This window comes from Calidris pugnax, unplaced genomic scaffold, assembly GCF_001431845.1.
Source record: "Calidris pugnax isolate Ruff unplaced genomic scaffold, ASM143184v1 scaffold44, whole genome shotgun sequence".
Lineage (NCBI taxonomy): Eukaryota > Metazoa > Chordata > Aves > Charadriiformes > Scolopacidae > Calidris > Calidris pugnax.
The window spans coordinates 10,953,829-11,025,917 of record NW_015094506.1 but is presented as its reverse complement, the minus strand read 5'-3'; the positions used below and the strand labels follow the sequence as shown (position 1 = coordinate 11,025,917).

Sequence of the window (72,089 nt, the reverse complement as noted above, 5' to 3'; positions counted from 1 at the left end):
AATAATTACACAGCAACCATGCAAAAGTTGTTGGTGTTTGGCTCGACACTAGTCCAATCATATAATTTTATTCTATTTCCCTGTAACCAAGATGCCTTAAAAGTAATAGATAAGTGAAACATGAATACCGTCTTTCATTATTCCATTACTCCCTGGACTCACTTTTTTTTCTTTTTAAATTATCTACTATCTAGTTTGTAGTTGTTTTGGAGCTCACGGAGCTTGGCTTATACTATGCAAGCACAGATTACGTCTTTCAAAATAGCTACTTTTTTTTCTAGTGACATGCTTTTCCAAATGCTTATATTTTAATCAATTAAAACCTGCTTTTCTTTGCAAAAATTCAGTGCATTGCAGTCCAGGGAGGGATATTTCTGAATCGGTTCCAGTATTTAACTTTTAGGTTTTGTTATGCTTAAAAATAAAGTACCTTTCCATTGTAAATATGCGTGGGTTTTTTACTCCATCCAGTATCACTAGCTGAACTAATGTTTCTAAAATCTTTCAGAGGCAATTGTCTTTTCATAGAAAACTCCAGGGATGGAGTTAGACAGTAAAATGGTTGTCTCTATCCTGGGATCCCAAAAAGCAAGGAGCAATAGGGGTCTTGATTTAAAAAAAAAAAATAACAGAGGCCTATAAATGTATAACTCTTGTGCTGGTTTGTGTTACTTCTTCTATTACTGCCTGCCAGATTAATACTGGGTTTTATCTTGCACGTACCTAAATGCCTCAGGTATAAATTCACCAGCGATTCAAGGTCAAAGCACGGCACTGGCTTTCTTTACATGTGGGTGATTTATAACATATTGAATGTTACTTCTGCTACGATCCCAGAATTTAAGGCTCAAGGCAAACAGCCCTCCTTTTCCTATGTGTCAGTTTCCCACTCTGTAAACTGTGCAATAAGTATGGTAGTCAGACAAATGGGACTTGGAAACCTCTCCCACAAGCATGGTGATGCAGAAAAAAAGACTGATTTCACTATCCCAAGAAGAGCAGTCACATTGTACATTCATTCAGGCACTGGAACATTTTATCCAAAGTCTGTGCAGTCTACATCTTTGGAGGGTTCACAACCCAAAAGGATGAAGCCTTGAGCTACCTGGTTTCATCTCAGAGCCAACCTTGCTTTGAGCAGAGTTCTGATGGAGACCTCCTGAGGTCACCTGCAGCCTAAATTAATCTCTGACTCTATAAATCCCCTCATCCTTAAAGCCACAATGACATTTCTAAAGCAAAACCCTATTTCAAAGATTGCTGGATTGGAACATCTTCAGAAACTGATAGGGCGATTACTTCTACCCAGTTTCTGGTGCTGAATTATGGCAGAGGTGTAACTTCTGTATGACAGGTATGAGACGCTGGGACTACTGCAAGAAGCAATGCCTGGCATTAGGGATAGTTGAGTAGTGAGTGATGAGGGATCTCACAAGGCTGAGGCTTCAGTAGTGTGCTGCAATGTATCTACTGACAGTGCTTGACAGAAAAATGAAATGAACAACAGGCACTAAACCAAAGGACCAGATATTTCAAGTGAACCCATTTCACACCTGACCAAGTTAATCAGTGAGAACCACAGTGTCTGAATGGGGTGTTTTATGAAATTAATTAAAACCAGAACATTTTGAGAAGTTGAGAGAACAGCCGGTAAGAAATGGAAGATACACATCAAATAAACAGTAGCCTGGAAAATCTTCCTATGAAAGTGCCTGACCACTAGGCTATTTACTATGTTGAAGATTAATCTCTGACTCTATAAATCCCCTCATCCTTAAAGCCACAATGACATTTCTAAAGCAAAACCCTATTTCAAAGATTGCTGGATTGGAACATCTTCAGAAACTGATAGGGCGATTACTTCTACCCAGTTTCTGGTGCTGAATTATGGCAGAGGTGTAACTTCTGTATGACAGGTATGAGACGCTGGGACTACTGCAAGAAGCAATGCCTGGCATTAGGGATAGTTGAGTAGTGAGTGATGAGGGATCTCACAAGGCTGAGGCTTCAGTAGTGTGCTGCAATGTATCTACTGACAGTGCTTGACAGAAAAATGAAATGAACAACAGGCACTAAACCAAAGGACCAGATATTTCAAGTGAACCCATTTCACACCTGACCAAGTTAATCAGTGAGAACCACAGTGTCTGAATGGGGTGTTTTATGAAATTAATTAAAACCAGAACATTTTGAGAAGTTGAGAGAACAGCCGGTAAGAAATGGAAGATACACATCAAATAAACAGTAGCCTGGAAAATCTTCCTATGAAAGTGCCTGACCACTAGGCTATTTGCTATGTTGAAGATTGGGTTCTGGAGTGATTTTTTTTTTTTTTAAAATATTTTTTACAATGATGATAGTTTGGGGGCTAAAGAAACTCTGGCCTCCTTCCCAGCCAGTGAATGATCTTGCCTAAGAAAACTGATGGCTAGAGTTCATGTCCCTCTCCATTCAGGCTAGGAACAAAGACCCTAAAATTCACTGTGATCATCATAAGAAGCCTCACTTTAAGCCAAGACATGACAACTTTCTGTTTCCTGGCAACAAAAACTGAGTTAGTTGGTGACCAACTAGAGAGGTTAACTCAAAGCACGGTATTATTTCATTAGGAGAAATGCATCAAATAGAAAAGATATTACAAACCAGTAAACTCTGTACGAATGCCAAGTTAACAAAACAAAAGTATTGTCCACAATCTGAACAGCTACATGACTCTGAAAAATCTTTTTATTGTGGGACAGGTTTTTAGGGATGATCCCCCAAACAAACTTTAATCTCTCTATAAGCACCGCAGAAAGAAGCATCTCCAAGGCATGTTGCTATGGCATAAAGACTAAGTTTGTGCAACGGACTAGGGGAAAAAACCCTACATTACTTTAAATAAGAACTTCAACTCTTCTTTGACTATGGAGCTAAAATCAGCTCCTTCATTGATTATATTCCATAATACTCAGTTTTATAAGACATTGTTGCTGAATCTTAACCATAAAGTCATTTGAAGTTATGACCCATAACTTGGAAAGGATACCCAGTGACAGAACTAATTAGGATCACTGAAGACAGTTTGATTACTGAAAATTACTCTCTTATTATAATGATAACAACATATTTCTGGCCATAAAATGTCCCTAGTCTTTACAGTACATATCCGTAGATACGCATAAATACACACACAGAGAAAACTGTTGATGTGCACATGGATGTTGCTAACCTGGGTTTTGCCTCCAGAGCACTCACAAAATTTCTACTGCTGTGCGTACATGAAATAGGTGCATTCTGCAAACTGGAACCTCTTCTGACAATTTGGCTTTTGGGTCAATACACCCGCATTTTTTATAAGCCCACAGCTAAAACTGTAGCCAAGTCCTATGTAGCCAAGTCATAGGAAATGGAGAAAAGGCTTGAGGCCAACAAATGCAAAAGAATAAAAGGGAACAAGGATTTTAACTAAAAATGTAAAATTCTCATCCACTGTATTCAAAGCCACCAGTTTCAATAGACTGGATTTCACTATACATTTTTTTAAAAAGAAAGTTTCAAATAGCATGTCAGCATGTTACTCCATAACTTCTTTTATTTTAAAGTGCAGTTATTGTGATTGCATGCTTTAGCCATTCCTTTATTGCAGAGGAGTTGTCTACAGACAGAGCACAAAAGAGAGGATTGATGTCTGTTTTATAGAGATGTACAGATCACAGTGTCTCATCCAGACCACAAAGAAAGATCAGCACAGACTCAAACTCTGACCAAGCAAGTTCCAATCCAAACCACTGAATACACCACATCTTGCAAGTCTTACTGCTGCTCTGAGAAATGCCCTGAGCCAGAAGACAGAACTGACTTGTCAGAGGTTTCGGTGCTGTTTCCACATACATTCTATGTCCCACAACAGCCACAACCTAAAAATCCCTGCGTGGGTGCAAGCAACCCAGTAAAAGCATGTGAGGCTGACATCAACAACTCATCCTGAGACCTGGCTATACTTCAGGTACCACCATGGGGAGCCCTGGAAGTGTGATGTTTTCTGCCATTTGTGAGCTACTTTCATATGTGATCTTTGCTGAATATGAGCCTCTCTTTGCTCTTTGTGGTATGAGATATATGTCTTCTGGCTGGGTTCAGAAGGCTGCTTGTGCTCCTCTGGATTTAAAGTTAAATAAATGGAACTTAATATTATGCCCCTGATCACGTTAAAAGCAGTTTTTCCTTTAATTCAGTGCATTCCAAGGATTCCATCCAACTTTCAAGCACAATGCCATTTCACCAGTTTTAAATAAATGCAATGGTTTCAATGCAGCAGATTGTCTGAAGAGGATAGCGTAATATGTATGTACACTAGCAGACAGGCATTTTAATATTATGGCATATTATTTATTATCCCTCCCATTATGAGATTAACTGATTATTTTGGCAGTTTTGTTTCTCTTTTACAGGGATGAAAGTGGTGCTGGCATGCTGCAGATGGCATCATCTGCCGACTGGAAAATTTATTCATGAGATGAGCTAGAAATGAACAGTGTTTCAAACAACTTTCAGACACTGTTAGATAATTACTGAGTCTATTTTATGGAGATAATTTCAAGTACCATTTAGGCAATATTTAAAGAAAGCAAAAAGGCAACTTCAAAGAATTTATCTATTAAAGAAAGAAATACAACATGGATTAAATTACTAAAGACTGTTGTGTTGACACCTTCTTTAACGTCTTAGTTTCTGCAGAGGAAAGGTTTTTCTTTGGAAGGAAAATTGCACAAAAATTTAATTGCTTTTCATAACTTTTTAGAGATTAATTTCTTCAGAAATGACCCACTTATGAGATTTCCATGGGTTTTCCATATTAAAAGATTCCTCATAATACAGAAATAAAATGTATATAGAAAGAACTGCTTAACAAGATATATTGTTAAGAAATGCAGAAATATTGTGTGAATATAATACTCATATAGTCCATGATTTTTTAATAACTGAAAATTTTAGCCACTTAAAGACATTTATCAGAATTCCAACCTTCTAAATATTTTCCTAAATATGAAAAATCTTTTCCTTCAGCCAAAATTTTTATTGGTTCATATCATGTGTTAAAAGTTAACATACTGAAAGAGCGAAGTATGAAATGAATGTGATGTAACTGAAAGCTAAATTATGAAATTATCTGCAGACACTGCCACAAGAAATTCTAGTGACTGATACATTAACAATAGGCCTGGCTAGGCAGCCCTGAGGAGCCAGGATCATTCTCCAATAGAAATGAAGCAAAGGTCTGGACTCCTTCGGACCCTACAAACCAAGTCAATGTGCAGTGCTACATCTCAGGAAAAGCAGAAAAATCCCAGAAATGAGCAGTCAATCTCTCATTAGACCCAAATTCAGTATTCCAGCCTTGGCACAAAGCAAGGTGCCTTTTGGAGGCAATGACTGACAGGTTCCCAAAAGAGGTCTTATTTAGCAGATGGTGGGAGTGAATACCATCTGGAATATATAGAAGTTATGTTACACTGACAAGGCCTTAATGTGAGCCCAAAATCTCAAAGCTCGCTGATTTTAATAACAGAACCACTGCCACTATCACCAAAACAAGGATTTCAGCCCTTTTGCATAGCAGAAATCAATCAATCAGTTTTGTCATACAGGGGATGTGAAAATAGCCCATGAGACAAATTGTGGCTAATCAATATAAAAAAGGGAGAACTCAGTAACTATCAGAATAATTTATCAGAATATTTCAAATTTAAAAACAAATGGAAAAGTCTGATCCTTTTTTTAACAAAGATCTACATACAGCAGCTTGCCACTTTTCACTTGATTCTGAGTTCTGTTTTTTCTCTGAGCAGATATACAAAACTTCAACTGGAAATAAACATAGCATTTCTTTCTTAGTATCACAACTGTTCTCTTGAGATATTATCTTTTTGAAAAATAATAATTAAATCCTAAAGATAAACACTTTGTAAGTAAGGATATCTTATCAACTGAGTTCTATTTGCCATTTTGATAATTGATTGTAAACTTGCTTAATGGAAGTATTATTTTTCACACAAGCTGGTTTTTTTCAGTACTGCCCGATATAGTAAGTGAAGACACCCGTCTGTATCTGTATTGGTTTTCTGCTGATCTTTTTGGACATTTTCACCAAGTAGTTTTTTCTCAGCATGAGACCAGCTGGAAAACTCCAACCATCACTAGATGGTTGTAGAATACTTTTTTTAACTGCCAAAACTTTTGAAGAAAAAAAAAAAATCCAGAATAAAAGCAAATCCACTTGATGCACTTTCACTGTTCTTCTCCCATTTAGGATATTGCATTGAGCTCCGAATAATTTCATTCTTTCTCCAAGTGAAGAGAATAGAGTCACTACACTAATCTTTGGATTGGGAGTCTATTAAGCCTTCTTTTAGATTAGCATGTGTTTGCAGGGGTGAGTGCAATTCTAAAAAGCTAAAACTCCAAGTCTTATTGCTAAGAGGGATGTATAAATCACTTAGATGTGTTGATTACCAAAACAGTTGACACCAAGTCCATGGAGCCTGCTATTCATAGTAGTTTCTAGCTACATATAGTTGTACGTTAGCATAGCGTGCTATCAAAGGATATAAAATACAGACATGTATGAGTATCTTGTTGAGATGATGAATCTGTGGATTTTCCCAGTGTAGGGGACAATCATTAACTATTTATTAAATATCAAAGGTACAGCACTGAAGAACAACAAGAAAGCTGCTTCCAGCCCTAAGGAAATGGCTGCCTGTTTTTGTGATGCTCATAGCTAGAGAGCAGCACCTCCGGATTTGCTCTCCAGGACACATGAATGCAGAGCAGAGATTTTTTAAGAGGTGTTCACACATGGTTCACATTGTAAATGAAGCAGCTCTTTTCATGACTTAGTCAAAGGGTGCTCTGCTTTATGTTGAGGATGAATGCAATAAAGAAGCTCCCTTCTTTTGCTTGCCTTTGTATTATGTTGCAGTCACTAGGGAACTAATGGTCAAATCACTGCCTACTGACTGTCAACACCAAAACAACTTCTGAAGTCAGTTGTATCCTAATAATTTCCCAGGTATTTTCAAATAGCTACAAAGAGGATGGTAAGAAAATTACCATGTGGTAGAAAGACAAGCTAGCACAATTATTTTATGTCTACGTCTATTTTCATTATAAAAAATACCATTTCCATTTTCCTCCATTATCTTTTCTCCTTAAGCTAATGCTAATAGAAAGAGACCCTAAGAGTAGGTGTAGTCATGGTAATTCATAGTAGATGACTTCTCTCATCAGTTCATAGTAGACATAAATTTCCTCTCATCCCCACGAACATCCTTAAGAAAAATTGATCTATGTTTCCTCCATTGAAAAAATTTTGTCAATAAAAATTTAAATGAATTTAAAAACCAAAGCAATGTTTCCAAGTTTGGGCAATGGTCAATCATGCCATACTTACATGGCCCTATCTATGGTCGAGTTAAATAAACAGGACAAGTTCTCAGCCAGAATAACTCAGGGTAATTTTGCTGAGCTGAACCAACTACTTCACTTGAACATCCAGTCTCAGAGGGGTACAAGAAGCAGCACTAGCTTTATGGTGAGCTTCATACCTTTCATTTCCATCATAAGATAGCATTTCACATGCATTTTTTTGCTAACATCCAAACACTATCTCTTAGGGCTTCAAATGTCATTATTAAGAAAGAATGATCCACTGTCTGCATATCCAAACAGTGAACTGATATGTGTTACCAAAATCAAATAGATCTTTGCCCAGCTAATATTAACAGCAACATCTGCAACCAGGTAAGCAAGCACAGCAAAAGTTCCCTTGAACTTGCTTTTCTATTGTCCTGATACATTCTTCAGTTGGAAAGTAAGTGTCATTTATTGAAATTAGATAATAAATTTGAATGAACTTGATGATACTAGATATGAGTTTATAACTTTCCAAAATATTGGGGGTTTTTGTTCTAAAGTAATCTTCTCTCACAGCACATTAGGTCCTAAAAAGCATACGCAGAATGGAAAAATGTTTATAGATATTTGATGAGAATCCTGTCATTTTCTTTACTGTGATGATCATGTGGGAGCCCACCGATGAGCAAACAGGAACAGATGCCATTCTTTACAACATGTCTTGTCTTGGCAGGACTACTGCATCCACTAAATCTAGCTGTCTGGATAAACTAATGCCAATGTATAACAGTATTGGGGGGGGATTCAAAACTTTTTGTTCCCAACGTTACATGTTTCCTGGTGGTATGCCATACAGAGCTGGCCAGGAAAAAAATAAACATCTTTAAGGCTAGAATACAGCCTAGTTAGTAGAAAGTTAATGTAAAGCTATGATTTTTCACCTACAAATTTATCATGTGATTTATCCCATAGCTGGCCAATCGATATCTGTCAGTATAACAGCCTTACATAGCGCTCATGGTGATGAGGATGCTGGGTTCTTCTGATTCAGTGTTACTCTTCTGCCTACAGCTTTTACATTGAGCTGTGAAAAAGGTGGTTATGAAGGTTAATGGGAGAAAACCTCTGCAGCTTTCAATTTAACGACAGCTGTCCTGGGAACCACATTAAAGTAAAAGAATCAGTCTCATTTATCAACACTCAAGTGCACAGATTTCAGCTCTGTATTCCTGACTGATGATTTGCCAGCTTTCTGATTCCTTTCTCCATTTCAAAGTCACTTTGCTTTCAGCTGGAAAACTAGAGTTCTTTCCTTCATTACACCTCTATCCCTGCAATAATTAACATCCAGAGAGGAGAATATCACTGTCTGAAATGAAGGCAGCAAAGTTTGGAGGTCTGAACCCTGGTTCAAGACCCGGGGTTGAAAGCATCTGACAAAGTCTCACTGAAATGTTGCTGGTTTATTTATTTTATTTTTCTCCTAGTTTGTCACATGTGAAGTGAGGTATAATATTTTGCAGGACCCTTAAAATGCTCTGAGAAACAAAGGATGTTTGCACATCACCCAGATTATCTCAGGACTTCTAAATGCATCAACACGCTCTGTAACCTCTTGCCCCCTCCTTGGGCACATTACTGGTTGTGTGTACCATGTTACAGCTGACCTATGTAGTACAACATATCCTTCTCCTAGCTGGTGCCACTTTCAGCCAGGGCAAGTTCTTGTAGGTCTTCTCCTCGCTGACAAGGAGAAGCTCATCTACTGCAGAGTTTTCTGCCAGAGGCACAGCAGTAGAGGGATCCGGCTCCATCAGTCATGCCCATTTATCAGAACATAAAATCAAGGCACAAGTTTATCACTCCTTGCTGAATGGACAAGGTCAGGCAACCTCCAAGCAAACTTCATGCATCTGACAGCATCATGCTTAACACTTAGGCCAGTAAACATGATCATTAGCAGCTGGGGGCCAGAAAGCTGGAAGTCCAAGGGAAGGATTCATGTAAGATGGAGAGATAAATCCAGAATAGTAACACTTGAAGCCACTAAGGAGAAACAGTAACCTCTACTGGTGATTCTAAAATGGGTGCCTGATACAGGTCAGATGAATTATGCCCTGAGGCGCACTGCGTGCATAATAGGCTTTATCACGGACTACAGAGGGACTTGGAGAATGGTTGCTTTAGATGTGTACCTGTCTAAACATGGATGAGACGAATCCCTCTCCCAAATAACTTGTAAGTGAAATTGGAGAAAGCAGGCCAGCAGCTCTCTGATCTGCCAGGTGAGATTCAGACCTAATCCCTTGGCTGCTGTCTCCTAACTCTGCTTCAGCATTCTGCTTTGCATGACAACACGTGTTTTTAGATTAGGTGCTGAGAGATGAAAACCAGGCACAGCATCTGACAGGAAAGGCAATCACCTGGATCACTAAGAGCTATCAATGTTGTGACTGAGACACTAAAGTTCAAACTGACACCCAAGGAATTGGTAAAGAAACTCTCAGAAGAGAAGAGGAACCATGAAAGGGAGTATAAATACAGCTGAACAAAGTCTTCTTAAACAGATCAAACTTCTTGAATTATGTAGTTTGGAAGTAACTCACATCATGTGTGATAATACTCAAAAACCACTTTCTTCTAAATATATTTTTGAAAGAAATTCTTCAAATGGAAGGGTTCAACTCTTGAAGTTATTAATGTTAAAAGCATTACCTCCCCAAAACAATGCTTCACCAGACCCAGAGCAAAGTTAGATGGAAGGAAGTTTTGCCAGGACAGTCAAGTCATTTCTGTCTTACTTCAGCCCAAAACAAAGCTGCTCCTTCATTATATTTTACGTATCATTACCTTAATACAAATACCTACAGATTATTGCAAACCAAATAGAAAGTTTAATACAAAAACTGATAAATGCTTGAGAAATAACAACTCTGTTCCTTCTCTACCTTTTATCCCTTTTGACTATTAGTTATATTGTGGATGTCACTGATTTCCAAATGGAAAGAGGCTTTTCTCCATAGAGTTTGGGATATACAGAAAAATTACCATTGAAGTTCCATAGAAGTTGGTTCTGAAGAACAGAAAAGGCCTCTGCTTTTAATAGCATTTTAGAAAGTTTTTCTATTGACAGGGGGTTTTTTTAATTATTTTTTAATTTGTTTTGGTTTTCTTCTGTAAACCATATTATAATTTGCTCCAGGGGAAGTTCAAAAATAAATACCTTAAAAATCATTGTGTAAAAGTGGGAACTCACACGGTGCCACTTGATAACTTCTGTAGCAAAAGTAAGTAAAAGTATTACTGTAAAAGTAAATAATGTAAAAGTATTACTATCTACGTAGACTTTTTTAAAAAATCCACTCTTTTTATTAAGGCAGAACTGGCTGTGCATGTTAAAATCATCCAATACTTGCTCATATTATTATTAAATTCCTATTTGCTTTGCCAGATTTTAAATATTTGGCAGAGATTCCATACAATTGGTGTCTGCCATTAACTGACGGTTTTGAAACTTTTCAGGCAAAATGTTCTGTATTTTTGAGGGCAAATCTGGAGGATAAAAATGTACCATTTGTGCCATAATAACAAAATGGGAATTTCTTCTTTTATAAGTCTAGTTTTGGATTAGTCACTTGAAATTTTGTTGGCAAATAAAAAATGGGTTTTGTGTAATTTATGACGGTCCCATGAAGTCTGCCAAAATTTGTTTAAGGTAAAGCCTTGGAAAAATTGCTAACAGCTTTTTCCTGACCAAATTTCAAAAGGTTTCTGTCCACACTTACTGAAAGGATAAGCTGAACTTGCATGCTCTGTGGCTGCAGCTCTGGGACAAGCCAAGACTTTCCTCTCTAACTGAAAACAGGAAGCTTCCTTTCTTTTTTCTTTAATTAGGGATGGTAGGAGGCTGTAGGCTTTTAGAAGACCAATGTTTTGGTTGCAAAGCTACGTACCCAGAAATGACAAAATACCAGGGCGTAAATCCCCTTTCATACCTTCATACCTTTTTTGGTCTCTTTGGGGAAGATTCAGATGATGGAGCAATGGTTGCACAACCTGCACAGTCCCCTTCCCCATTTCATCCAGTTCTGGCATTATGATGGGTCTTAATCACACATTCACACTGTGTGTTGAATGAGACCCTTCCTCAGGGTACAGGATGTCCTAGCTCTGGGAATGAATCAGCACTAAGGAATGTAGGAGACTGCTGTCTTTGGACCACCACTCCTCAATTGTTCAAAAACTGAGAAGCATGAGGTGACTGAGGCTGGCATTCATAGAGAAAGAAACGAGAGTGAACATTTCCCCAGAAAAAACACATTTTCTCTCTTCATCTACCACACAGTTTCTTTGTGGTGCTGCCCAAGTCATTTAAACTGAACTTTTCGCAGGGGTCACTAAGTGCATGCTCTTTATTCTCTGGGTACTTGACTTGAGACCTGAGGTCTGATTACCAAGGGAGCTGAACACTTACAGCTGCAGCTGATATCAATAGCATCTGTGCTCTGAGCCTGTTAAGAGTTGTTCAGTGCCAAGTATATGGAAAGCAGGATCTCAGATGTTTTGATTTGAACAGCAGGGAGAAGTTCTTTTTGCCAAGTTACTTTTAATCAGTGTGGCTACCTCTACGCTCTCTTGTGAAAGCATCCATGCCAAGATCACATCTGCCAACTCTCACCACAGAACTACTCCTAGAGGAATCTCACTGATAGGCCAAGAGACAAGTCTCCAAACATGTCCTGAAGTTTTAAGCCCTCATTAGGATGCCCGCACATACACACAGTGTAGACTATCTCACCTTAGGATCAACTCTTACCTGGTTTGCCCTGCAGCTCTTGGCACTGACTTGCATTCTAGCTGTAAGCACATAACCTCTTTGTTCCTACGGGAGTACAGCAGATGATACAGTGGGATATGTAGCCTGATTTTTAAGGCCAGGTCCTACTGCAAACCTGCCACAGACCCCACAGGGCTACTATCAGGACTGCAAAGATACACCATTTGCTTCTCTTGTTTTGAAAGGGCTGTCAAGTAGCCATAAACATGTCATATGAACTCAACCAAAGGACTAACCTGGAAGTGGTGCTCAGAAAGCATAATTGCTAGATGAGTACGTTCAGGATGCACCAAATTCTGGAGGTTATTTGAAATGGGACATAGTAAAGCCCATTTCCAAACAGTTCCATCAATGGAGGATTGGAGGAAGAAGAGTGAAGCAGAGAGCGCTTTTTACCTTGATGTAGAGAGCATGCAAGGTTTTGAGGACAAGCAGCCAAAAGGTTGGGAGCATTGTAATAGAATGCCCCTTTGGCTGATGCAAAAGACCTTTCAAGAGGTAACAGATAACCATCAACCTGACATTTTCTGGTATGTGGAAAATACAGCACAGATCTGTCTATGAGCCTATCCTATGATCTGGATGCAATCCAGGCCCCCAGCCAGCCAGGTGTAATTGAGATGTTGTTTGTCCTTGCCACTATGTGAGAGACCTTCTACACTTGTCAGCAGCAAGAGACAAGTTAGCTCTGACACATGACCAAATCCAAAACAAGAGAGAGACCTCAGGGAAATACAAGAAAGAACAAATGCAACAAATGATGCTTGAAAACACAGGAAGAAAGTTGAGGACTTTTCCAGCCAGCTCTGATAACCTATATGTCTCTGAACGGACATTGGCAGAAGTACATAATCCTGGACCACATTATTTTATTTCTGGACCTGCCACCCTAAAGAGATTGTCAGTAGCCAAAAGATGGGCTAGGTGTGTGACAACTAGAGGGAGGTCCATGACAGAGCTGTGAGGCATTTCTAGACAATGCTGCACTCACTTATTTCTCTGCACTGAGACGAAGCTTCACTTGTGCTCTAGAGACCTATTTAGAAACAGGAGGCTGAAGGCTACAGCTCGGCCTGAGTTTTGGCTTAGATAAAGTAGAAAACTACAAGCTACATAAATTGCTTAGCTCTTAAGAGGCAAGGCAGCAAAGCTGAGAGCGGGTTTGGTCCACTTGGCTATAGTTAGTCCTCTGGCAATCAAATGAGTCTACCCTAATGCTAAGGCTAAACCAAATGAGAAGATAAGGAGCTACACAGACAGAATCTGGGGATCTCCTACATTAAGAAATTACTTGCTGGGTGAAAAAGGGAGAGGGCTGGCTGGAACAGCCACTGGTCTACATTGCTGAGGTAACATGAAGCATAAGGTTTCAGCATATGGAGGTTTAGTAGCATGATTAATATGCAAGTTCAGAAGGTGACTGCAGAGGCTGTAGAGAACATCTGGCTGTGTGTATTTCTGGATCAACCAGGGAAGTAGAGCTGGAGAAAACACTTAGGATAGACATGGTTATGTTCAAAGTTAGCTGAGATCGTTGACCTGAAGTATCATCTTGATCCATAAGGGGGCAGAGGTCTCCCTTGGAGACTAACCCTGGGAGGAGTCACCTGGCAAAACCTGCAGCTCTTTAAAGGACCATGGCTAAGGCTGCTGGCAGCTTTACAGTCCAGGTCAGCAAAGGTCAGTGAGCTGAGGCACTGGCTGTGCTTACAGAAGACTAACAGGAAAAGATGCCCATAAGACAATTGATTAACAACAGCTTCAGATCAGAGATGTATTTTAAGAGTAAAGTTAGTTGGCAGAAAGCTGAGATTGGAGCACAAATGTTAGGATTTAGACCAGAAGAGGCCATTCATCTAAGTATTAATTTTAGAAAGTACATGCGGGGTAACTGGAGCTTAGTCAGTTTAAATGAATTGGCTACATTTGCTTCTGAAGACGAAAATTACAGTTCACAGAATTAATGCTTGGCAAAGGTTTGCCCAGGACCAAGTTTATAGCTGGAGCTAGGATGATACTTGTTTGGAAAGGTAGTAGCTTACGTAGCTTGAGAACATATGGTGATAGGACCCAGTTAAGTACACATACATAGTCCCAGCTGAGAGGGGTACTTGCTTTATTACAATTACGAGTAAAATTAGGCAGTGCAAGTAAATTCTGGGCAAAATGAAGGCAATTACTATTTCACCCACATCCAAAAATAGCCCCCCCAAGTTAAGCCAGAGAAACACTTAAATCTTTAAGAATAATTTTAATTCTGGGCAAAGGAAGTTAGAGATAGTTTTCAATTTATAGCACCAGCAGATGGGAAGGAAATAAAATGACTTATATTTATGTAATTGCTACTAAATTAACATAAGTATACCAATCACATTAAGTCTCAGCTAGAATTAAAAACAACAAAAAAAGAAAAACCAAACAAACCAAGCAAGAAAACCTGCAAGTCTCAGTCTGAACTAATTGATCAAAAATGGCCTTAAAACAAAGTTTCTACCTAGTTATGCCCAAGTCCACTTAACCAGTCTCAGTACTACATATCAGAAAACAGCTCTCAGCAGCCCCAATTTCAGGTTAGCACTCTAACTTCTTTCTTTTACTAATATTTACCTAACTCTCTCTTCCAAAAATGATCCGACATGGCAGCTACCAAGGCCCAAGTATGGGTATTGGTATCTGAGAAATGTACAACGGCCTTATTTCTAGCACAGCTGTCTCTGTCATCCTCTGAATAGCACATAGACAAACAGAATAACAGTATTTGAATGTTTAGACATTCAGAAGTTGGCAAGTCTGGTCTGGTAGACCCTGTACTAATGTGAGGACTGGTGCTTGATACTTTCATACAAGAAGTTGTGGAGGTAAAATTGTAGTAGCAGCTTTAAAGCACATTCGCATCCAAGGCTACGGAAAATCAAAGGCACTGATACCAGTTTTGGGTTATCATATTTTGAGTTGTGGATGAGTTTGAAAAAAAAAAAAAAAAACCAACCAAAACTTACAAAAAATGGAAATGTCTTAGTGCAATGTCTGCATAAAATGTTCACTCAGCCCGCTGAAAACCTGTGTTAATTATGCAATAGATCTGAACATTTGTGGAGGTTAGTGCTTCCTCACAAGTTATCTACCAAATAAACCATCTTTTCCTGAGTTTTACTTCCTATTTACCTACCCAAAGAATGCCTAAACCAATTCTGATGGTTTCCAATCAGTTCTGCAACACAAGAAATCAGTGCATTATCTATGTTTGGATGAATTCTCAAATATTCTGATAACAAAATTTATGTCAGATAGTTAGCACACTTGTTAAAATTAAAATCTAGTTGTAAGTAATGTAACCAAGGGATATTTCACTATTATTCTTCCATGAAGGATGAACAATGCATAGTTAGATCCAGCCAAATGAATCAAGAAAAAAAAAAAAAAAAAAAAGGATTGTTGGAGGGGTGAAGGCATTTCATCTGCTCTTGCAACTTGTTACATACTTGACAGATCACTCTTGCCAAACTTTATCAATGTGAAAAGTACACAAAAAAAAAAAAATTATAAAAGGAATGAAGTGTAATAAAACGTATGGGTCGTGTTACCTTTTGTAAACGGGCACTGAATCTGAAGCCACTTCCGTCTGACCTGATAAACAAATCCCCTAGAAACAAATCTACCAGAAGAAACACTAGTTCCCTATACCAGCATTCAGCAAGGAGGCTTCAAAAGAGAAAACGCTCCTGCTAAGCCTAATACCAGTTAATCAAGGACTTATTGAAAATTTGATTTAACCGCATATGAAAAGGATGTGACATACTGGAAGTTGATAAACCTTCATCTGGCTACCTTGGTAAGTTTAATCATACACACTGATTTTTCTGAATGTGTGTGGCATATTTCTGTACTTTTTTTAACAATGTATTTCCTTTACAAATATTTTGTTGCTGGCAGATTCTACTCATAAAAGTAACTCATAAAGAAACTATTAAGTTTTGACTTATTTTAAAAAAAAAGCTTAGTAATCTGAAAAGAAAAAAATAATCATATTTTTAATATAAGATTGCCTTGAAAAAAAGTCTTTAAATTTTTCTACTTCTGCAACAGAACATTAGTCACATGAATATCTGGAAACTTCATGCCGAGCTGCAAAATTCTGCATGGAGGAGGAGGTGATTATTACAAAAAAAAATTAAAATATAAAAAAGCAAAGAGAATGCCTGGCCAAACAATGACCAGTTAGATGTGATTGAACTTCACAAAAATAAAAGTATTGAAAGATTAAAAAGCAATAACAGCAAATCTCAGACCAATGGTATGCAATCATATCTTTGCTCTGAAGTGTAAATAGTAATAATTTGTCATTATTGTAATTCATTATATATCTTGAATCTGATTTTTAGTGCTTGTCCATTTTAATAAGCATATGCATTAATTAGCCCTTATCTATTAAGGAGGAATGAATAGATCCTAACATATTTGTGGCTATTCACTACATTTGTGAAAGAAGCCATTTCCATCATAAAGATATGCTTTTTCTTCCTGCAAGCATCTGAATGATTGTCCTAATGGTGAAGAGTTTATAAAAAGCAATTCTTTGAACTAGAAGAGTTGATGAAATAATTTGTTTCTAATCACTTCATGAATCAATCTGATGCAACTACATAGACAAAAATCATATTCAGTGTGTAATATTAAATAGCTCAAGAAAAAAGTCAACATACGTTCAAATAAACTCATTCTAATAAATAAAAGTGTCCAAAAGAAGCCAGCAATCATGAGCAGATTCAAGATTCCTCTTAGCAAACAAAGAACCTGAATTAAAGAAGAGGTTGAAGAGATTGAATTAGTAATCTTCAGTTATAACTTGAAATGTCAGTCCAGTTTTAGAGAGACTAGCCATCAAAATACCTTAAAACAGAGCTTCATTAATCACAGAGCATAAGATCTTTTACTGATCAATCAACAGATAAGTTACTTTGGTAAGTTGTGGTCTTCATTATTTGATTACAATGCATGCATAATGGTTACTACAAAATAATTTTCCTGCTGAAAAGAAAAGCAAGAGTGATTCAAGAGGTGATCGTCCCCCTGTACTCGGCACTGGTGAGGCCCCACCTCGAGTACTGTGTCCAATTTTGGGCCCCCTACCACAAGAGGGACATTGAGGTGCTGGAGCGGGTCCAGAGAAGGGCAACGAAGCTGGTGAGGGGTCTGGAGCACAAGTCTTACGAGGAGAGGCTGAGGGAACTGGGGTTGTTCAGTCTGGGGAAGAGGAGACTGAGGGGAGACCTTATCGCTCTGTACAAGTACCTGAAAGGAGGCTGTAGAGAGACGGGGGTCAGTCTCTTCTCCCAAGTTACAGATGATAGGACAAGGGGTAACGGCTTCAAGTTGCGCCAGGGGAAGTTCAGGTTGGATATTAGGAAACATTTCTTTACTGAAAGGGTTATCCAGCATTGGAATGGGCTGCCCAGGGAGGTGGTGGAGTCACCATCCCTGGAGGTATTTAAGAAACGTGTAGACATGGTTCTTCAGGGCATGCTCTAGTGCCCAAGATTACTGGTTTGTGGTGGGGTGCTGTGTGGGTGGGTGATGGTTTTTTGGTTGGAGGTTGTTGTGTGTTTAGGTGGTGGGAGCTGGTGTTGTTTGTTTGGTGTGTGGGTTTTTTTTGTTTTTTTGTTGTTTTTTTTTGTGTTTGGACTCGATGATCTCTGAGGTCCCTTCCAACCACTACAATTCTGTGATTCTGTGATTCTGTGACTCACCTTAAATAAATGTTAAATTGTATTTGCTTAAGCATTCAGCAAGTAATTAGTATTTGTACATAAACAATTTTGCAACAAGGAGCCCTGAGAGTTAGTGACTTCATTTTTATCCCATCTACAGCAGTGTCACAATGGCACTTATTGATGGGGGAGTGGCAATAAGAAATTAGGCGGCTGCAGTACCAGATGAGCAGAGCTCCTTTACCATCTAATTAGTTCTACCAACTGATGCTGACACTGCTTCCACACTCAAGATTAGCAGCTGTTTAAACAGCATGTTGAAATTGGGTCCTGAAACTATTGAAACCTGCTTTTAAGCAGGATTCAAAGCGCAGGCAATTGTTTCCATGCTAGTGCACACATCTACATTATTTTGTTTAGATTTTTTTTCTATTTGCATATTTTCCCATATAAAAATTCATATGGCAATTTTTAAAGAATGTTTTCTGATCGTGTTTCCTTGGTACACAGACCTATAAATCTTCATGCTGCAAATAAAGAATGCAACAACCAAGCTCTAACTGTTCTCCAGACCTAGTCAGAGAAATCTGCATCAGTGTGGAACTTCAAAATAGGGAAGCTGATCTTCATAAAGAAAATGTTGTTTTGTCTGGAAGCAGCAGTCCAAGAGATGCTTTCAGTTCCTTTGAAGAGCAGGCAGTATCAGTTTGTACGGACAACACCATGCCTCCAGGTGATTACATGAGAAGACGAGGTTATACTGAGTCTTCTCTTCTGAAGCTTCCCACAGAGGAGTGCATTGAGAGCCACCATGCACCTTTCCAGTTTGACCGGCATGCTCTGGCCAGAATTTCCACTTCTCCAACTTTAAGGCGTCTAAGGATGGCCTCCGCCTCACAAGCCCTGTCATTTCAGGACTGCTCTGACACAGCTCAGCTGGGAAATCAAAAGGAATACACTGGCTCTCTTCACCACATTTGTAAGAGTCCACCTCGGTGCACTACAGCTTCCTCATTGTCATTGCCTTCTTGTGTCCATGCAAAATTACTGTCTTCCAAAGCCAAGTCTGAGACAACTACAGTAGATCTGGAGTCTGCTAGCCCCGGATCAAAGCTGCCAAGCCAAAAAGATCCTCTCCGCAATGGCAGTCCCAATGAGACATGCCAAAACTCTTGGAGAGCCAGCTCTGCTACACTGCCTAGGAGACTCCCCCGCCCCAGTCCTACACCCCAAGACGGTGTCCAGGTAAGAGGAATCGAATGATGCAACCTCATTTTCAGTCTTGCATATTCAGTGTTGATCCATCATGGCCCAGTGCATAAACAAAACCTCAGTTCTTAACCTGAACTGCAGCCTGGCCCATGTTCTTTTGATACAACAGACCAACTTCTATGCTCATCAGGAAGGGTGACTTTTCCTTCCAAATCAGTGAGAGGCAACATTTTCAGCCTTGTCTCCCCGTGACCAGATTGGCCTAGTCGACTCCTGTACACGGCCACTCTTTCCCACCTCTGTCCATTCACCCTGGGGGACTAGTATAACTGCTTGTGAGGCTATGAAAGAACAAAACTTAGTATTGTATCCAGCTCTGGTTTGGGTTTTGGAAGATTATTTTCTTTCCAGGGTCCTTTAGCAGGGTTCTTTCTAAGCTGGGGCAGTTCTCTATTCTTATGTTGCCAAATAGCATTACTAACCCCAACAAAACCAAGACTGAAGTCATTCAAGATGGTTGAGCCAAATGGGAGATTTGCTGCTACCAAAGGAAGAGGTCCCATTCCCTTTATTTCCATTTACCTCGCTCTGCCACTCACTGCCCCCCTCCGTAAATGAGCAGGTAGTTGTGCAATCTTTTCTGAAAAAAAACAGAAGCTCCAGTCCAGTGAGTGCCAGCTTCAGTAAAGAGATATAAGGAAGGGAGGAGCTAGCCCTCTGTTTTTCCCTGGAAGCAAACTGCTGTTCAGCTGTACCCCATAACTTTACCCCAAGGAAGTTGTGCACTGCACAAGCCAGGTTTGCTACTAGATCTGCTCTCATAGACCTTGCGTTACCTGCACAAGCAGTTAATTTTGGACACATGCTTGATGGTCCTTATGCAAAGCACCTACCCTGTCACTGAATGTGGATGGTGTAAAATAGGCGTATAACTCTTTACTAAGCAGTTAGTTTTGTGCCACAGATCAAAAGCTATTCCCTCCTCCCCCCTTTTCAAATATAGAAAACATTCTGGATATCAAATGAGTTCTCCTCCTTTCTCCACAACAGTGAAAATAATCAGCTAATGCCAGTCTATGCAGTACTTTTTTTGTTAACAAATGAGTACTTTTTTTTTATGAAATCAGATTGCTTGCTTGCTTTCTGACCAAGTAACAAGAATATCTCACTTTCTTTCAGAAAAGTGGATTGCCTATACAGAGGTATGAATATATTTGTTTTATCTTACTCTAAGCTTCAATTCTCTACATTTTTAATGAACCCACTTCATTCTAAGACAAAACTGAATGGTAAGGCAAGCATGTGTAACTCGCCTTTAATTTGTAGGTTTGCTTTATGAAATGCCTGTCACCAGCTTGTTAACCTAAATGTTTTTAATGAGATTTTCTTTCAAAGGTGGCCCTCTCCCCAACACGTTTTAGCTATATTTCACACAATATTTCAGCTGGACCATAGGAGAGCTCTGCACTAGGAACCAACTGCCAGAAGGTCTGGCTGCTTGGATTAGCAGTGTCAAATTTCAGCCTGAAGAATGTGAAACATCTCATAATCTTGAGCGACATTCTTCAAAACTTTGTGGGAGGGAAAGGAAGCAAAGAAGCTAGCAGAACAGCTCAATATTGTTCTCCTACACGAGCAAAGCAGATCTAGGACTACTACTAGATGAGGGGATTGTTAATCCTAAAACTGAGATGAATACTTGAATTTTGTAAATTAGTGCAGGCAAGATAAGGTGTTGCACATCATAGACCTGGGTTGGGCAATGAATTGCATCAAACTCTTACACGCAATTATCAGAAAGTAAAAGCTTGATTAGAAATTAGTTTTATTCGGCCATGTTTGTTTCTTCAAGATGTTTAAATGTTTACAGAAGGGAAACAAACTTTATTTTCTCCCCAGACAACAAGGAAGCGGGAGCTAGTACCACCCTTAATAACCATACCTCTCTCACCAGTGGGATGGGGCAATGCTCGCTTTACTGCATAATACCCTTAAAGATTTCAGGTGAGTGAGGTATATAAAAAGCACCAGCACTAGTGAGCAAGTCTCAGTGAAGACAGAAGTAGCCTCACAACAGCTTCCATGCTTCTACAGTCGCTGCTTCTGTGACTCTACATAACACGTTTCACTTATTTAGGCAGTAGACATCATTACTTGAGCTGTATCTTCTCTTCTTCCTGGTATTTTCTCATTTTTCAGGTAAAAGCTCTGTTATAAGCTGCAGCTTACAAACAGGTCTGTGTTTCAAGCACGTTTATGTTTGGGACTGGGTGGGTTGGAACCACACGTTCATTGTAGAAGAGGCTTCTTAGATTTTCTGAATTGTTGCAATTTCCAACCTACTCTTTAGCATTTTGAATTTACAATGGAGATAGAGAGAGCAGGAGAGGGAGAGATCTCTGCATCTCAGTGCGAAAACAGGTGATCTGTACCTATTATGGGAAAAATCTGTTCACCTAACTCAAATCTGTAATAGATAAGCATATCTCACTGACAGGGTGAAGATTTGTGTGATCCGTAGCAAACTTTGGGGGAGAATTTGAAGAATACTGAATGGAAATGGCTAAACAGAAGAACACTGAACATTTAACATACGCACCTTCTCTTGGCACTACTTGCCTGGCAGCTTCAGAGGAAAGCCACTATACGCCAGCTACGACATTGGCTCTGAACTTCTGTCCAGACACATTTTAAAAATCAAGAAATCACACAAGGAACAATGCAAGCTTTGTTTCATAGCTGCCAGCAGGAAAGATTGACAAAAGGAGGTTTGGATGATGTATTATGATTTCTATTTTTGTCTTGACCAATATTAGTATGTGCAGAAATCTAAAACAAAAATTACCAGTTTCTGCTTTAAACTTTTTTTTGTCAAGTTGAATTTGGTCCAAGGTCCAGGCAAGGGCTGTATTCAGCTCCTCCTTTATCCAAATCATTAGTCTAACCCCTTAACAGCTAATCCCTTCTTATCACAGCCAGTGAAAACTGTTGAAATGTCAGATTATTCTCTCCATCTAGAAGCACATTGGGACAGCTGGCAACTCTCCTCCAAGAGTGACATATATTGTCCAGGGTAAAAACATACCTCCATTCTTCAGTTTTAATGAATATCTCTTCTCCCCACTCCCAGGCTGTACTTTCATAAGTGCTTTCTCAAAGCAGTAATACTCATTTTGAACAGCCTTCCCACACACAGCCCTCAGTCAGGAATGCCAGTACATCTCCGTCGGCATGGCAACATGCTGAACTGATGCTGCTTAAAAATAATCAGCCAAAATAAACAAACAAAAAGGATAAGAGGGGCAACACAGAGATAAGTGTGTGTGGTGGAGACAAAGTGAGATGCTAAAGACAACACTGAAGTGGAAGGAAACGCTGATAAAACAAAATCTTTAGTTTACTCCGAGTTCATTTTCTCCTTGCACCATTCAGCATATCGGAGATTTGGTGAAAAACTGGATTTCACTATTTTATAAAGACAACCAGCTAACGAAGAGTCTTCTCAGTAACTGCCAGGGCAGCTCATTTTCAGTGAATTGAGGGAGCTGGCCTCATCTATCTTGAAGTGCTCATCTTCCTCTTTTAATGTCTCATATGCCCATAAAGCGTCATGCTAACTCTTTGAATCAGGGAGTACAAATATCCTCCCTGAGCGGCCTGGGTGACAGTGTCATCACCTGGCAGCTACCTCCATACTGTGACCACCCTGTAATATTGGCCTTTGTAACCTCTTCAGTTGCTTTTATTCTCATCTAGTGAGTATTCCTTTACATAACATATCTGGTATTTAAGTAAGGTGATTTATTTAGATGGATGTTCCCTGGGACAGCTAGTTAGGCTAACAGTATGGACATATAAAGATACAGACCTCCAAAAAGCAATCAGCTGAAACTCTCCATGCCCTATAAACAACTATATACAAGGATATTTATTTTTCCAGACCATCACCTGCTTCAGTGTCTTTAATAATTTTCCATAACTTTGTAATGCAAATATATGACATTATCCTGTTTCACAAAGCAAGAAGATTTAAAGGAGGAATTATTGCAGGCAATATCTCCTCAGGTGCTTGAGTTCATTCCTAAAGTACAAGCATTTCTTTCACTCAAACACATCAGTCCTCTGCCCCTAGTAAGAAAAGCAAACAAAAACTGGGAAAAAAGGTAAAGCCACAGGGTCTGCAGGTATGAAAAGATAATAAAATATTGCATACAGACTCCAAAACTGGTAAATTGCATTACACAGTACTTTAGTTTAATTTCTCCAGTAAAACCAACAAAAGCATCTAATGTATCTAATACATCAGGTCAGGTGATCACAGATACCTGTACCTTCATCTGTGAAGAATGAGTACATAATTTAGGCATGCAAGCCATTAATCAGCCCAGGCATGTCACATTGTGAAGGTATATTGTAGATACACCTCCAAGTGACCGTGGTATGCTCCACATATCACAGGCTTGCAGACCTATGTGAAGAGCTTGTTTAGACACGTGTGTGTCTGAAGTTCAAGGCCTTTTTGATCTAGGGAAATAGCACCATTTAACTCCATTACAATGAAACTACGCTTCGCATTACTAATCTTCGTAAGCCCCTAGCCTCCCACTTCATAATATATTCTAAAATTGCAGTAGGCTAGATACTTTAAAAATCAATAATACATTGGCAAAATTTTACTGTGAATCCAACCTGAAATAAATCTCCTAGATTTCCTAGTACAGGAGTGACAACTTTAAGAATGATCCTTGTATTATATTGCAGCATCTGGCTTGTATAATAACCCACCTGCCCAAGACATTGCATCGTGGATTCACTAGAGGTTTCAGAAGCATCTGATACAATTGTTACCAGCACTGAAAATTTGCACTGATTGGCACCCAGCACACCTCAACAGCACTTGGCACTAGTATGGGCTTGCAGACAAACCAAGAAACAGACCCCATCCATAAAAGCTCTCAAATCATGTGTTAGGTTCAATTTCATGAGAAACCTCAGAGTTTCATTGTAAATCCCTAAAGTTAAATAAACAGATCCTATGTTCCCTGTTCAGTAGGGCTATCAGAAAAGGAAAATCTTGTAGAGAATTCATATGTTCCACATTGTAAACCCCTCAGCATGTGTTTTTCAAGCCCTAATATGGTCATGTTTCAAGTGTTAAAAGTCCCAGACCTGGCCCTCCTGCTAGCCTGCAGCCCACTCTGTTGTTAGGAACAGTCTTTCCTTTTATCTCTACAATTCAGTCGGTTTAGCTAAGGCAATTGTAAAAAATGTCACTGTCAGATCACAACAAAAAGCATAAACTCCGTGTCCTGCTACACACATCCAATCCCAGTTCTCTACCACAGAGCTCATCTGCCAGTTGATAAGTTGTCAAGTTCATGCACTTACAGGGAAAAATATACCTGCTGGATGTTCGTAAATATCTAGATACACACAGTAAGATATCTCCTTAGGCAAAAAAAACAAACAAACCAAACAGTAAGAACTATACGCAACTGACCAAAAATACCATACATAATAAATACTGACCAAAAAAGAGAATTTTTATCTATGTATACGCACTTCAAGCCTCCTCCCTCGGCTACTTAAATACTGACCCTTTGAACTTTAATGCAGTCTTCATGCTTAGTCAGTTGAAGGTAGCACAACAGCAGCTGTAGACATCAGTCACTTTGCAGCAGTACACTAACACAATTAATTGGTATTGGTGTGATTTATTAGCAAAATCCAAAAAGGTTTTTGATGTGCACCAATAGTTTCTGTATTTGAATGCAAGCAGTCTCTGGCACAAACATGCTGTTGGATACAGAATGCCTGTGTCACTTCACTTGACGGATCTACATCCTGGACAATGCCCTCTGTCAGTAACAACAATAGCTGGAAAGAGCCACTGGTTTTCAACCAGCAGGGCCACTAAGTTATATTATATTCAAAATACAAAATATTTGAATTAGCAGAAACGCCACCAAGGACATTTAGAAAGAAAATAACACTAACTAGCCAAAAAGTTAAATATTAAAAAAAAACAAACCAGAACATTTTAAGAGTTTCACTAGCATGCTGCTTTTTCTTGAAATAACCTGAGTTATATGAAGATTGAAAGTACAGGATCACAGAATCGTTATGGTTGGAAGAGACCTTTAAGGTCATCAAGTCCAATCATTAATCTAGCGCTGCCAAGTTACTACAAAGTAGTAACAGAGTAATGACAACCCATGGATCAGCTTGGGACATGGTACTTAACTGTTCCTTTGAACTCCAGTGACAAAACATAGATTCTGAAATCTCCACTTTATGCCTAATCTCAGAGGAACCCAGGAATTTCTAACATTTAAATTATCTAAGCACCTCTTATCTGAAGCAAGCCACAGCCACGATCTCAGCAGCAATGTGGAGTTGGAAAGGTAATTAGATATTTACTGTCAATCGCTGAAATTTTCTACTCATTGTACCTTTACCACATTATGTCACAGTCGCTGTGATTTGGTTTTTTAGCTCATTTCCTCCTGTATCTGCAAGGAGCACTTCAGAAGTTTCCTCTGCAGCCACAAGAGGAGAGAGATGACGTGTGTTGTTATTGCATCTCACAGATCAGCCGAGCGCAGGCGTAGCTCCGTGGTAGTGAGTCTGCCAGGACTCGAGGTGTTCCCTGGAGACCTCCTGGTCTCAGACGGTGCCATGGACTACCTGTCTCACGCAGCCCTCCTGCTAAGCACAGGTCAGATACAGGGTTGGATTACGGTGCCATGGACTACCTGTCTCACGCAGCCCTCCTGCTAAGCACAGGTCAGATACTGTGGTTGGCTCAGCCCAGCAAAAGCCACAATGAAAACATACGTGTGGGATGGGGAGGGAGGATGGGTGAAACAATGACATGTAAGACAGCACAGCATCCTTGGGGGATCCTGTTACCCCACACCAAAGTGACTGCATTGCTGATTTTAAAATTCCCTTCTTTTATTGTTTTTTTTGTTGGTGGTGGGTTGTTGGGGTTTTTTTTGGTTGGTTGGTTTTGTCTGCATTTTATTGTTAAATGCAAAATATAAGAGGTAGATGAGGGGGGCCAGATATGGATCACCTCGCTCCTACACGGGCTAGAAGCAACCAGAACCCAGGCCCCCAGGCCAGGACCTCCATCTGCAAGCAGTTGAGTTGCAACTTCCTACCCGCACAGCTTCAAGCAGAGGGTAGAAAGTGGCCCATGCCACCCTTTCCAGTAGTGCTCTAATCACAAGGGTGGCAGGCCCAATTCATTGCTAGAGGTTGCTCACAAGACCTTCCATCACTGAAATGTAGAACTGCAAGTAATTTCCACAAGTAGCTATTGTGGAATATAGTATAGTGTGATTGACAGAGACCAGAAGATGCTGGTGACCAGAGATGAAAATTTTCTCAAAAAATAAGTATGTCAAGGTCACAACCAGCAGTTTCATGAAAACAAACAAGCCAGCCATCCCCAGAAAGAATGACCAAGCCTTTCAAAATCCAAGAGGAGAAAGCTTCAGCTGTGATTCCCAGCCACACGCAGGTGCCACATGTAGAAAAGTCTTTCAAATTTCTTGCTGCACAAACACAGGCATTCCTTACCTCTCACCAGTGCATTCCTACATCTGGATTCCCAGCTCTCCTGGTGCCTCACTAAGGACTATGAGTTACAACCTGCACACTGTGCCAGGCCCATGACAGATCTGAGACTTAGGATTTATAGGACTGTTTACTCACAAGAGTTTTAAATACCTGCATAGCTCCAAGATATTACTAATGAGCAGACATACCCCAGTTCTTGCCTCAAAACAATGAATATCTTCAAGAATTGGCTTGAGGCATAATGTGTTTTCCCATGTAAAGTATTGGCAATCAGACATTGATCATCTGCAGCAAGTGGGAGTGTTTAGCATCATCCAAGATCCCATCACGGATAGATGTAATTCTTGCTGGGAGGAACCCAACAGGCTTAATGGATTTTAAGTCTGGTGCACAAACTGCCTTAACACAAGTATTAAATCTGAGCCAAGTATAGTATATCAGGCTTCATGTAAAAAAAAAAAAAAAAAAAAAAAGGCATATAAATAACAGTTTTATTTTTGGCTATTTGTTTCTTTACTGATAACACATTTGTTTTACCCATTAGAGTCCAAAAAGCCACGGTGGCCATTTGCCAAAAGAGGAGTTGTGAGTATTTCACCATGGTTTTTTTCCTTGCACTGACCTTGCCTTCTCCCACAACTAACCTGTTTAAAGACAGTTTCTTTACTGCCCTTGGAGCAAGGCAGCCAGCAGGTGAGCTGACCTCAGAGGCCTCAGCCCACCCTGGGATTGCTTGGACATTAACCTGTAACAAAGGTAGTGCCGCTGCAGGTGATGCACGTCCCCATAGGTGGTGGGAGGAGTGGGCAAAGCAGGAGCCCCCCTTCAAGGTGCTCAGTGCTGGCAGCAGGAGCAGTGCAGGTCCCCAGGCTAAGAGAGCCCAAGGTGGGTAAATCAGTCACATCATTAATTTGACCACAGTGTATCTCATATATTCTGCAAGCCAGCCTACACCTCAGTGCCTTAGGGCTCTGGAGTATCTGCCTAACTCCCACCCACATGGAAAGGATCTAGGCTTTACCTATCAAAGTAGCTTTTTAGATGCTTTCTTAGGCTTTTCCTGTCCTCGTGGGTACCCTCATACTTGCCAGTAAAAGCATACACACCAACACACTTCAGTTAATTTCCTCATCTAACATATTTCCTTGTCTTCTCTAGTTACGAAAATTTTCACTTACTATGTTATCAAAATTTCCTTTCTGAGCATTGTTCATCATTCAAAAAAATCATTTACAAGTGTCTTGATAACTTTGCACCCCTAAACATGTAATTGTGAACAGTCCCTTCCTAATATTTTTTGCATTTTATCTTCTAAATCTTAGTTATCAGTTTGTGCAAATGAAACCAATGCAATTACTCAGATTAGGCCATACAAGAGTTCCCACTTCATTTGAAAGCATTTCTATAGCATTTGAAGGAGCATTGCCTAAAACTGAGAATTCTTAAATTCAGAAAAATATTTAAAATTTGCAAAAAAAATGTATTTGATATCTTGCCAAAAGCGGTTTCTGAGACTATTAAATGCCATAAAATGTAACTTATGAAGATTCATTTGCCGGTGCATTGGTTAAGTGTGGGTGTATATGTAATTGCATTATTGTTTCTGCTCCATTTCAAGCTACATTTCAAAATTAAGAGTTGAGCTTGAACTCTGAATTTCTGATCTTATAATCAAACACATATTTCAAAATTGGCTTGAGATCAGTGCCTAAAGTTCAGACAATAGAAATCCATGAAGTATGAGCATACTGTTCCAGAGAGCGGATAAAACTTAGGCAAACACCCTATAAGTCTATGATCACAGCACTAAATTAGAGTTCATAAATATTGATTAAATTTTTTACATGGCACTGTCGGCCTGAAAAACAAAGCCTAACCAAAAGCATTATTTCATGATCCCTCACAAAGACAAACTCCTCCCGCTCTTTAAGCTTTCTAAAAGCTTGTTTTATAGATGCTATTCAGTGGCTGACCAAAGGAGTTTTTTTAATACATAGCTCAACTAAAAAAATTTAAACAATAAATAAATAAGCAAACGCTCAAGCTTTGTATACCTATACCAGGAGGATGATTTCAACCATGAGTTTTTGGTGCCCTACTTTTGACAGTGCTGAAGGAAGCAAAATATTTTATTTGTTCTGTCTTTTGAGGACAACCCATTGTCTGTTGCCATACCAATGATTTGCCCTGCCAAAGAATTCTGCGTTACATAAATAAGATTTTACACATCCACACCTAAGTCACCTACACACCTCACCCATAGCCACAAATAAACCTGCCATCACTGCCTCATCTCTGTGTCAGAGAGCCTGGAAATACAAAGAAATCACTCAGTTAAGGGCAAGCTCCTTACAGATCAGAGCAAGGTTACTGAGCTGGGTAAACTTCTTAATGGTCTTTAGAACACTGTATGAATCACAAGTGCTTTTTTGTCATTCAATAGGGCAAAGACAAACAGAAGCAAGCATCTGATCTGGAAAACTGTCTTTCAACCATTAAGATGATAGACTGCAGCACATATGAATTTTTCTGCTTTAAGGTAACAAAATACTTAGTATACTGTAACAAGGATAACTTAAAGATTAAGAGTAACCTAAAGATGGGGATAAAAGTTTTGTGTTCTTTTCAAATTACCATTTTTCACTACATTAATCTGGATATGAGACCTTTCTACAAAATTAATGTATAAAGCATAAGGTATATTTTTGTTGTTTGAAGTGGAGGAGTGAGGGGGAAATTGTATGTAGATCAAGGAGGTACCACCTTCAAAAAAGGCATCAAGACAACCCTCTCAGCCGTGCCTGCAGATCTGGGGAAAGAAACTGCAACATCACAGAGATGCCAAATGGGGCAGGGTCACCCCTACTGCTGCCTGAGGGGTGCGTTTAGAGGCAGCCATGGAGTGGTCAGTGCCAGCAACAGGGCTCAGCTGAAGAAATCCCACTAAAGACTGTCTGCTAGATAAACAAGGCTCCTGGCCTCCAGGGCCCCCTAGCCATAGAAATACCAAGATCGGGCTACTAGGGTGATATTCAGATAACCCACGTCTAAAACCATCACCCCTCCAAAGCAGACCTTTTGTTTCTCCCAGCAGGCCGTTATACGCAGCTCCCCATAGACTTGGTTGTTGAGGACTCCTATGAATGCCTAATTTACATGTGAATGTCTCATTTTGGAGCAAGTCAGTAATGTGGTAGTGTCCACCTTAGGACTAAACAAAACAATATCTGAGTACCTATGAAGACCTAGTGCCTTGGTACCTTGATTTTACCATCTGGAAAAGAGGAAGTTATCATCTATCCCTGCTTTCCAGCAGCAGCACGACAGATTAAATTCCTTAGCATTTGCAAGCAGCCCGGTATTTTTTGATACAGCATCCTATGAATAGACTATCACACTGTGATACTTTCAAATTGAGTGTGTTCGTATTATAAATATTTTGGAGGAAACTGACAGGTTTTTTTAATCTTTTTAAAGGAATCTTTAAGCTTTCAGAAGAATGGCTAATACTGGCAGTCAGGCTCTTTACATGGGCAAACATCATAGATTCTTTTCATAAGGTCTAAAGCAGTTGATGCAACAGTCAGTGGTTTTCTTTCTTCTTCAATCAATAGAGTAAATCCTGGCATGAATTTATAAAGACACAACAGACTGAGCAGAAAGATGTCGACAGCCGGTTAGAAGTGAAAAAAGAAGCAGCAGTGTGGGAACTTTTCACAAGTGAATGCACTTACTTTCTGGATCATTTGCTGGTTCTCAAGACGGTAACTTCAGATTTTAATCCTCAAAAATAATGAAACATTATTTTCCCTGCTGTCAGCACTGCAGACATAAAGCCACCTGTAACAGCACACTGGGTGTCTATGCGGGAATGACATAAGCTCTTGGTTTTTCTCTCATCTTGTCAGCTCATCCTGTTTTCACAGTTCCCTCTGTGTTTTATCCTCTTGATTGCATTTCCTCTTCTGGGAACCACTTTATAGTGCTTTGCAAACATTACCTGATTGTAGATCCTTCCAGTAGTTTCTAACACTGAACTGAAGCCACTCTCCAATTGACTACACTGGATATTTCTCTACTGCTAGTCTATAACATTATACTCTTCTTTTAATTTCATATAGAGCTGTGGTTAGATTATCCTGACTAGAGCATGAAAACCTCAGAATTCACCAGACTCATAGTTCTAATATTACCAGAAATCAAGCAAACTAAAAAAAAAAAAAGTACTGCCCCCAAATTGCCTCCATCATGGTGAATTTTAAGAATTTTGAAATATGGACCAGAATACTGCACACTGTTAGAAGAATAGATACACCATTTGCATTTGTCACAGATCAAAAGTTAACGTACCCCTTTAAAACAATGGATCTTCCCTATATATATTCCTATTATTTTTCTCTTATTCTGCACAGACAATTTCTGTTTTCTTATTAGTCAAAAGAAAAAGATTAGTGAAACATTTTCCATGTTGCAGAAACGTTAGCCCAGGCAGTACAAGAAATACTGCAACAAAAAGGGAACAAATAGAGGAGTGGGCTGAACTCCTTGGTGGGGCAGAGCAAGGAGAGAGAGGGAAGTGGATGACAGGACCTTTGGTCCAAGCCAAGATGGAAGTGTCTTTCCTTCTATACACTTTGTCTAGAGATCTGAGAAGATTAAAAACAGGTGAATGCTGGGACAGGTGAGGATAACAGAAGACATGCAGGCCCCCTGCTGACTCTGCTCTAGGAACCCACAGACAAGCCTTAGCCAGCCCTGCGTGACCTGTGAATGATAAACCATTCAGTCCGTGCCAGCTTCCCAAACTCTCCTGCCAAAGAAAGAACCCATTGAATTTGGACAGCCAGCTTTACCAATACCTGCTACACTAAGTGCTTCCAGGTATTGAAATATTCCAGTGATTTTAATGAATCCCCACAGGGAGCTTTAAGACCACCATAAATCCCCTTTAAGCTCCCAGGTTAACTGTTCATGGCAACTAAAGAATTACACAAAGCTAAGCAAGCACTCTCACTAGCTCTTCAGTCTTGGCACCTAGGTGATAGGTTTTTTCATTAATGCTTTTCACACATACACAAAAAATTCTACTTGGTAATCTACATTTTTTTTAAGCTTTTGTCAGATTTAGGTCAGATTCAGCACAGCTCAAGATCACCATCAGAGCTTAAATAATATAAAAACTTAAACAGCCAATAAATACACAAAGTTTTCACTCAATACAGGTTAATAAAACAATCCAAAGAGATTAAAAACCTTCATAAGCGCTCTACTTACGCTATTGCAACTTTTTTTTTCCCCCATAGGAACTCTAAACAACTTATATAGCAGCAGATGCACGCGGTAAGAAGGAAAGCATTTATAAAGGTCATAGAAAGTTATAACCACGACTCTGGTGTTATTATTAATTCCTTCACATGGGTCTGCATGGGGCTCAGTTGCCCCTACTCAACCAGAGAGCACAGCAGGGACACAGCTGCCTCTGTGGCAGCCGCAGAGCCAGCACTCATACCCTCCTCCTCACACAAAGCCCAGTATTTAGCCTTCAGGCAAGTCAGGAAAAGTTTCTCTTCTACCCTCCCCAAATCAAATGATTGTTTCAAGAGAATTGCAGTGCAAACATGTTCTTTTTGAGGGGAAAAAAAAAAAAAGATTGATTTGGCAAAAATAGTAAATAACGTGGATTTGTTTTGTTTTTAAAGATATTTATGAACACTCTAAAATGCCTCCAGAGTAATGGATTTCTCTTGGATGTGGATTTGTGGAGACTTTTTGCAAACTTAGAGGAGTTAAACAAGGTGAGTAAAATAAAAACAAAAGTCTTACTGAGATCTGAAATTAACCAGCACAAAAAAAGGAGATGAGAAACCACCTACAAAGCTTCTATTCAGATTCAATAATCACATTTGGAACTTATTCCAAATAACTAGTCTTTCCTTCATTTCTATTTTGTATATCAGTGGGGGTCAAACTTCACAAGTGCAAATTATTCTCATGTGCTTCCAGCAAAAGATAAACAGGCATTTGAACACAGAGGAGAGCTCATTTAACAGTTGTTTCTAAAGTAAAACAAGTTTGAGACTAATTCTCCTAAGCAGCATCCTTTCAAAAGGATTTGTGAAGATAAACTTGCACCTCACAGAAAAACAGTAAGATACAATAACTACAAGTTTCCTTTCACAAAAAGATGGGCACAAAGGCTTTGCTATCTACTATGCCACTCAGGCAGAGCAAAATGATGACCGCCCCTCTCCAGCTGAGGTTTCCAAAATTGCTTTTACATATATTTAGAAACAAAATAGAATTTTTTCTTACCTTGATAGCTCTTTTACAGGACACCTCACCCTTAACAGCGAAGTGAATTTTGGAAGGGGCTCTTCAGCTGCTTAAGCTGAACAACTGCTCACAAACACATCACACACCCTAAACCAGTTGCTTGCTTTAAGTTGTTTCCCTTATTGCAATTCCCTTGCCTTTACGGTTAACATCTCCCTTCTTAGCCAAAACAGTAAAAGCAGGAAAACTCTTAAGAGCAGGAACAATTAGCCAGAGCTCAAACACATGAGGTCTGCTCAATGACTCACCACACACCAGATGAGCCACTGTGAGTGACCACCTGAGCACGTTTGGAGATAACAAGGAAAGAGATCTTTAGCTGATATGTTTCACCTTGTGCTTGTTGTGGGCTAAGACCATGCATGTAGCTAACTGCTGGAGTTCAGCTGACTGTGGCTGCTGATTCCTTCGTTCTTGTTCAAAGAAGGGAGTGGGGTATACTGCTGCATCCCCTTTAGCAATCACAAAAACTTTGAGTTTGGCTGGAGCTTGGTCATGTCTTGAGAGAATGATCTTTAATGCATTTCCTATTTTGTTGCTTTCTAATTTTGTTGCCGTTATTAATGAGGATGATAAATGATCATCTATTATGCATACTTGTATATCAAACAGTGATAATATGTAGGAGAAGTTAGCTGATTTCAATGTTTTTTATGCTTTTTTTTTTTCATGCATTTTACAGCAAGCATTTCTTCTTGACAACAGGTTGACTCTATGAAAAAAATGCATGCCGTATAAGGTGTGAAATGCACCCTTGTCAAAATGAAACAATAAGCATCCTCCTATAAGCAACCCTGCCTCTATAAGTACACCAAAGCAAGCAGCGTGTGCAGCTACAACAGCAGTTTGTAGCAGTACCACAGAGGATGATATTCCTTTCTGGATTAAAATTTGGTCTAAAGCTGAGCCTGTTCATCAATTTGTGTGCAAACAAATTTAGGAGGCAAGTGCAGGTTTGGAGCAGGCTTTCACCCACATCTGACTGACTCTGCAGGCCCCCTTGAATCCAGTGCAAACATACACAGTTAACTTATAGGGAATATGTAACTTTTTACAGCATTTTATCAATATTTCTCTCATCTCTGACAGCATGAAATAAACGTAAACTATGAAAGATGGTATCTTCTTCAAATGACCATGAAGACTTCCTAAATTGTCAAAGCTGTCAGACAAAAGCAGCATTTTCCAGTAGATAACATTCATCTGATGCAATTTTTTATGTCAATTCATGTTAAATACAGCTGCTACTCTAATATAAGTTTTAATGTAATAACTGATCTTGTTTCAAAGCTTTTGACATATGGCATTATAACAATGTCAGTGGATATTTGTATAGATTTGTTTAAGGTTCTGACTAATTAAAGCATTCCAGGTGTAATTCTGAAGCTAATTCTGGCAATGTTGGGTAGATATGTATATTCTTAGGCTTGAAACCTTTGAAGAGGCTAGAGATGGGAAATAAAGTTGTTTTAAGCTTAACTCAGAAGATTACTGATGCTTATTTCTTCTGGGGCTTTTTTGTTTGTTTGTTTTTCCCATTATTTAGATAAGTCTCGGTTTTCTGAAAAGTTTTTTTGAAACTGTGAAGGAGCATATCAGCAAGTCCGGCTCTCCTATGGATTTCAGCTCCATACTCAGAAAGGTAACATAATTAGAAGTATTCTTGCTTAATATCAGCAGGTCCTTGCAGCAGACCATTTATCATAGCATGCTGGTGCTTTAGAGCAATCAAGTCAGTCAAGGACAAGCCATCTGTCAAAGGCAGTTTGGTTTCAGCCTCAAGCACCTCCTGTCAGTAGATTGTTTTACTTTTTATTCATTGCCATATTTGAGGTGGTCCTGGAAAGGCGCTCTATATGTGGAACAAAGTGTGGAAATATTTTCCCTTCCTGGGGAACAGCATCCCAGACCTTGAGGAGACTTTGCCACAGGCAGAGGTGAGCTTCTTGCTCTATGTTTCCCTGAGACCAGACCCCAGCCCCATTGCTGGATGTTCCCTGCCTCCTTCCACTCCTTCCTTTACTCCATGCACCAGATCCACAAGCCTATTCAAATGCTTAATTAAGAGCTCAGTGGGACTGAAATGCCTCTTGCAGTATGGCCTGTGTCTGCTAAGCAACAGAGAGGCAGAGCAATCCTGCCACTGCTGAGCAAGTCCCTGCAACCCTTTGGGGTTTGCACAGCAAACAAGGTGGTTGTCCAAACGGCACTGCCCAGTGGCTCTCCCACATGGGTAGCATTTCCTGCACAACTTCCCAAGGACTGAAAAGTTGGAATTATTAATACAGACAGAAAATAAATTCCCAGACCTGAACTTTCCCCAGCAGTAGGGGCCATTAGTAAACTTCTTGGGAAATACTAAAACAGGGTTAGGATTTTAAAAAGGGAAAGCGAGGCTAGATCTTGGCTTCTCACCCCCATTACCTATAACTTCAGGCATTCTTATCAATAATGCTTGTGTGAGACAGACAAAACTGTCATTGAGGGTGTTTCAACGTTTCTGAGCTCTCTAACACACTCAGATATAAAGTGACAAAGTCTAAGAATGCTTCACACCTCTGCAGAGCTGTTAGGACTGTGCTCTCATGCATTGCTTGAGCACTGTTATGGTTTTTCGACTACTTTACCACTTTTACTACTTTTTAACTTCACTTTTTTGACTCCCCCTTTCCTCTTCCTCTGTTTTCCAAGGTCTAAGGAAATCTCAGGTAAAATGCACATTACAAAACCAAAGCCATTGTTCCTTCCTTTGTCTTGACATTTTTTCTTTCTTGATAAGTTTCCAAGTCTTTTCTGCAGTTTTTCCAGGGTGACCTCTGCCAGACACACCAGATTTATTGCCTTAATTATACCTCCGCTGTCTTCTACTTGGAAAACCTGAGACAGAGAGAAGATTTTGGCATCTACCTGAAAGTAAAGTGATGGTTTTGTTGTTGTTGTCGTTGTCTTCAGCCTTCCTGCCTTATGACAGGATTTTAATAGCGGACTAGGAAAGTTCATTGGAAGCAAAACTGTGTAGATTACATTTCACACAGATTGTTTGAACTGCAGAGGGTTCTCTCTTATCAGCTTGGTTTAGATGTTGGGTGGGACCACTGTGCCACATCAGCGGTGACATATACAAACCTCAAAACTGGAGAAGCATACGATGGCTTCCTTCTGCTTAAGGAAAGGAGTATATGATACAAGCCAAAACAAGGGGAATAAAATCCAGGAGGATGTCAGTGTTTTCATGGGTCTTGGGAGTCTGTGATGAGAGAGTGGGGTTGGTTTTGGCTGAACCTTGGCAAGAAAGCCGGGCTGCCTTCCTCACTCATGGGTATTCACTGACCCAGCATCCTGGATAGAACAGCAAGCAACCCCTCTGCAACAGCAGTGGTTTAGCTCCTCTGACAGGTTTTGCTTAACCATAGATAAAGCAAGTGTAGAAGCTGGTACCAAAATACTACCAGTAAGTGAGCATTTACCTCCCTCTAAGGCTGGAAAGAGCTATCAGTGATGTCTTTGTAAAGTTACAGCACTAGAGCAGGCTCGCTCTTTTGTGATACCGCTTCTGCCTGACCTTCAAAATTACAGGCTGAGAAAGAGAAACCTGAAGAAGTGGGATTTTGTCACAGACAGCCCAAAACTGGGAGGAGACCTCTCTGTAGCAGCCAAACTCTGCAGCTTTTAAGGCCTGGGAGTTTCACATCACTTGCTCCCTGACAAGAATTTCCTACAGTTGTGCCTAGGAAAATGGTCCCCAGTGGGAAGTAGCAGGTGACACAAAATATAAAGTGGCCCTCAAACATAACTGAGGTTTTCCTGATGAAATTAAAATGGCAGATAAATCAGAGCCCTGCTTGATCTGCTTGCATGGCCACAGCATCTGAAATGGGAAGCAGCAATGCAGAAAGAGAACCCGGAGGAGCAATGCCATTCCCCTTGTAGAGAGCCTTTACCCTGCCCTTGCTCCCACTGTGTGAGAAGTTCATCTTTAATTAGTCGCTGTCTCATTACAGTCAGTTGATGATGCAAAAAACTGTGTGCTGCCTCCCGGGCAGGGAGCAAGCTGAGGCCTAAGGCAGGTTTTCCTTTTCTTCAGCAGTGGTGTGAGCAAAACGAACAGTGCAAGAGGCTGCATCTGCCGGAGCTGCTGGTCGCTCCTTTGCATCGTCTGACACGCTATCCCCTCCTCCTTAGCAACATCTGGAAGAGGAGCACTGACGAAACAGAGAAAGGCTTTATCTGGTCACTTAAAGAGAAGGTGGAAAAGTCCATACGTAAGTAGCTAAGGTTAAAAGTCAAGTGTGCGATTAACAATTAGCAAGTTATGTGGCCGATTTGTTCGTGTCCTTTGAGTGCGAATGGGTCCGGTCTCCCTCCAGAGATGCAATGAGGATGTACATGCCTTTCTACAATCCCGAGCCCTTCCTTATTCTGTAGGAAATGATTGGTGCCACCCTTTTGCTGTCAAAGCCTCTCTGAGCAAGGTCACAGGACTCCCAAATCAGTGAGTCACTTGTATTTGCTCGGAATCCCCTGCAGTGACATGAAAACAATTAAGAGCAGATCACAAATTGGAACAAATTAAGAAAGATCTTCAAACAAAGAAGTCTTTGAGTTGGGTTTATGTCTAGGGAGGATTTGTTGGGACTAATCTTTAATAGGATAAAATTGCACTCACAAGGGGAATATTATGTCAGTGACCTTTCACTAAATGACAGGGTCCTAGCATGTAAAGCAGCTGAAGAGCTATCTCAGCTACAGATTTTCTCTAGCTATTGTGGAAAAAGAAGGTATTGGTCCAGGAATATTTTTTTTCACTGCATTTTAAGTAAATAATTTATTAATTCAGTCTTGTTCAGGAAGCTATAAATGTATCTCTAAATGTCTTACAGTCTTATAGTACATCAGCAGATAGGTTTATTCCCCAAAAGCCTCACACAGCCCTCACTGAAATAAAAAACAGGGCAATGCATCAGCAAAACACTTATCCCACCAATCTTGGCAGGGAGAGGTGTTAGGCAGTGCTTCATCCTCACCAGCAGCACACCAGGGCTTTCAGCCACCCAGCACGGTGGCTCGCTCTCTGTCACCATCCTACCCCCCCATCCTGGAGGCTGAAGGCTTGAACATCTCTTTGGGAGATGATGCAGAGAGAGAGAGTTAATGTCTTCTAGAGACAGATAAACCTGGGGCTCCTTGTTCTTGGGCAAATAGTCCAATGACAGAATTGCCATCTAAAATTTTGGGTTCTTTCTCTTCTTGCCAAGTCTTATGAGGAGTCTAGCCTAATGGCCACACAAGGGGCATGCTTTTCAGCACAGAATGGGTCCCACAGGAAAGTAAGATGGTTTTGTCGTTAGTCTGGGGTTTTCTGCTGGGAGAACAGCAGTTTTAGGTATATGGCCCCAAAATACCATGGGATATCTGGGGGATATTACTGGCAAAGAAATAGATCCTTCCAGAGCATAGATACCTCTGGGACAAGGAAACCAAAGATAGAGTAGTGACCCCTCTTTACTCACAGACAGCTGATAAAGATCTGCCTTCATTTTTTGATCAGTGAATCAGTGACATAAGGAACAGCTGTAGTCCCCAGCATTCTCCTTCTGGTGTGTGTCTGAAACCATTGCTTGAAATATCACTCAACATAAAAACTTGGAATTTAAGTTGCAGGTCCATTAAGGTTTTCCCCATAATGATCCTGAATCGGCAACAATTTAGTCCCCATATTTCACATTCTGAAGCTCCCCCATCACAATTAAATACTTCATTTACTTCTGGCACCACTTCCCCAAAATTAACTCTCATTAATTTGAACAGTCTTTCAATCAGGCTGTGTATAATGAAAAGTAATTGTTCTTCACCACCCCAAACAATTTTAAAAGGCAGGATTTTTTTTTTTTTAAGAACTTTTTAAGATTACAGTTTAATTGAGTTTTATATGATTCCCCCTGTTCCTCAGTCAGATTAGTAACATTTTCATTTAACAATGAATTTAAGAATGTTTGAATGCCTGGTTTGAAATTTTGGCTCTGCTGACCTAAGAAGAGCTTAGGCATTTTTTACAATGAGGCCAAGATTTCATCTGGGGCTTCATATATGAGGCGCTTTGGCTTCTGAAAACCAGTATTTAGCATCTAGAAATGGGACTGATTTTGCCAGCCTTGGCAGTAACTGATGTTTCACATATTTCAGGGGATCTGGAAGGTAAAGTCAAGTGGTTGGACAACTTTCAGAAGTTCAGGCAACTGCAAGAGGTCATAATTTGGCCCCAGGTCTGGGATCGTGACAAGAGGTTCTTTGTCCCAGAGGTAAGCAGTTTTTTAAAGGGCATTTTTCTTTGAGGAAGGTTTAGTTTCCTATCCATCTTTATAGCATGATAGTCACTGGGGTTGGCTCTGCTCTAAGAGGAGCTGCTCCAGCCTGAACACTGCAAACAGTGTAGCTGAACACACAATCTGTGCGAGAGCCTTGGGTGGCAGCATGGGTTGCTCTCAGATGGCATCTAAAAGAGCACAATCGTATGATCCAGGGGGACTCTCCAGTGTTTGCTTTTAGGGGAAAGAATGAAATGGGATAGATGTAAGAATTACTATCATTTTGTAAGGATACGAAGTAGAAATTATTTGCCCCTTTCACTTCTCAAACTAAGCCAAAGGAATTTCTATTTACATTTAAACAACATTACAAAAAATTACACAGCATACCTGGCAACACGGGCAACTTTCTGCTGTGGTTACCCCCGGGCCCATACAGACAGACTTTAAGCAGCTTTACGCTAATATCATCAAGCGAGTCTCAACACAGGGATTATGTCTGCTCACATGCAGAGCTGCAAAAACCATTAAACTCACTCTGGAAAAGAAAAACCCAGCTTAACATTTCAAAAGAGTAAACACATTTAAACAATAGTAGTGCTCAGTTACTAGCTGCGTGATGTATCTAGGCTGAGATAAGAGCACATGTGTGCTCAGTTTCTTTAACTGCTGGTTGCCTCCCAGTTCATTGTCAAATATGCAAAATTACCCATTCTCCCTCTCTCTCTCTTTCTCTTTTTTTGGGTCAAGTATTTGAAGCAAAGCTTAAGAGAAAACAGCAGTGAAAACATTTTGTCTTCAGCCAACAGACTTCTGCTTCACGAAGGCAGGCTAACGCTAGCAGGTAACATCCCTAAATGTCCTGGTATCAAGAGTTAGCTTAACAGAATCGTATTTTATTATGGCAGGCCCAGAATGAACCTCTGCAACAGTATTTGGGCAGGTGCAGGAAAGAAAAAGCAAATGTACAGCTTGTCTGAGACAGACTGAGGAACAGCCAAACCGCCAAAAGGATGAGTAATCTGCATTATTGTTTATAATCACATCTGGATATTCAGTCTGCCAGGTGCTGAAGAAATCAGCTTGACAGGCCAATGCCTGCCACTCAAGGGGAGCATTTTACTGTCACGTTCAAGAACGTGGCAGTGGGAACACAGGAAGTTTAGGCTGTCCCATACAAGGTGCCCCATGTGCCTGGGGACCAATGTCAATATACCTCACCTCTCTAGCACCAGATCTGTTATGTGGTTCATTGAAAATTACTGAAAATTCTAGAGGTCTTTCCTTTTTTTTATTTCATACTTTGTCTCCACTAAGACTGCTGTTTTGATGGATACCTTAGAATGGGAAGGTGTTCTCCTGCCGGGTGTCTTCCTTTTTTATGAACAGAGCCCTCACACAACATGCCATTAACTCCAGGAGTAGCACAGTGGTCGCACACAAGCGTGTTGATTTCTACAGCTCTGCTCAGAGCTGTCTGTCACCCTGGCAGAGCAGGGACTCGCATCTCTGGAGGCAAGGCTGTAGCACTAGCTTGGCGGAAAGGAGCGCAGCTCCTGCCTTCCATTTTCTTCATCACCTCCTCAGAAGCAGAGGTGAGGAGAGTAAGGACCTAACACTTTCTGTCTCCTGCCACCACTGTTACTGTTATAAAGGGAGCAGAAAAAGAGACATGTTCAATTTTTCAGTATTTTTCCTTTTCTTCCCACATGAGGAGAATTACAATAACAGAGGAGAAGGCATAATATCAGGGAGAGCAGAAGAAAAGATTGCTCCTGATGTTTAGGGGGTGGTGGGGAGAGGAGAAAGGAAGCTACCGAGTCCTCTCCTGCCAGTGCTTCTCTCTGGTTTCATTCCTCTCTGGATGAGACATCAAGCCGCAAATGAGGAGGCAAGGGTGGCCATCAGGCATCTGCATTTATTCTGCAATACGTAATTAGAAAATGGAGAAGGAGGTATGAGCGTAACTCTTACCCAGCAATACAGCCAGCTGCCTGCAATCTGGAATATAAAAGTGCCTGGCATTTGGCCACTTGTCTGAATGAAATATCTTTCAAGACAAAAATGAAATCACAAGTCAAGTATAATGCTGCACAGCAGAAACACATCCTAAAGTCACAATTCTGAACAGACACAAACACAAGTTTGCAGATTAGCTGAATTGTGCTTATTTGAATGAAATTGAGATCACCAACACCACAACTGTGTGGTTTTTTTGGATAATCCTGTAATTGGAGCAGCTGAAAAAAGTGAGTTTGTTCAAATGTAGGGAGAGAAGGCTCAGGGAAGACATTATGGTTGTCCTCAACTGCCTAATGGCTGGTTTAAGGCAGATGGAGCTAAAGGGCGAGACATAACAATTGCAAGTTTGGAATACCTTATTAACAATTAGGGTGGTTGGACACTGGTACAGGGGACCAGAGAGGTTGCAGAGTCTCCTTTCTTGGACATATTCAAAACTTGGTCTGCTTGGAGTAGTGGTTTGGACCAGAGACCTCTAGAGATTCATTCCAACTAATGATATTCAATGACTCTGTGAACGCAGTATAAATCAAAGAAACAGAAAAGTTTTTCCACAGCAGTAGACAGAGTATACAACAAATAATTCTTTCATGTGTAACACCCACAAAAGCCTACTGCTACACAAGAGATGCTGTGGAGAAACCTCTACCAACCTCTACCAACTTTTCATAGAAACTTAGAGAAGGGTAGTTTTTATAAGACATCTAATACACATTAACTTGCTTGTTTCTAGTCTTCTAGCTTCTGTATTCTCCGTGCAGCTCGCTGATCCATGACCTAATTTGAGTTTTAATTTTCAGTAGCTACTGATGTTGCTTTGTGCAACATTAATGAAAGAAGAAGTTTTCAAACCAAATCTTTCAGAACCAAACACCCCAGAAAGTATTTTAGGATCCTGCAAGATTGCCTGGAAGCAACAGTTCTGACCAACCCCAGTTGCTGTGAAGAGCAGCTCGGCATTTCATGCCTGCTTTTCACACCCAGAGATGCCCTATTGGTACAGAGTAGCCAGAGGACAGATTCTAAAGAATAAAGCCTGCAGAGAAAGGAGGTGATTTTGGAAATGAAATAAAGTTGGGACCAAAAAGGGAAATGAAAGAAAGATTTGTGGAAAGGGATAGAAAAACGATAAACAAGGAAGAGGTCAAAAGACCAAGCTCTGCAAATCCAGTAGAGTCCAGATTTCCTGCAGTAAGTTGCTTAAAAAATTACTCTTGGTTTTGTTAAATTGTATTATTTATTACAATAATACTTGAGTTTTCAACTTGGAGATCAACCTGAAAGACTTAGAAGTATTCTTACAGACATTTGTTGTTATATTCCGCACATCCTCATGACCTCCAAGCTAGGAAGAGAAGATAAGCCAACACTATTCAGTGTAGTTTTTGAAAGGCTTTTGTGATGCTATCAATTAACATTTCATCACTGCAAAAGCCTGTGAAGAGGGCAGCATATCACTATTTAAAGGTACCAGCAAAAGGTGGCGCTTCCCTGTTTCTTTATCTCTGCCACTTTCAGAAGGTTCACTGTTTACCCAGTAGGATTTTCTGATTTATAGCAAGCTGATTGTTGTACTTGTAGGTACTCCAGGTGATCCAGGCCACTTTTCCTGGCAGACAAGTAGGGTTATTTTTCCATAATGAAGTAGCTGCTACAAGGTACAAATATTAGTAGGCAAAATCATCAAAAGGCATACAATTTTTTAAGTGCTGCCTTTGAGAGCGCAGACTGGGAGATGAGTAATTCTGTATTATGTTGGAAACCATGCTTCTTTGTTAAAAGCATTTTGTAAGATGCAGTGATTCATAGATGTGCCTCATCTTAGAAGTAGCAATTCCTTAAAATAATCACACCAAATTGACTTTTTTGTTTTCCTCCTCAGAAAGCACGAGACTCCTTGACGTCTACCTCTTCCTATTCAATGATTTCCTATTAATTACCAAAATAAAACGTATCAAAAAGGTAATAATAGACAGATATACGTGGTTGCAGCTGTTATGTTTTTTAGCTTGGTAAATATTTTGAATGTACTTTGGAAAATTAATCTGACGATAAAAATACCAGGTGACTAATCAGCATGAAGGACAGGTGATACTTTCTAATGCTAATAACAACCCATAACACTGATTCAAAACCCTGTTTCTGGGCTCTGTATGTTAGAGGAACATTATGACAGGCAGAATTTACATTACAAGACCGTAGTATTTTCCTGGTGTTGTTCTGATGTACTGGAGTCCTAAACGTCAGAAAAGTTTCAAGAATGTAAGATCTTTTCTAATGCTCCTCTCATGACTCAGTCCAGCAACCAAAGAAATTTTTATCCGAGAGATATCGGAACTGTTGGAAAGAAGGAAAAAAAGGGAAAAAAAACCCATAACAAACCAAACCAAAACCACAAACAGGGAAATGCTAAAATAGATGGAAAGCTGGATTTATTCTCAGTTCCAACGCTGCCTGTTGCATATGGCCTCTCTTCATCTTGCTTTCGCCTAGTTTAAACTGGAGATTATGACTCCTCTTAAGAAAGTTATTATTGATGAAAGATGCTAGATAGGGAGTTCTATAGATGAAAATTCTCTGTATTTAGCCACCTAAAAAAGGCACTGAAATTCCTAAAGCTTCAATGTAGGAGTATATCTAGCTAATTAAGTTTATGAAGCTGATCTAAATTAAGGCTAGGTGGACCTGTGCTAGATCTCAAGTTTTTGTCTGATTTAAAGACTTCTTGGCTTTTTTTTTTTTAAAGAAGCAGATGTTCTGCTTTTGGAGGAGATAGAGAAAGCACGCAGTGAGAGGCTCTAGACCAGCAGCACCATGCCTTAGCAGTGGGGGGATGAAGGTAGCAGGGATTCAAAGGGACCTAGTGCCCTTAGGCAAGTCTCTTCAATGGTTGCCTCACACACATGTGGTGGTGAATCTTCTGTGAAGAGCTACAGCCCATCTGGAGCCCCAGCAGTTCTGTGTTCCGCATGTATGCAAGGGGAGGTAGGGAAATACACATCCAAGGAACTAAGAAAAAGTCCTGCTATTAAAAGAAGGGGGGAGGGGTGGGATGAGTAATTCTGTATTATGTTGGAAACCATGCTTCTTTGTTAAAAGCATTTTGTAAGATGCAGTGATTCATAGATGTGCCTCATCTTAGAAGTAGCAATTCCTTAAAATAATCACACCAAATTGACTTTTTTGTTTTCCTCCTCAGAAAGCACGAGACTCCTTGACGTCTACCTCTTCCTATTCAATGATTTCCTATTAATTACCAAAATAAAACGTATCAAAAAGGTAATAATAGACAGATATACGTGGTTGCAGCTGTTATGTTTTTTAGCTTGGTAAATATTTTGAATGTACTTTGGAAAATTAATCTGACGATAAAAATACCAGGTGACTAATCAGCATGAAGGACAGGTGATACTTTCTAATGCTAATAACAACCCATAACACTGATTCAAAACCCTGTTTCTGGGCTCTGTATGTTAGAGGAACATTATGACAGGCAGAATTTACATTACAAGACCGTAGTATTTTCCTGGTGTTGTTCTGATGTACTGGAGTCCTAAACGTCAGAAAAGTTTCAAGAATGTAAGATCTTTTCTAATGCTCCTCTCATGACTCAGTCCAGCAACCAAAGAAATTTTTATCCGAGAGATATCGGAACTGTTGGAAAGAAGGAAAAAAAGGGAAAAAAAACCCATAACAAACCAAACCAAAACCACAAACAGGGAAATGCTAAAATAGATGGAAAGCTGGATTTATTCTCAGTTCCAACGCTGCCTGTTGCATATGGCCTCTCTTCATCTTGCTTTCGCCTAGTTTAAACTGGAGATTATGACTCCTCTTAAGAAAGTTATTATTGATGAAAGATGCTAGATAGGGAGTTCTATAGATGAAAATTCTCTGTATTTAGCCACCTAAAAAAGGCACTGAAATTCCTAAAGCTTCAATGTAGGAGTATATCTAGCTAATTAAGTTTATGAAGCTGATCTAAATTAAGGCTAGGTGGACCTGTGCTAGATCTCAAGTTTTTGTCTGATTTAAAGACTTCTTGGCTTTTTTTTTTTTAAAGAAGCAGATGTTCTGCTTTTGGAGGAGATAGAGAAAGCACGCAGTGAGAGGCTCTAGACCAGCAGCACCATGCCTTAGCAGTGGGGGGATGAAGGTAGCAGGGATTCAAAGGGACCTAGTGCCCTTAGGCAAGTCTCTTCAATGGTTGCCTCACACACATGTGGTGGTGAATCTTCTGTGAAGAGCTACAGCCCATCTGGAGCCCCAGCAGTTCTGTGTTCCGCATGTATGCAAGGGGAGGTAGGGAAATACACATCCAAGGAACTAAGAAAAAGTCCTGCTATTAAAAGAAGGGGGGAGGGGTGGGAAAAAGGGGAGATAAAAAAGACCTTTGAACACTTGTGTTTCTACTGTGGTTTATTCGTACATGGTGTGATCTTGCAAGAGAACTCCAGGTACCGATGAGTTCTTCTGAGGTTCCTCAGGCAAACAAGTTGTCTGAGTACCTTTGATAAGAGAAATCACATAATTTAGAGCTGTTTAGTGCCTATAATTCATGAGCAGATGGCAGACAACCAGCTAACCAATTTAATTTTCTATTCCCAGAAATATGGGGGCTCAGACACTGGCTTAATCCCTGTCAGTCCATCCCTCACTCCCGAGCTGCAGTCCTTCATAAGAGAGGGTGCGTTTTGCATAGTCCTAGACCAGCCCATCCCACTAGACAGGCTGATACTGAAAAACGTTGACTCAGTCCACGTTACAGGTACGTGTCCACGTTACAGGTATGTACCCACATGCATTTGAATGTCTTCATAAATAGCACCTCAATGTACTGCGTACATGGCAGTGTAAGGATACAGACAGTTTGCCCACAAATCACCCCCAGATGCCTCTAGTGCAAACGCTGGTGCCTAGGCACTGTTTGGCTTCACAGCTCTGCTCCTACTGCAAGGCATGACTTGCTAACACAGACATGGCACCATGAGTACCACCAGCTACAGGGAGGATGGAAATCACCCCATCAATGCTTCCTTGCTCACGGATGTCCAAATGCATCACCAGGGAAAACTGCCCCAATAACATCTGCTGCTGCAGATGTCCTTGGGGGAGGAGGGGAGGAGGACTGACCTCCACAGAGAGTGACCAGCCTAACCCTGCCAAAACAACATCCTTAGAGTCACCAAATCAGAGCTTGGGTGAAGGAGCAGGCATGAAAAACTCACAACTCCCCTTGGTCTGAGCCGTTCATGCAGGCTCTCACACACCTCAGTCCAACAGTGCCCAGAACCCAGGAGCCTCCTGTATCAAAGGGATATAAGAGAAATGGCCCGTCAGCCATCCTAATCCTAAAGACTGGGAGGAAAATCTCAGGGAGATAGAGTGCTCCGTAGGAAATCAATAGGTAGGGAAAATAAACCTAAAGCCTATAAATTGTATGATAACTTTGAAATATATTCACCCAGAGCAATTAACATTCAGCATCAATGGTGACAGAAAATAAAAGTAGGCAATAAAAGCCAAATGACTAAATATGAGATAAGGGGATGAACACAGAGAATAACCTTTTTTTAAAATATACTCCAGGCACTGTCTGTCTGCCTAACAAGTCCCTAACAACCAAGCAGAAATGAAATAAACACGCAGCCATCTCTCACCCACGGGGTGGAGGGGAGGGCAGCCCCATGTTCCTGCCTAAGTCCAGACTAGATGCAAGGTCAACAGCTTCTGGGTGCTGGAGAAGTCGGTGCAGCCACCCTCTGGTTTGCTCACACAAAATTGGGCATAAAATCCATCATGAAGATGGGAATAAGATTTGTTGGGGTTTTTTTCCCAGTCCGGCATTTCCTACATTCAGAGATTTCTAACCAGGGTCTTTCTATCCCTGTGATCCAGCTGCAACCAGCAGAAAAGACAAAGTTTCCTCCTGCAGCCCAGGCTCTGGCTGCCGATTATGACCCTCCATTGTACTTTGGACCTCATTGTTTGACTCCTCTCCCATGTATACCTACCAACTGTATTAAAGCTGTAGCTATGGCAGTTTCCATTACTTCCCTGTAGTCTCGGAAGCCCCATCCTAATACAGGACCCCTTGGAATAGGGTACAATAAAAATAGTGAGAAAAATAATTATAGGGAGCTTGCAGTTCAGATTTCCATCATTTGTGCAAAACAACAAGCAGAAGTTTCAGTGTCAATGGAAAATGTCCCTTGGGGGGGGAAGAGAGGGGGAAGATTAAAAGAAAAGATTAAATATTGTCAGAAATGTGTGACCTTGGGGAATGCTGCCAATTTATTTGCAGTCTCAAGGAGACTTTTACTACTGGTGGCAGTAAAAGATTAGTTAGCATGTTCTCAGAAAGTGCAGCGTGTGACTTCTAGTGATCCATCACATTAATCAAAATGAAACCCTGATTTTTGATTTAACAATTACTTTTGCATACATTTGTTTGCTGAGGGTTGATCTCACTTTGGAAATAAAAGTACCGCAACACAAGGACAAGAAAAGAACCATATATTGCAATATCATAGAAATATCCCTTTGGCAGCAGGCAGGCGGCTGATAATTAAGCAGGATAATTCTAGCCTGCTATGTATCAGGGAAGGGATAACAGATATAATGGTGTGCTCATAACACACCATTATACTATTATACATTATACTATTATATGCTACTCTAAAAGCAGAAATATCTGCAAATGCCAGGACCTTGTACAAGAGATTTAACTTTACATGTAAGTATAATAATAGGAACCCATCTCTGAAGATCCCAAGTAGCAACATACTTTCTGATTATGAGATCACTTTCCTTTTAACATTCTGCTTTGGATTTAATCTGTGCAATAGCTTATTATTGTTCCACTAATAATGCTTTACACTAAGTTTGAAGACCCACTGGTAATCTTTACAGCCACAGAATTTCTTTTAGAAAACATTACCGGGAGCCTGATGCTGAGCATTGCCCAAAAAATTCATTTTTAGAACTGTAAATTTGTATTTCCAATTGACCACAGAGAGACAGAAAGCACGAATTCTGAAATATACCCCCTCTGCTGCCACAAATTTCTGCTGCTGACTGATTTGCTGCAGTAATTTAACCAGTCTGTGCTCCACTTTCCTTTTCGATAAAAGTAGGATTACAGGACACTTTATCTTCCAGAAACATTTTGAGGTCTGACTGTAGAGCACTTGGAAATGCTTGAACAAGAAGCATTACACGGCAGCAAGACATTCTACATAGTACAGGGCTTTGGAGCAAACTGTATGAACTAGATAAGTTAACTGCATCAGACTCAGAAAAGCGCTGCCTTGCCTTGGCAGCTCGAGCGCTGGGCTCTCCTTGGGCTGCGTGGGCTCAGGAGCAGGGCTCTGCTTAGGGCCACTGCTCACAGGGAAGCAATCCCACCCCTTGCTCACCATCGATTAGTTGACAACAACGTCAACTCCAGCTTAAAAAAAGCAATGCCACGTGAATGCAGTGCATTCTGTGCCTTCCTCTCTACAACCAGCCCACCCAAGGATTTTGGCTACTTGAAGATGCTTTCCCCTCCTCTTCCCCCAACCTCGCTTTGTAGCAAACTTAAGCCGCCACTTCACTCCAGACGTGTGACATTGGTTCTAACTTGTTCCCTTGCAGGGAAACCTGCCCCATAACACCCAGAGTCACCAATTAACTTCTGCAGAAGTTTGGCAGGAACCAAAGGGCAAGGCCCTGCGAGACACTACTGCCGGCAGCCAACCAGTGGCACTGACCCATGCACACATCCCAGGGAGAGCCCAAACCCACCATCAGCCCAAGCGTAGCCCTACATAGCAGCCATCGTGCAGACTTGTTTGAATCCAAATAAAGAACGGAGCCTTTCTCTTACATTTTTGATATTTGTTTTTCTCTAACTTCGGTTACGATTTAGTCCATTTTGGATGGGATCTTCTCTTAATGATCCTCAGCTAGATTCAAAAGCACCTTAGCTGCACAACGATAAAGGAATTAAAAATAAAACAACTGCAAGCAGAATTAACTTCTTGAAATAACAAAGCTTCCCGTACAGCAAAAACCTAACCCTATCAGGGTCCACTGCCCTATTAAGAATCAGAAAAGATTATTACATATATCATTTATTCAATCATAGCCAGACAATGTGGTATAAAATGAGACTGACAGCTGCATGAGGAAATTTATATCATTTTTCCATATTTTTCCTCCCACAGTTTTCAGCCTGCGAAATGCTTTCCTAATACAGCATGAAAATAGGTATCGGCAGTGCATAGCAGTCTTCTTGCTACAAGCTCAGACAGAGACTGCCAAGGTAAGTAGCAGTACCATACCTTTATTTTTCTTCTCTGATTACACAACTACACTTTTCCTAAAGGAAGATCTCAGCCTAAAAGTGGCCGTGCTGTGCTAAGAATCTATTACAGTTGTGACATTGACCAAAACCAAAACAAAATAACACCCCAGTGCTCTGGCTCACACATTTGTTACAGAATATTTGCTGTTGAACACGTACCAATTTTATACCAGGGTTGATAGCAGGTCGTGTTCTTGTTGAAAAACATTGTAATTTCTGATTGCTAAAAAAACCCAAAAGCCACCTCTACTGTCGCAGAAATTAAGACCATCAGCCCCTCTGGAGAAGTCAACACCAAAACAAATCCTCCCCTCCCCAACTTACATGCAGTAGTACTCAGATCACAAAACTGTATCACGCTCATCTATGCGCGACACACATCTTGCAATTTCAGATTGAACAGATGGTATGATTAATTCCACTGTTATATAAATTTACCCCTCATTTTCACACCACATCACGTTTCTAGTAACAGCGCTGCATATAACATCTGAAAGTGTGGTAGGCACTTCACAGAAGTATTTTTTTTTCCTCCTGTAAATTTAATTTCATTCCCTAATGCTAATGCACAGAAATTTAACTACCACTAATACTAATTCTTAAAAGCAAAACACAGTAGACAGACTTTTTTCAGATGAAAATTCACAAGTGAATTCTTTCCGTTTCAAAGTCACTGGTTGGTACTCAGAAGAAGTATCTACTATAGACATCTACTCAAGAAGTTGTTACCTTCTCCTGTTATTGAAACATTACCTTTGCCTTCCAAAGCTGTCCTCACACCAATGTCTCCCAAGTCCAGTTTATCAAAGGAAAAAATGCTGCAGTGAAAGTTTCCTTTCACTTGGATGTGGAGGCATTACTGCATTTGTAGAATTTGGGTGCTCTGGGCCCTAGAAAAGGTAGACTTTCCAGCACCGGTCGAATGAAGTCAACTACCTTATTTCAGCCCCCAGGAAGCCCAATCTCAGCATGGTCAATATTTGCTAGCCAACATGAGCTCATGGGTTTAGCTGACAAGATCCTGCAAGGCAAAACAGAAGATGATCTGGATAAGATTAATACTGGTGAGGACCATCAGAGCAGGGCCTCAAGCTAGCTAAGCTGTATCAAAAGAAGCTGTACACGTATTCCCACTGACTCATCCCAGTCAGAGGGTTGTCACGCTGTGAGCTACTTCTTGTACCTCCTGATTTTTTGTGATGTGCCTGTCTCAGCTCCTGGCTCCCTTGCAAGGTCTGGGCTCACCCTGCCCGCCTGCCTCTCATTGCCACACTGAGTTCTACTGCCTGCATGGGGAGCACATGAAATCCACTGAACAGCGGTGCAGTGAAACCCGTGTCCCATTCCCACCTCTCAGAGACTCAATACTCAGCAGACAGGTGAAAACATATGTCCTGGTTTGCCCAAACCATGACAACACAGGCCTGAACCACACTGCTGTTGCTCATCCCACCCATATCACTGTCCTGCCCTCTGTTCTCTTCCCCCCTGCCCCTACTCTCCTCCCTCGGCCTTGAAAAGCTCAACAGTTTAAATCCTGCCTCCTATGGGTTCATGACTGCTTGACAAACATCTGTGTTACCACCACCACTCTGCACAGCAGGCACTCTTCCATCAGCAGCTCCAGGGGGGACAGAGCAACCACCCCATGCTGAAGCTGGGCTCTGCCCGGCACATGCAGCCTCTTCTCATGTCCCCTGCAGGGGCTCCTTAGACCTGTAGGTCATCCAATTTATCTCTTCAGCTTTCTAGTTTTCAAAGCGATGTCTTTAACTTATTCAGGGTATAGACACACAGAAGAAACAACCAGATGGGTCAATAAGAAAACTGATGAATCCCAGCATAGCATGAAGTAGAACAGGCTGCCCCTTCTCATGCGTTTCTACTCTTTGCATCAAAGCTCAGTGTCTCTACATGCCTTACAGCAGGGAGAGCAGCTCCTGACCAGGCAAAATAAAAACCCTGGGGTGGGAGAAGCACAGCTAGACCTTAAGCTTCTATTGCTGCCAACTAATTTGTAATGTCTAATCATAGCAATTCAGAGACAACTCAGCTTCCACGCCACAGACCATCTGGACTAGCACAGAGAGAAGGAAGTTACGTATTTTAAATCCATCTCTCCAGCCATCACCCCCTGCCCCCATACCTGGATGACAGCAGATAGGGGGCTGACTGCTATCAGCGTGATGCTAGAAACTGAAATTCAAGTAGCAGCACATGACAGATCTCAGAGGAGGACAGAACTTGTGATGCTGATACCACTGGGGCTGTCTTAATGAGACAACAGGGAGCCCAAACTGCAGGGACAGCATTAAATATTACACAAAGCCAGGTAAAAATAGCCTGCAACAAACTTCACCATTACAAAGAATCAGAGCATTAAAATCCTCCCTTCCAACCAAAAAGGAAACCTCCACTTGAAATCCCCGGCCCCAGACACAGACTCCAACATAGTGGCCTGAACAACTGGGAGAATCTTGGTACTGGGATAATTCGTGTTCACTTCAAGAATTATGAGCATGGGCCTGAAGAAAGGCTAAATAAAACTAACGGCTCTGGGTGTTTAGGTATCTGAATTATCGGAACTTTTTTTGATTGTCTTGGTTTACAAATTATTTTTTCATGTAACAGAAAACATGGATTTCACAGATAGAAACGGCAATCTCCAATTACACCACGCAACACGAAACCAAGAAAAGCACTGCTTTCTGCTTCCCAGCTGAATCCTCTGAAATTTGATGTCAGCACAGCACTGAAAGAGCCAGTAGAAGACTATTGTGGTGATAATGCAGTTATTTCTTCCAGCGTGCCTTAAGTTTCTGAAGCTAACAGATTTCTGACTTCTCTAGACAGTTTTGGAGTTTTGACTACGGGATGTAGGCATAAACTGGAGAGGGAAAATGAGACATGCAATAAATGTATCATTCTTAGATGTTCCTTTGCTTCAGCTAGGGGAAGGCTCTTACCATCCAGGGAAGCTTTCACACAGCTTGTCACTCCCTAGAAAGTGGGACAGGGGAAGGAACCTATGTTGGTGAGGAGAACTCATTCACCAGAAAATTCTAGAACAGCTATTTGAAGATCATTGAAACTGTATTAATAAATTTCATTAAATTAAAATTTTGTAGCCATAGCTCCCAACAGTTAATGCCTCTCTACTACTAAACTATAATATTAGAGGATGTTTTTTGCATTAACATTGAGCTTGTGGAGGCAGATCAGTAAAAACATATATTGTGTTGACCACCTATTAATTTTTAAAAGTGAGATTATTTCAATTTCTTTGAAAAAGGCCATATTTACATATAACATTCAGCTAAACTAGAGATGCTACAGAATATATAAAAAGAAAGAAAAGCACAATACCCTGCTTTATTAGGATTTTTTTTTAACCTGAGGTTTTTCACCACTTTATTAACAGTAGATCTGTCATTACGCATTTTTTACACCCATCACAGCTTCTAGAGTTCAAGTTTGCTCCACAAGCTTGAGTGTTCCTTTTGCATCAAACCATTCAACACTTCACTGCTATCCCAGATCTGTGGTCCACACACCAGAAGTGTGCCTGTTAATCACTTCATTTTTCCCTCTTTTTGTGGAAGAGACCCACAGAACAGCCCAAGACTGCTTGCCACAACATTCCTGCAGGGCACTACCGCAGAGGGAGGGTGCTCTCACCAGTCCCACCCCTGAGATTAGCCACCGTCTGGAGAGAAAGGGAGACTTCCCTTTAAGCCACCCTCGGTGACTGGGTCACCTCTCCCACTTTCTGTCCCTAACCAGCCAGTCTCCCTCAGCAGAAGTTAGCCCTTGGAATATCCCCTCAGTGTCAGGAACCACTTCAGGTGGGACTGAACAGAGAAGCCACACAGATGAGGGCTAGGCTAAAGATCGTAGGAGCGCCATTTCTGTTGTCCGCATTACTCACAGGGAAGTCAGCACTCACTTCGCATTCACCTCTACTCCATGATCGAACTAGTCACGAGCTCAAGCCCTTCCCCTAACCCCACTCCTCCCCAGCTCCACCCATGAGGATGTGGTGGCACGTTTTCTCCACTTGAGCTGGTTCACCCGTACATACAAGCTATGATCTGGAGGCTGTATATATGCAAGTGCTTACCTGGTTCAGCACCCTCTGGATGCGGCCTAGGCCCCTGCGGCACACCTTCCCGCTCTGCCCGTGACCGGCGAGGTTTTGTCACAGCTTCCTGGGGAAGGAACAGCCACTCAGGCTCCATACCAAGGGGTAAACGGGCAAGGCAGGAGAGTAGAAGAGAGTGGAGACAGCAGATCTGCTCCAGGACACCACGCAAGCTGCAGCCACTTAGCCACAACTTGGCCTACACAGCTGTGCTCACTCTCTCTCGACACCAAGCCCAGCTGCAGGCCATCTCACACCCTCCCCCTCTCACCCCCAGTGCTCCACCAGAACCTCCACAGGACCTTGGCACCAAGGCTGATGGGACAGAAAGGTATTTCAAGCCCAGAGAAGTCACACCTGACAGATTATGCTCTGCACTTTGTGCAATGGTGGAAGTGAGAGGGTGTTTTGCATCTCTCTGCATTTTTTTCCAAAAAGGACTGAAGTAGTCCCAGAGATTCAGTACTTCCTGGAGGCCAGCACGTCTCCCAGGAGGACACCTCAGGGCAAGGAAGCACTCACACACAGGCTGGCTTTAGGGAGACGTGAGCTCAACTGCTCTTCTGTGGTCCGGAGAGAAAGATGCCTCCAAAAGCAGTCCAGGCAGAAATTTACTTCCCAACTAGAATTACCTTTCAGAGCAGACCTCTTCTCTCTTTCTCCACTGTCTACACAGAGCCCCCAGGAAGATCAGCTTCAATAGCTAAACGCACTTTTTTGGTGAACGCCCCCACAATTCAACAGTGGCTTTGTCACAGACATTAATCTCCGGACTTCTCTCTGCAACACAGCTCCACCCTGAAAGGTTTTCATATGAGAATCAAGCACTTCATTAGTCTACAGAACTAAAACAAGTGCAACTTGCGAGTCTTTCAGTTATGCCAGTTGTCCAGGTGCACTGGAAGTGATGTCTGAACGTAGCCAAGTGCCCAGCAGCCTTGAGCAGTTATTGGGAATGGAAAAACTACGCTGAATTTAACCCGTGAAAAAACAGGTTTGAAAAACAGTCATTATTGCTGCCCCCTCCAGAACGCGAAAACTTTTGGTGCAGCTCCCCACAAGCCTAAGAAAGTGGAACGTTTATCTTGTTCTGAGATGTGTGGCTTCCCAACAGTTCATTTGTAAAATGATATAGCCCATAATTCAAAGTAGCTTTGCTGCCCAAAATGGGACAAAGTAGTTTTGAATGACAGAACTGATCTATTAGAAAGGTCCAATTTATTTTTTTTTTATTGTCATTAATCATTCCCTTAGCAGGTTAGAAAACAAAAATGACATTTCAATAACATTTCATCATAGTTTATACAGAACTGTTTGATGCATGGTGTCATCTTCTCATTCAAATCCACAGCCACCTTCCAAATCGCAGAGTTTAGGAATTACAGTGCACGCTGGACTAAATTCTTTCACAATGTAAGGCACAACTACATGATCACAAGTAGTAAACACACACACTGAAATCAGAACTTAAGAGAATCAAACTTCAATTAAAAAGAAACAAAACCAAAACGCACCCATGCAAAAAAAAAATAATATCTATCTACACCTACCAAGATGGTATGATCCAGTTTAAAAGAAGTGCAGTACTCTGTAGGTAAAACTGCAACATAAGGCTATTATAATACATTACCTCTAAATACTGGGTAAGAACTTAAAACTTTTTCCATTTATATTTTATACAATTATACAGAAATTAAGCTGTATGAGCAATATTCACATCTGCAATAATAAACTGATCATTAAAATTCAGAAAAGAGGCAAAAAACAAGACAATGTAATTTGTGACACACATCCGTTACAGAATACCATTCATCAAGTTCACAGCTCAACTACTGAAGAAAAAAAAAAGACGACTAAATTAATGGTACATTTGGTGAATGAGGTTACCTATAGCCAAATGACAAAGCTGCATACAAAATTGTTTTTACCCAGCAGACCGTGATTATGAAAGCTTGTGGTTATGGTTTATTTCCTGTCCAGCAGCTAGAGTTTGCAAGATTGAAACTACAGAAGTTAAAAGAATACAGGAGAGTTTACAATAACCTGAACTATTGGATACTTTCAAACACATTTTAAAAAAAAAAAAAGACTTAACCTTTTTCCTTTTTGGTGATAAACTTTCGCAATTTTGGCATTCACTATAACTTATACATAACATGAAAGTGAGCAAACTTTATTAAACTTACCTAATGTTTAATTTCACGCTGAGAGGTAGTTTAAATGAAATCTTATGTAACGGCATCAAATGGTGGGGTTTTATGATATTTTTTTGTGATTTTTTTTTTCTTTTCTTACAAAAGTGACAAATCCTATACAAGCAGCATTTTGGACACATTACTATAAAAAGTTCTGGTTTTTGCTAACCCAGCGAGACATTCTTTCAAATATCCCTTTTGTGCCAGGAATCAAGCTTTAGCGTGACAGAACGGAGAACTCTGCCATGAAGCCAACAGCAGAAGCCTGGACCTGCCAGCATCAGCCTGTTGACATATAATGATGAACACTCTTTCCCAGCCTTCTTTACCCAAAAAAGGCAGGAAATACGGATGAATTTGGTTTTAGTTTAGGTCACAGGGGCAAGGAAAAATTGGAAAACACGCCTACCAGGCTTCTGCTTTCATAGTAACGTTGATCCAAAAGGGTTAGCAGGGCTTCAGTAATCTTCAAATGAGCAGGTACTCCTGTATCTGCTGCACAGTGAGTGCATAGTATGTGGTGAGCTACAGACAAAAGGCAGAGTTTATTACATTAACTAGTACCTATCCTCTTCATTATTGTGATCCTAAGTGGCATCTAATGTTGTCTCTAAAGATGCAAACCTCTTTATTCAGTGCCTCTTTAAAAAAAAAGAAAGAAAAAAACCAAAAACAAAACCAAAATCCCCTAGCAACAGAATACCCCCAAAATTGAGTTTCTGTGGAGGGACTTTACTATCCAATTATTGCTGGTCTTGAAAATACACCACTTAGTGCTTTTGGAGAGGCTGTGGTTAGACAATTTTAAACTTATCCTAGAAGGGATGGTGAGGCTAAGACTTCAAAAATTAAAAACTGGATAACTGTCAAGTCCCTTGAAAATACATAAAAATCATGTTTTCTCATTTTATAATCTTAAAATGAAGCTCTACAAAGACATTGTGTGCGTGACTACATGGTTTTTGTTGTTACATGTGCTCTCAGACGATGATTGCATTTTTGGTACAAAGGAATTATGAGTGCAGTTCTCCTTACTTAGCAAGGGGCCAAATGTAATGCAGTGAAGTCCAGCTGAAGGTAAACCTTCTGTCCGTTGATTACAGCTAACACGTACAATGCGAACGATGCTGTTCCATTTACTGTAGATTATATCGGTCAGAGAGCAAAAAGTGCATAGTGCAAATGACAGTGTTGTTTCCTAGTCCTCCAAGAACATGGGAGTGGGAGGGGTGATATTTGGAGGAGTAATTTATCAGTTTCAACATAAACTATGGTATCATTCTTCTTGGTGTAGTTGATGTTCTGTTTGAACTTAAGCTCCAGTGGTTTTCTGTCTGCCACTGAGTACTGGTCGTAAATTTTTAAGTTTTGCAAAAAGCATTTGTTCCCACTTCGTGTTTAACTGACATTTTACAATCCAGAAAAGTACTTGAGCTTTCCAGGTCCGTTCTTTAGGAATGTCACTTATTTTACATCTAGCATGAGACTCAATTGTTCTTGTTAATGTAATACAAATACAGCAAGGTTACTTCATGCTTCTGCTCCCAAATCCCTTCTTGCTTCACTAAGAAAGCTTTTCCAGTGAGGATTCTCAAACAATCCTAATCATCCCAAACCCAACAAAAATAGTTACCCATTGTTCTCGTCTACCTAGAGCTCTACATTCCATGGCAACTTGGTTACTTGACGCCTTCAAAAAACAGAGGAAAAAAACCCACACTATACCCTAGAGCCTCGGACTCTTGTGCCAGAGAGTAAAGCCAACTGAAAAATGAGATCCCTCTAAACCTCTTGCCTCTGTTGGAAGCTGCAGCAGAAAATTCCTTTTGTCTCCTCATCTGCAGACAGCAGCTTTTCCTACTGTGACTCATTAATTTTATCCTCTGTTCAACCTTTGCAGAAAGGGGAAGATTACTGGAGGGAAGGAATACATTGGGAGAAGAAATAACAGTGAAGCACAGCCAGCTTAAGATCAAAAGCCTGCCACTGACCCCTGCAATGCTACCTGCCTCCAGAGGGCTTGCAAGAAGGGAGGCGTGAAGTATGTATTGCTGGAGTAGCACAGTAGGATTTGGCATTTTGGAGGAAACAACAACACAAGTGATTGTGGCACTTTGACTGGGAAAAGAGGTGGTCTCCAAGAAGCTCTCCCCACCCTTAACAACACTATCCTTTTTACACTTTTCCTGCCTCTATAGCCTTCTCTCAGCCCAGGTAGCAGCTGGTCTCTCATATTCTGCTCCCCAACAATTCTGAATGTGGTGGAGTGTCCTGCAGAGGGGCTAGTTTCAGGAACAAACCCCACACTTCACTGTCCCATTCCTCATGTCATGGTAATGGCTAGTAATCAAAGGCAGCTTGAGGATCCAGCACACCTACTGGTTCGAGCGCTGGCTTTACCATTATTTCCACCTCTTGCTCTATAATGGCCTCTCCTCAGTGAATCAGAGCAGTCTAGTTCTTGCTAGAGGCTACTAAAACACATCACTGTGTGTCCTGCAGTTCCAAGGCTCCAGTCTGTGCTGCCATTTTATTAGTTTTTGCCCTCTGTCCCTGTGTTCCCAGTCTGAAAAATCAGTGCATTAAACTATTTCATCTGGAATCCTTTAGCTCAGCATGGTAAAGGTTACCAGGCTTTTTACTAGGCTTTTCTATTATTTATATTGTAAAGCAGTGCAACAAAAATCCCACATTCCTACTGAAACATGCCCATCAAACCAGCCAGACTCTGCAAGCAGATTTCTAAATGCAAGCTTTTCACCTTTCAGTTTCCCTTATTATGTATCTCATGGCTCATTTTACTGAGCTTGAGTGGAACTTCCAACCTGGCAGTGAGGCTGAGAGCATTATAGGGTCTATTATACCATCAACTTGTCAACAAATACAGACCAGCACTAAGAATCACAAGCACAAAAGAAGGAGCGTAAGATTTAGCAATGGAGTCATAAATTTACTCCAGTGAAAAGCTGTAGAAATCCTGACCTATTGCTGCAAACTCAAAGCTCAAGCATGAAAGCTTCCACCAAACCACTGTTCCTCCAGATTTTAACAATCCTTCTTTCTACAAATGTGTATTTGAAAAGCATTTCCATCTCCGTGAAAAGTTGGCATTTCCATCTCCGTGAGAAAAGCATTTCCATCTCCGTGAAAAGTTGGTCATATAAACTGGTCAGCAAAAAGGGACCTTCGGAAATTGAGCCAGTTTTGCCCCTGAAGCAGAGGAGCTCCAGACCGAGGTCTGATCTGCAGTCAACCAACTTCCTTCAGCAGCCAGCTGAGGTGACTCTGCTCATCTTTACACAAAGGCATCCCAAAAGCCTGAAATAAGAACAATTAAGAACCCTACTAGAGCTTCTACCACTTCCTCTTTACTGCAGAGCTTTCACACATTCCTATTCAAAAACAAAATGCCTGAACACAACTGAGTCTTTTAATCATCTTCTTAGCTCACCCTGAAAGACTTCCATCTTCCTCTGCCTCATGTATTTTGTCCTTGTGCAGTCACAGGAAGCTTCTCTCTTCCCTCTCTCCACGTGGTTGTCCTTCACCCCCAGAGCAGCACGAGGCTCCCTGTGTTACACAGCAGGGCAGAGCACATCTAGGCTGGGGCACGACTGTCTCATCTTTACCTTTCCCACATTTCTGAAGTCACTTGTCGAAGAAAGAAAGGCTCAAAAGCAACTCTTTGGATTCTTGCAGTAAATAAATCAGTCAAAAAAAAATTCCCAGAGGCAGAGATTCTGTTTGTATTTTCTATTCAAAATATTCTTATGACAAACAGTTACACTGACAAGGAGAAACAGTGAGTCCAGAGCCTCTGTTCATATGGAACCATTGCAGCAATTGTTTCTTTTGAATAAGCACCCCTCAAGTTCGAGCCAGAAAAGCAGGTCAGTATTTCACACAAAGTACGGTTGTATCCCAAACCTTTTTACAGCGAGGAGAACCAGTTACACAATTCAGCTGGCTTTTGGGAAATAAGAATTTAGTTTTAAGAAAACTCCTTGAGGAAGACTCCTTGAGACTGCAAATGTGAAACTAGATGGGTAAGCTAGGAAGGGACATGAAACATATAGATGACTACTTCTGGAGAAGTGGCATTAAGAAGTTCTTTCACTTGAGAGTTCATCAGGACTAGACATTTTTCATAAAAGAGGCTCTTCTTCATTCCCATATAGAGCTGTCAGTAGATAAAAGCAAACAAACCTGCGTAACGATGGCTAAGCTTCCATCACTGTGACAGATTTTCTCTCCTTACCTCAGGAAGAAATAGAGGAATTCAGGACACAGTCCTTTTCTCTGAACAGCTGGCAAAATTTGTTAAGATGCAGAAGGGCTCGAGGTGTGGGGAATTTATTAGGGTATTTAAGACAAAGGGTCCCTAGATATCAGAAGGCATAACCCCTACTCAGAAGAAATAACCTTAACAATTTTGAAATACCAGATACAAAGGGAAGAAAAGTTAGAAACAGGCAGCCAAGAACAAACAGGTGTAAATAAAATCACAACAAAAAAGAAGTTTGTAGCCTACATGAACTCTACAAGAAACCTCTGTTGCAAGTACAAAAAAGAAAATATGAATAAATATCTAACCCGGTAACGGGCATCAGATGGAGCAATGGAAAACTGAAGTTTTTTAGGTGTAGCACGACTTCAGCTTTTCCCACCAAAAGCTGAGGGAAGGGACAGAAGAAAAGATCAGATAAACTGGATCAGTCTCAAAAAAGACGACTTCTTAGTAGGACACCTAGCATGGAAGGTCTGGATGTCCCTTAGAACCACAAGGACCTCTCAGGGTTTCCAGAGTACAGGCAGGGGAAAGAGGTGCTACAGGCTACTACCAGTGTTGATTTTTTGATTTTTAAAACCCACATATAAGTGTTTCTGGAATATTAAAATCCATCAGCCGAATATGTAGAAGTAAAATCAATCAATATGGGATGGAATATTGTAATGTATCATGTAATATTCCTACAGCGCCAGCTAAACTTTGTCTCATCGCTTGTTCACACATACTCTCTCTCAGACCCACACACAAACTATACAATACAGTATGTGTAAAGATGTTCCAGTATCCAAGTGCTGTACTTGGGTAAGGACTCGGGTGCTGATACTACAACAAGTTATAAGTGGGCAAATAAAACTGAGTTGGAGTCGACTCCAGCTGTTACCCACACTGTGGAGTTTGAACTTTAGACAGAAAAGGCCAAGAACCAGAGATAGAAAAAACAAAACCACAAGGGGTTATAAAGAACATCAGATATGCAATCAAATGCAACAATTAGTTATGCTTTTATGGCAACATTTGATACATAAAATCCTCACAAGTTTTTGCATCTTCCTTTTCCTTTGAAGGAAACAAGAATAAACTGCAATATCACATAAACGCTGTTTCTCTTGAACAAAAAAATAAAAGATAAAAAAATACATTGTTACTCCTCTGTTTAAACTTTATTTACAAATAACTGGGTATTTCTAAACTAGACATAGAAGCTCTTTCCAGGATAAATGGCAATAAGCTATGGATGATCTGAGCCCATGTCTCACAAAAAATACAATAGTTTTACTTGGTATCAATAAACATTTTAAAATATACTAAATTTTGCCAAGTGTTACAATCATTGTCCAAACTGAATAGTAGTCTGAGTGCTGAACGAAGTGCATCAACAGAAATTACAAGTTTTAGTGTAACATTTCTTTGTCACTCACGATAGCCAGTTATCCTTGCAAGTCATTAAAGCAAGTATCACAGACTCGGACAGGCTTCTTAGAAGAAGGAGTTAAGGCATTCTTTGCTGAGCACTCGGCACAAAAGATATTTCCACACTGTCTACAGTGATGCTGTGAAAGAGAAGAAACATATATGCTGAATACCAATGACAAGGCATCAAATCAGTAACAGAGATCACTATCACATCAAGTCAACTCTCATGTTTCAGAAGTAAGCTTGAATTTTAAATAGTAGTTACATAGCACACAGGCATAGGAGTAAGTCTTTTCTAAAGGGTATAGGAGTAAAATATTCAGAAGTGTTTCACTGTGTCGGGAGACTATATCAGTTTTGGAAATGAACAGGTTGAAATTCACCCTCCTTTTTAATTTCTCCTCTTGAACTTGTTCTGGTCACATAAAACGTATTATTCTTACATGTAACTACCTGCTTTTACATTGAGGAGTATCCTTGAATCAAAGGACCCAACAGCCTTTGTTCAAAGACTACCCAAAGAACATCACTGAAATAAAGCAGGACAGGGAGAGCCACCTAAGACCAAGTCAAAATGCACTGCAAAATGAACCTCATCAATATCCCTCATCTAGTTCATTGCCCAGTCACTTGTTGGAGGGACGGTCATCTCTGGATGAAGGGCAGACCCAGCCAATTAAGGGATGCTAACATCTTAGCTGACCACAGCTGTTTTTACAGAGAAGTTCTGACTACAGACCTAAAACACATCCAGCTGTTTCTTCTGTTTCATGCCTGGTGAGTATTTAGAAATAAATAGTCACAAAGCACCAGACCATGTTGATGCCTCAGATTTTCACAAAGATCTAATTTCAACAAATGTACATTCCTTTTACATCTATAAATCCAGTTCAGACCACTGTAAATACCCCTGCAACAGTGTGATTCTGATTGCTTGCTTGGGGGATTGAACTATTTTAACACTGTTTGTAAACTGATGTTATTAGAATGGCAAAAGAATCATGAATGTAGTAATCCCACAACTTTTATTTTTAATATTTAAGGCATTGCAGGCAATGACTGTATGCTGAGATGTCCTGAGTATTACAGCCATTTTCTGAAGTTTGTATCCCATCTAAGAGTTTGAAAACAACAGAAAAAGAAAATCCCCACAGACACACAGCAAAACACACCTACCCTTCTCACTGTCACCGAAAAGCCTTTTCCACAGGCCATACAATTCTGTACGTCATTGTCTTCTGCCCATTTCCTGTTGAGAGCTTGGGTTTGTTTGATCTATATAGAAGATATAAAAAAGCAGGGGTTTTTTTCTTTAAATGCATGTCTAATTCCTACTAATTTCCTCAATTTTCAGTGCACACGCTACCCAGTGCGGTATAAAAGCACCAGTTCTGCCATGATACTGAGAGCTTATATTTGTTCAGAGAGAAAATCTTCCAAGTTTCAAAAACTACGAGCAGATTTAAGAAGCCACAGACAGCAATATGGCTCTGGTAACCACACCGTAACATCTGGATCACTCTGGATTGGTGACCCACCACCAACCTGACAGAAACTTGAAATAAGTTTCCCACACAGAGAATCAACAGGTTTAGCTGCTTCAAATCAAATTGTACCTGTAATGACTGGTTTTCTCGGCCAAGTTCCTGCATTGCAGCAGTAGTGTTGTCCAGCTTTTTCTTCATTTCTACAAGTTTGGCTTGAAGCTTTTCAATTTCTCCCTCACTTTTTATACACCTGAGGCAAAATAATAAGTAGTCAGCTCAAAGCATATAAGGCAATGTAAACTACCCCCTTTGGGGCAGGCTCTCATGACTGAGAAGTCTTAAAATCCAGCCAAAAATATCCTTGCTGTGAAGAGTTCTTGGATGCCTTGACTGGAAAAATGTTCTGTTGTAACAATCAGTTTAAGATTATCTGACTTTCCCTCCAAATATCTGCAGCTTATTAATACCTGGAGTTACTCCCAGAACCAGGGACGGTACTGAATGCAGCCCATCAATAGCAAGCCCCGATAAGTAGTACCCCTGTGGAACAGGACACTCTCACAAACCAGCTGCAGCAGATCAGGTCAGACCACGGAGCAGAAAAGAACCCTTTTTCTTTTAGCAAGGCCACCTCCCATCAGCTGAAACTTAGTTAACTGTTGAAAGCTAAATTTCAAAGGGTGGGTTTCTGCCAAGCTGTAAACAGCTACTGGATGAGTTCAGCACAGTATGTCAAGGGATTGCCAAAGAAAGAGGATCCCCCTTAAACTGAGCCCATCCTTTCCCAACGTCTTCTGCTCAACAACCTAACCAGCAAGCTTGACAGCACGAATAAAGTTTTCCATTCTGCCTTCGCCAAACATGTTAGGATATAAGGACAAAGAAAGTCTCCTGTCTCACGTGTGTTTCTTCTACCCTTGTAATCGCTGCTTTCAGGCAACTCCTGCTGCCTTGCATGGCTCCTGCTGCCTGAAGGAAAGGCGCTCTGCTTAGCTAAGATTTAAATATATTGCAGAAACAACAGCAGAACTGGAGAAAAGAAGACTGTAGGTTTTCAGGAGGAACAAAATGCCTCCTGGGTGAACTTCAGCCTATCTGGCCCAATTACAAATTCAATCTCCTAACACTGAGCAGTGGGCATACCAAGAAGTCCCTAAGCAAATGCTATGTTATTGGAGGCACTAAGAAGTCCCTTCCAGACTTGTGGGTGAATAGTGCATCCACTCTGATTGAGTCAAGGCAGGGGAGCCTCAGAGTGATGGAGAAGGATAGTTAACTCAGGTAAGAGAAGCTCTCTCTGCCAGGCCTTGCAAGGTTCACACAACAGATGAGATGAGAAGCCACAACCTACACACCTTCAAGTTCAGAGGAGCCCAATGGATTCAGAAGGCTTTTACAGATGGGCATAAATCTTCAAGCACAAGCACAGAGCTGTGGCTTCAGTGGTGAGGTTCTGATAAGCCTGCCTGACTTTCTACAAAATGGTCACCCTGTGCACAGTTTGTTCTCAACACCCCTTGCTGTGCTTTGGCAGGGAAAACAGAAGGTGGCACTCTGGAAACTGCACCCACATCCCAGGCGCTAGGAACAAACAGGGATTTAAATAAAGCATGCACAAAGAATCCTGAATCAAATGAAACAAGTTTTCAGCACGAGGCTATCCGATTCCCAGACTTCACTTCCACAGCTTACCTCTCCAGCAACGCTCTTCTCTCATCCTGATTATTCTGCACTGTTGCTTCCAAGACGGCAATGTCTCCACGTAAATCATCCGTCTGCTTCTCCAGCTCACTCACCCTCCTCTGACTGCTCTGCCACTCTTTCTTCATGGTAGCCAGGTTTTCATTCAGAGCTGTGACCTGCATGGTGAGCTTGGTCTCCTTTTCCTCATGCTTCCGGTTTTCTTCTTCTTTCTCTTTTTTCTCTGTGTGCTAAGCAAACAATGGAACAATGAAAAACAACCTTCCAAGTATTCTTTCCCTATTCCCTACATTTAATTTAGACAAAGAATCTTACTGTACTAGTTGCTTTTAATCAACAACCTCTATTAGACAGGGCTGTCAACCCACTGAATTTTCCTACACCATTAAACGCCTCAAAAATTTCTGACTTTGTCATTTAAAAATTAATGTGAACCTGAAGTCAACTCTTTGCTTCCTCTGTATCTCTGAAAGAATCCAAAGGCATGTTCACAAAACAATAGCCTTATACTCTCTACCATACTAACCAGTTTAGCTTCAATTTCAGCACATTCTTTCTTCAGCTCCTCTTCTCTCTTTTTCAGCTCATCTTTGACAGCTTGATGGTTTTTCTTCTCCTGTTCCAGACCTGAATTCATCTTATCTATTTTGCCCTGCAGCTCTAATTTCTGTTGAATCAACAGCTGTTTTGCATCCTTGAGATTTGCCACCTCCTGTTAGGATACAGAGCTCAAAGTTAAAGTAGCAATGTTGAAAGCATAAATGATTTAAATTCAAAACCACTGTAATTCTTCCCAAGGAGATAATTTTTAGTTTTATCACTGGAAGAAAGTATGATTTTACAGCACAAAGTATCAGTGATTTTCATGATCAAACTTAAACTTATATTATGAACAACATTCAATTTTCAAAATAAATTTAATGTATGTTTGTAGTAAGGAAGGTCTGTTGGATTATTTTCTACAGTTCTTGGAAAAGGTAGGTCCATTGCCATTTTCTCGAGTCTGTTCTAAAATTTACTTCACACTCTTCTCTGGTTGCAGTACTGAGGTTAAAAGCATCATAATGACAATGTAGAAACCAAACATTGATGGAAGAAAGCTTGTTTCTATTAGTCCTAAATGTATAAATAATTACCCTACATTTTAAGCAAGTAGGATGATAAATTTGGTTTTAAATATTAGTTTTACTTGTTCTTCTGAAATAAAACATAAAAAATCCTTTAGTAGAACAGTTCGCTAAATTTATAGTACTAATTTTCCTTAAAGTTACGTAGCCAAGCATGCAGGTATTAAGACTAATAGGGGTTGTCAGTTTTCAGTAAATCAAAATTCACCTCACAAATTAAAACCAAACCAAAGACACCAAGAGGACATATACTGAGGACAGCGGGGTTCCCTATAGATGCGTATCTATCCATTCCATGGTAGGAGATGGGAAACAGAGTATAAGCCTTTAGGAGACAATTTCTGGTTTAGTCTGATCGTTTGTAGGGAGATTGAGAGTTAAATATTAAGCTGCCACTGTTGTGCACACATTTTATATACATCTTTATAAAGTTTCTTCTTTAGAACAGAGATTTTAGGAATGACAAGAATTATTATAATGTTTCCCCAAAATCCAAGAAAATCTAGAAATCTACTAGGCATAGATTGCTTAACAAAAACAAAGTACAGTTTTCTATCTAAAAATAAGAGAGTATTTTCTAGACACTGGAGAACAAAAGAACATCTGAAACTCATAAGATATCACATTACTTTCTTTTTATTAGCGTATAGGGACTGTACCTTTGTTCATAATTGTGCAGCAACTTAAACCCTGTATGCTTAACAGATGCAACTATAACTACTAATAGTAGAATATGGAAAACACAAACTATGGCCCTTTAGGAGTGTTTGTTTCTACAGAGACTAAAAAATGAAGTACATAGGATGTGGAGAGAAATAGTTTTACTGAAGAGTAAAAAATATTTAATTAAAGCCTCCAAACTTTTACTCTTTAGAGAGCTCATTTGATTGTTATGGTTTTGGAAGACAGTCTTTTATGAGACTCCTGATATTGTTTCTTCCCCAACTGTGACTTTTTAAGACATTTTAAGAAACCACAGCACATCAAGGGAGTTTCAACTCTACCCCGCATCCTTGAGAAGTACCAGATGTGCCTAGAATATCTGGGAAACTTCACATTCATGAGACTTTTGGATATCTTTTCTGCACTTCAGAATAGTCAAGCAAGGGTATGCACAGTGAATCTACAGTGGAACAGAAGAAAAGTCAGGACATACAACCCATCCTGAACCTAAGACAAGTTAAGTGGTCCACCTGGCCAAGAACACTGGGCACCGGTGCTCCAGGATTATCACTAACCAAGTCAGCATTCCTCAGGAACCTCAACAAAATCTGTGCTTTGATCCTCTTACCTGTAATACTGATATTTACAGCAACCACCTTTGCAAAACCATTCCAGATAACAGCTACTAAGTAGGCACATATTTCTTAACAGATAACCAATCACATGAAGACTCTATTTGTTTCAATATACCTTCTCAAATTCTTGCTTGCAGGCTCTAAGCTCTTCACCCAGCTTGGCACTTTCTTTTTCAAGTCTACTCCTTATTTCCTGGAGCTCTGTTGTTTTACATTTTTCATTAGCCAAGTCTTTTTCTTTCAAAATCTTGAAGAGAAACAAAAAGTGCTAGAAAAGTTACTTCTTCCAAGTTCACAAAATAAAAAAACAACAACCAAATAAAAACCATCCGGGGCCCAAAACCTGGTTGGAGGTTTTGTAATTAAGGGGAAACAACTGCCACATAGTTCTGTTCACCGTTTGTAGTGCAAAAAATTAGCAGCATGTTTGCAGTTTTAGATTTAAAACTAATAACATTTTTCCACCTGTCTAGCCACTTGGAACAAACTGACAGCCTATTTTGAACCAAATCATTTAAATTGTCTGTTAAAAGTCTTTGCACCACAGGTTCAGTTAAACTGCCATTGCTGTGCACTACAACAGAGCTATGGCCTCAAAATACCCCTTGTTTAGAGACATAACAGAAATTAGTAACAGGTGCCAGTGTGGGATGGACGCAGGAAGATTTCAGAAGACAGAGGCACCTACCCTGTCATTCTGAAGATCCTGCAACATTTTGGTCTTCTCAGCCAGCTGCTGCTCCTTCTTTGATGCATCCTGCTCCAGTGTAGACTTTGCTTTCTTCAGTTCCTGAATCTGCTGATTATTGCTAGCAATTCGATTTCTGCTGGAAACTAATTCTTCTTGAGCTAGGGCAAGTTTCTCTTCTGCGGACTAATTACAAAGACAGTTCTGCATATTATCTGTCAGTATAAGAGGTTCAGATACTCAACAGTCACTTAAACATTTTCCATATGGAAAAATCGTTATCCAGCATGCAACCTTTTGCTTCAAATGTTGAGAAACTATAGTTACAAAAACTTTTAGGTTATGAGGTTACCTGAAGCAAAAAGAAACTAACCCATTACCATTTCCAGCAGCAATACTTTACTGTACATATTCCAGTTTGCATCCTTCCACAAACGATGAAAACATACAAAAGGGCAGAGAATGAAAGTTTGACTGGTGAAAAGAGAATGAACTTGAATTTGCTCACATATATTTATTTCATTCTCGGGGGAAATCAGCTGCTCTATAACTCTAGACAGCTGTAACTGAAGAGGCAGTGAAGCTATCCTGTGCAGATTTCAAAAGTCATTCAGTAGTATTTTTCACCAATGAGTTAATGAAGCTAGTGCTAGGGCGACTGTAAAATTTTTGAAAATCCTGAAGTGAAAGGTACAACCTAAAAATACTAATATCGGGACAAAACATTTTACGGTCTCACTGCATCAGCATTTTAACCACAAAATTTAAACTTCCATTCAAAATCTACTACAGATTATATTTTAATTTCTCTCCACCTCTCCCCATTATCTAGAAAAATAACTTGGATTTATCTCTCTACAACAGGTCGCAAAAGCCCAGGAAACAACATGAAACTTGCACTCAGGGGTCATACTATTTGCTCACAGCAAAGTCAAACTTCAGGGATCTTCTTGAGTTAGTATTCTGGACGTTATTTTTTTAAAGCCTTCGGCTTAGGCAAGGACTAGCTCCATTTAGAAGCATGTTCTTTCACAAAGAACCAACAAGAAAGAAAAATACCAAGTTCATACTCCACTCCTCCAAAATATTGGTATTTTATGAAAATTTTTGATGCTAAGATACAGAATGTGAGGTAAAGAGATTTGTTATTAGTAATAAGTTTATTACCTTCAGTGCATCAGTAAGGATTTAAATTCTTTCAAGACAAATTAAATTCTTTTTGAAGCTCTTACTTATATCCTAATCAAACCTTTTATTGAGGATCACTGATTTTAAAAGGCACAATAAGCTCAACTTTGACTATACTTAATTATGCATACGCTTTAGCCACTCCCATGTTGATTTAAAAACAAATTTATTTCTGATGCCTCCTAACCCCCCCTTGTAATGTCTAAAGTATTTTGCCTGTATAGTCAGACTTAGGTTGAAACATTAATGATGGAACACTGCTGATTCAACAGGATTTTCAACAACCCCAGTGGCTCTTAAAAAACTCACACTGAGTTTTAAAATTAATTTGCAAAAAAATTATTTTATTTCCTTTCTGAGCTATTAGAGTTTACTGCTTAACACTTCACTCGGTGTTAATTCAGAAACTTTTTTAAGCAAAATAGGCGGTGCTTTTTCAATTTCAAGCTTTCAGCAGGGTGGGTCTTTCAGAAAGCAAAATTATTCCTCTCTGCTCCACTGGGGGCACTGGAGTACCGTATATTTCCAAACAATGAAAAAAGATGGAAGAGTAGCATCATCATGTAACATCTTCCCAGGAAAAACCATTAGTCTCTGCAGTCTTAGAAAGAATCACAACGAAGCCACAGCTGTTATCCAACTTTTCTTCCAGTAGAAGAAATGTGGTTACATCCAATTTGTTAGCACAGAATGATGAAATTTGATGAAGTGAATAGTGACACCCAAATTAAAAACCTCACCCAGGGAATATTCCTCTCTCAGCGGCCTCCCCCTCCCTCAAGGTTACTACACTGGACAGGTTGTCTCATTGTGTCTATACCTAGGCTAAGATGATGCAAATATAAGGGGATACACTGCAACATATTATATACAAACATTATTATCATTATTATTATATCTTGTATTATCATTCAATAGTTTGTCATATAAAACACCTGGAATTTTGCATACAATTTAGCATACTATCACAAAGGTGCCTCTTAATTGTGCTGTGATTAATCACAATGTTACCTACCTTAACTGGGAAACCACTGAATATCATTATAACAGTAAATCAGCATTCTATCTATTTATGCCTTTCTTTCTGCTTTGCTCAGAAGTGCCTCACAGCATCCTTCGGGAATGAGCAGAAATCTTCTGACACATGGTTAAACATTCCAGTTATTATCCTCTTGCTCCTGGCCCAGTCTCCACTGAGACTGTTAAGGAGCTCATATCTTTAACGTAAAATCACCTCTCAAAACACCCAATGCCATTTACCTTATTTAATTACCATTCAGCTTTGCCATTGCTCCCAGAATATGACAGGTGTTCTCCCAACAGGAAACCCTCAGTCATGAGATAGCTCTTTAGCGTGCAAGGAAAAGGTACAGAATGGAAGATGCCAATCTGCACTAACTTTGGTAGGTACATCCTACCTACAGATGGTAGGATGATGGTATAGAGTTTAAATAAATAAATAAATGAAAAGATAAGAAGATATCACAGTCTGATTCACTACAACTTGGGCTGTTGCAGTGCAAATAATAGTCCCAACAGCAGAACTGGTCCTAGCTGCATGGTTAGGACCTGGATTCATTCCACCTAAGTGAGATGCACAAAACGAGCAGTTTAGTCTGTGCGCTCCCTGATTCCAGTCCTCAAGGACATGAAATTATTCACAGACGCTAACCTCATCTCACTTCACTTCCTAAGAAGAAGGGTTAGGCTGACTGTAGGCAACCAGGCTCCTGACTTAGAGACCTGAGGTTTGGCAGCATGAATATTATCCCAGAACATCAACTGAAGATACCCTGACAGTGATGCCAATACTGGAGGCAAGAAACATTCTTTTGAGAACACAGAGGAAACCAGGACTGACTGCAAAAAGCACAAATGCCAAGACTGAAGGATACTTGGCAGAGCTCAGGAGATCAGAATTCACACGAAGTATGTTTGCACTAACTCAAAATCAAGTCAAAAATAACAGTTCTGCATTTTTGTTAACACTTCTATATAAAAAACCCCTTTTCCACAAAAAAAAATCCACTAATTTGTGTTTGTGTGTACAAAAAATGGTTACATATTATATACACACACACATATATATTTGTATACAAGTGTGTGTGTACATAGACACAGAAAATGTTCAGTGGTAGTCTTTTTTATTATATATATTCTTTTTTTATCAAAAACTATAGCTTTTATAAGCACTCAAATCCTACCCGATTTCTTTTTCCAGTCAGAGAGACAAAATTGTATGAGTGTAGTTACTGTTATAGACAGTGAATTTTTAAACCAAAGTAAATTTGCAGCAAATAGTATCCATAAAATTATAACCACACTCTCACTTCTGATTTTGTTACAGCACTTCTCACTTTTCCTCTGCAAGGCTTACAGCTTCAAAGTTTGCATCTGTCTACAACTACACAGGATCTTCTGTTACAGCACCAGAAACCAGGATCCAGCTGTGCTGATGGCACTCCAGCGGGCAGCTGCCCACTCTGAAGCTCTCTCTCATGCCATCTCCATGTATCTCCAGCTACAAAACTTCACTTTTCACTCACACCTCAGTCTCCCTGCTGGAGATGAGCCAGTGATCCCAGCAGTGATATTCCAAATAGATGCCAGCAGATGGTGCTCTGTGAACAGCCCAACTCCTGCCATCCCCTCCCAGCAACTACACCTATAGGAACTACACCTATCACCCTACTCGTGTCGCCCGTCCACTATATGGCTTTTTATGATCTATCCCCACGCCTGAAACCTTGGCCTCACCAACAGCATGGTGCTACACCACGTGAGAATATTTAAGTTTTCCCTTGTAGT

General features: G+C 40.3%; 2 protein-coding genes across 2 annotated transcripts in view; one reads left to right on the top strand and one right to left on the bottom strand.

Moving 5' to 3' along the window:
• The first annotated feature begins 18,483 nt into the window (after positions 1–18,483).
• Positions 18,484–52,491, top strand: PLEKHG7 (pleckstrin homology and RhoGEF domain containing G7). Its single transcript, XM_014963304.1, has 13 exons — positions 18,484–19,188; positions 29,186–29,281; positions 30,357–30,506; positions 32,442–32,537; positions 34,622–34,717; positions 35,875–35,988; positions 37,163–37,337; positions 39,259–39,374; positions 40,131–40,224; positions 43,285–43,364; positions 46,011–46,170; positions 49,613–49,710; positions 52,384–52,491. Exons 1-13 carry the CDS (start codon positions 18,484–18,486, stop codon positions 52,489–52,491), a joined length of 2,088 nt encoding a protein of 695 aa, XP_014818790.1.
• A 7,335-nt stretch (positions 52,492–59,826) lies between these two features.
• EEA1 (early endosome antigen 1) overlaps positions 59,827–72,089 on the bottom strand; it is a 70,056-nt gene continuing 57,793 nt past the window's right edge. Inside the window, exons 25-31 of the mRNA XM_014963303.1 lie at positions 68,094–68,279; positions 67,521–67,652; positions 65,507–65,692; positions 64,972–65,210; positions 63,409–63,529; positions 62,969–63,067; positions 59,827–61,929 (exon numbers count right to left, since the gene is read on the bottom strand). Of these exons, the coding sequence (XP_014818789.1) occupies positions 61,807–61,929; positions 62,969–63,067; positions 63,409–63,529; positions 64,972–65,210; positions 65,507–65,692; positions 67,521–67,652; positions 68,094–68,279 (1,086 nt within the window). The 3' untranslated portion in view covers positions 59,827–61,806. The remainder of the gene's footprint in view (positions 61,930–62,968; positions 63,068–63,408; positions 63,530–64,971; positions 65,211–65,506; positions 65,693–67,520; positions 67,653–68,093; positions 68,280–72,089) is intronic.

Coding starts and splice junctions, on each gene's coding strand:
- PLEKHG7 (XM_014963304.1), top strand. CDS start 18,484: ATGCAACAACCAAGCTCTAACTGTTCTCCAGACCTAGTCAGAGAAATC. Junction 29,282..30,356: donor ATGAATTTTTCTGCTTTAAG/GTAACAAAATAC, acceptor TTCAATCAATAG/AGTAAATCCTGGCATGAATT. Junction 39,375..40,130: donor AGAGGTTCTTTGTCCCAGAG/GTAAGCAGTTTT, acceptor TTTTGGGTCAAG/TATTTGAAGCAAAGCTTAAG.